Below are 66,416 nucleotides of genomic sequence, written 5' to 3'. Positions count from 1 at the left end.
CTTCATGCGGCTTAAGTATAGTATGAGGGCAGGATGGCAATGCAATGGGAGTAGCACACCAGGAGTGAGAACTACCTGCTCATCCAATTTACACTTGCTCAAGCCCAGTCCCAAATATACCATGTGAGGCAGGAGTGTTACTGGGCATGCCTGACTCTATGGCTTAGTAGATTGGACACCCAATTCAGGTGGGGCAGCTGTTGTTTTACAGTCAAGTGAGTGTTCAGTCTTTACCACAGCCCAATAGGAAGCCAAGAGTTCTCTTTCAAAATAAGGATAATAACTTTTCAAAATAGGTGTGATTTTACTCAAAAACCCTATGGGCCTCTACTCTGAATCTCCTATCAGGGCTTTCACAGAGTCCATACAGTATCTTGATCAGTCACAGGTATTTTGCAAACCACTGGACTCACTGGTCATAAATAATCATCTATCATTCAAACTAGGAATGTCTTGAGAGTAAAGGGGGCACTAGTAATAAATATGCTGGGACAACAGGCATAAATTTCTTGTCCACTTGCAGTCAATTCCTGTTCGCACCCCAATCTCAGGCAACCCCTAATCTACTTTCTGTCTCTACAGAGTTGTCTTTTCTGGATCATATGATATGTGGTCTTATGCATCTGGGTTCCTTCACTGAACATATTGTTTTCGAAGTTCATCCATGTTGTAGCACGTATCAGTTATTTGTTCTTTTTTTACTACTGAATAGAATTCCATTGTATGGATATACCATATTTTGTTCATCGATTCACCAGTTGATGGAAATTTGGATTTTTTTCTACATTTTTAGTTATTAAAAATAAGGCTCCTATGAACATTCATGTACAAGTCTTTACATGAATATATTATTCCTCTTGGGTAGATGCCAGGGTGTGAAATTGCTGGGTCATATGGTAAATTTATGTTTAACGTCTGTTTTTTTTTTTTTTTAACATCTTTATTGGAGTATAATTGCTTTACAATGGTGTGTTAATTTCTGCTTTATAACAAAGTGAATCAGCTATACATATACATATATCTCCATATCTCCTCCCTCTTGCATCTCCCTCCCACCCTCCCTATCCCACCCCTCCTAGGTGGTCACAAAGCACTGAGCTGATCTCCCTGTGGCTGCTTCCCACTAGCTATTTTACATTTGGTAGGGTATATATGTCCATGCCACTCTCTTACTTCATCCCAGCTTACCCTTCCCCCTCCCTGTGTCCTCAGGTCCATTCTCTACATCTGCATCTTTATTCCTGTCCTGCCCCTAGGTTCTTCAGAACGATTTTTTTTTTTTAGAATGTGTTGTTTTTTTTAATTGACAAAAGGCATTTCAAAGTGGCTACATCATTTTACATTTCTATCAGCAATTATGAGGATTCCCATTTCTCCATGTCTGGGCCTCCACTTATTATTGTCTGTCTCTTTTATTATCATCATTCTAGTGGGTGTGTGGTTTTAATTTGTATTTTCCTAATGACTAATGACATGATAAAGAGCATCTTTACATGTGCTTATTAGCCATCTTTGTTTTCTTTGGTGAAATCGCTATTCAAATCTTGTCTTTTTAAAAATTGGGTTCTTTGTCTTCTTATTGAGTTATGAGATTTCTTTATATATTCTGGTTAGAAGTATTTTATTAGAAACATGATTTGTCACTATATTCTCTAAGTTTGTGGCTTGTATTTCCATTTCCTTAATGGTGTCTTTTGAAGTGCAAAAGTTTTAAATTTTGATGAAGTCCAATTTATAAATTTTTCTTTTAAGGATTATGCTGTTGGTGTCATAGCTAAGAACTCTTTAAGTAATCCAAGGACACAAAGGCTTTCTACTACCTTTTCCTGTAAATGTTTTACAGTTTTAGCTCTTACACTTAAGTCCGCTGTCCATTTTGAGTTAACTGCTTTTGTGTGCTATGAATTAAGGGTCTAAATCCACTTTTTGGCATGTGGCTATTGGCAAATGACCCAGCAGCATTTGTAGAAAAGACTGTCTTTTCCCCATTGAATTGCCTAACTAGCTTTGCCAAAAATCAACTTACCATAAATATAAGGATTTATTTCTGGACTCTCAATTCTGTTCCATTGATCAATATGTCTCTATCCTTATGTCAGTACCACACTGTCTCAATTATGGTAGCTTTATAGTACATTTTAAAATGGGAAGGTATAAGTCCTCCAACTGTATTTTTCAAGATTGTTTTGACTATTCTGGTAATCAGTCTTGCATACCTAGAATAAATCCCACTTGTTTGTGGTGTATAATTATTTTTGTGTATTAAAATATTTGGTAATATTCTGTTAAGGATTTTTGCATCTAAGTTCATGAGGGATGTTTGTTTGTAGTTTTCTTTTCTTTTTTTTTTTTTTTTTTTTGGTCATATCTTTGTCTGGCTCTGTACTGTCTTCCTGAATGAGTTGGGAAATGTTTCCTCTTCTATTTTCTGGAAGAGATTGTGTAAAGTTCGTTTTAACTACCCTTTAAAGGTTTGATACAATTATCCAGTGAGACTATCTGGGCCTTGAGATTTCATTTTGGAGAGCCTTTCAATTAAAAATTCAATTTCCTTAATGGTTATAGGGCTATTCAGATTGTCTATTTCATCTTACTTGAATTTTAGCAGTTTGTGGTTCTTAAGGAGTTGTTCCATTTTTTTTTCTAAGTTGTCATATTTATGAGCATACAGTTGTATGTAGTACTCCCTTATTTTTTTTAATGGCTGCACTATGTGGAATGATATATCTGCTTTCATTCCTGATATTGGTGTTTTGTGTTCTATTTTTGTCAGTCTTGCTAGAGGTTTACCAAATTTATTATTTTTTTGAAGAACAAACTTTTTGTTTCCTTGGGGGTTTTTTTTCAGTAATTTTTTCCTATTTCCAATTTTATTTTCTGTATTATCTCATTCCTGCTGCTTGCTTTGGGTTTATTTTGCTCCTTTTTCTAGTTTCTGGAGGACAGATGTTATTGATATGACACCTTTCCTCATTTTAAATGTAAGCATTTAGACCTATAAGTTTCCCTCTCAATACTGCTTTAGTTGCATCCTACATACTTTAAGTTGCGTTTTAATTTTTATTTAGTTCTACGTACTTTTTTAATTTCCCTTGAGACTTATTATTTGACCCATAATTATTTAGAAGTGTGTTGCTTAGTTTCCAAGTGTTTTGAGAGTTTCCTGTTGTCTGTCTTACAGATTTCCAGTTTGATTCCACCATAGTCAGAGCACACATGCTTTATTATTTCAATTCTTTTATATTTGTCAAGATTTGTTTTATGGTATGTTTTATGTGTGTTTTTTTTTCCTACTTGGTCAATGCTTCACAGGAAATTGAGAAAAATGTAGTCTACTGTTGTTGGATGGTCTGTTTTATATATGTTAATTAGATCCTGATGATTGTGTTGTTCAGATCTTCTATATCCTTGTGATTTTTTGCCTAACAGTTCTATTGGTTGCTGAATGTGAGCAGTGTTAACGTTCCCAACTATAATCATACATTCTTCTCTTTCTCATTTCAGCTTTAACAGTTTGCTTCATGTATTTGAGGCTCTGTGGTTTATACACATTAGTATATCGTGTCTTCCTGGCAGATTTATCCTTTCATCATTATATAATATCCCTTTTTTTCTCATAATTTTCTTTGCTTTGAAGGCTACCTTATGAGCTATTAATATTGTCACTGCTTTTTATTTCTCTATTATTAATCTGTACATAGTATATCTTTTCCCATCCTTTTACTTTCAACCTACCTGTGGTTGAATATGAAGTGAGTTTCTTATATGCAGCATATAGTTGGATTCGGTTTTTTAATTTTTTAATCTACTCTGCTAATCTCTGTCTTTTGATTGGTATGTTTAGACCATTTACAATTAAGGTAATTATTGATATGTTAGCACTTTACGATGCTATTTTATTATTTAGTTTCTACTTGTTTCCTTTGGTTGTTGTTGCTCTTTATTCTTTTTTCTTGCCTTTCTGCAGGTTATTTGAACATGTTTTAGGATTCCATCTTAGTTTATAGCACTTTTGAGTTCATCTCTGCAGTTTTCATAGTGGTTGCTCTGGGTGCTGCTTGTAACTCTGTACTTGGTATCACAGTGTTTACCATTTAAAATGAAATATAGAAACCTCACTTCCAATTAGGTCTCTTTACCTTCCCCACCTTTACATATCATTGTTAACTCATTGCATAACTTCTATTTCTTTTGTGAGATTTTTTTCCTTTTGGGTTTTATAAATCATATTTTATGATTGAAACAAATTATAATACCATCTAATACTCAAAAAATGTCTACTGTATGGACTCATATTTCCGATCTTTCTATTGTTTCTTCTTGCGTTCTGATGCTTAAGTTTCCTTTTATCATTTTCTTTCTGTTTGAAGAACTTCCTTTGTCCAGTCTTTCCAGGGTGTATCTGCTAGTCACAAAATCTTTTAGTTTTCATTCATCTGTGAATGTTTTTATTTTCCCTTCATTTCTGAAAACTAGTTTTGCCAGATATAAAATTATGGGTCAACAGTTATTTTCTTTCAGTGCTTAAAAAAATATTTGGCCGTTTCCTTTTTCATGATTTCACATGAGAAATCCATTCAAATTGGTGTTTCCCTATAGGGAATGCATTGTTTCTCTCTGGCTGCTTTCAGGATTTTTTTCTTTGTCTTTAGTTTTCAAAAGTTTAATTATGATGTGTATTGGCACGGATTCTTTGGGTTTATCCTGTTTAGAGTTCATTCAGCTTCTTGGATCTCTATGTTGATGTCATTCATCAAATTTGGGAAGTTTTCAGTCATTGTTTCTTTGAATGCTTATTCATTTCCCCACTCTTTCTCCTTTACTTTCTGGGACTCCAACGAAATGAATGTTGGATATTTTGTTATTGTTCCACAGGTCCCTGAGGCTCTGGTCATTTTTTTCCCAATCTCTTTTCCATTATTCATACTGGGTGAATTCTACTGTTTTGTCCTCATGTTCACTGATTCTATTCTTCATCATCTCCAGTCTTCTGTTGAGCCCATCCAGCAAGTTTTAAATTTCTATTGTATTTTTCAGTTCTATAATTTCCACCTGTTTCTTTTTTGCATAACTTCTATTTCTTTTCTGGGATTTTCTACATTTTAATTTAAGACAATTTGTAATTGATTGTTGTAGCATCTTTATAATGTCTGCCTTAAAATTCTTATCAGATAACTCCAACATCTGATTCCTCTCAGTGTTGGCATCAGTTGATTTCACTTTTCATTCAAGTTGTGATTTTCTAGGTTCTTGATTTATATCCTGGACATTTGGTCTATTGTGTTAGGACAATCTGGGACCTATTTAAATATTTTATTTTACACGAATTTACTCTATTTAAGTTTAACACATGAGTCTTAGCCTACTTTTGTGGGCTGTGATTCCAACAACAGTTTAATTTTCAGACACTTTGTGACTGCCTGAGGGAGGCAGGTGAGGAAATCCTTCTATTAGTAATCCCCCCCAGCCCCCCGCCAGCTACCCAGGTTTCTCTGGGCAGGGAGGAGAGATTAAGTGATTTCTGGGACCAGGCTGCTAGCTACAGGGCTGCTAGCTGTGACAGGTTCTTTTTCATGATTCCGCCAGTCAGCCCTAGTGTCTCTGGGCAGAGGAGGAGAGTCTCTGGCCCTTGGGGACAAAGAGGCTTCCCCAGGTGGGCCACCTGCTTTACCTGGGTGTCTCTTACTGGTTCCTCCCATCCACATCAGTATCTCTCCATAGAAGAGAGGAGTCTCTGGCCCAGCAGGGTAGGAGAATGCTTCCCCTGGTCACTTATTTTTGGCAGGACTCTCAGTTGTTCCCCCTTGCCTGAGGTTGTCAGAGGGACTCCCACTACATCTAGGGGGAAGAACAAGCTACTAGACTACTTTCTGTTGCCAAGTGGGAAGTCAGAAAAACATCAGGTCTGGGTGGCTGCCTTCTGTTGGTTGGGGGACACAAGATGCCTTGCCTCTGTGTTGTCATCTGGTCCTGGGTTCCCAAACCAAATCGTCTTCTTCTTAGCACCCTTCAGAGTCATCTTTTGCTTGTCTCTTGTGTCATTTCTAGGATATATAAAGTTGTGCTTAGGGAGGAGGAGCAGGGAAAAAGAGGTCTATGCCATCTTGTCCAGACCAGAAGTCCCTCAGCTACTGAATTATCCATTAAAATTTTATTTTTTCTGTTTTACCAATTTAGACTCAGTTACATTATGGATAGTAAAAATCCCAAAGACACCTTTGCACAGTGCAGGTATTTAAACAATATTCTCTAATATGTAATTAATGAGACTGGGAGAAACAATGGATGTTAATACAAAAGGATCTAAAATGAGCTTAAGGCCATACACATAAAGATACTGTTGAACACGCACACGCGCACACACACACACACACACACACACACACGCACATACTTCCTTTCAGGCCATCTACTTACAGTCTGCTCAAGGAGAGTCTCTACATGAAGCACAAATGGATTGATGAAGCCACCAGAAGGGGCTGAGGAAAATGAGAGAGAGAGGTAGGGCCTATTACAGAGAGGCACAGACCCTTCCTCCTGGGGCACTGAGTAGTAAAACCTGCCTGGATGCCTTTGCTTGGGGAATAACTCTGCAAGGCTGAGTGGTGCCAGGAGAAAGGTCACTCCAAAATTATCAGGTTGGCCTGGCTCTTCTCTGAGCTTTAGTCGGGAAGAAGGCTTAATTTCATCAAGTGCATCAAAATAGATGTTTGGGGCAGAATCCTCAGGCCAGTAGGTTTCACTTACTTCTTCTTTACTTATGTACTGTGTTGTTCCCAAGAAGCATTTAAAGTGGTCTTAATGGATGCATGTTATATAGGAAAATATAAATTACATATAGGCCAAAAAAAAAAAAAAAAAAAAGGCAAGAAGAAAACAAAGGACAGGAATAAGACTGGTGCAAAAGTGCTTCTCTGTGACTTTCTACACACGCAATAAATAGCCTGTGAGAGGGCACATTGCTGGAGTATTTCCCGTGCCATCTCTGAGTGAACCCTCAAAGGCATTCAGGACCAGGCTTGGGGGCAGTAAAGTGGACTCGTAACATGGAGGGATCCTCTAGATATGCTATAGGGGGAGACAAGTTTCCATGGAAATTTCCCTATAGTACTCCATAGATTTCCTGCTCCTAAGAGGAGCAGGAAATGTTTGATTTCCTCTTAAAGATTCCTGAGTTCTCACTTTGAGAATGGCCACAGTTCTGAGCAGTGTAACCTAGTTGAAGACTCAGGCTAGTAAGTTCCTGAGGGATCACATCCCAGTTAGAATTCATTACAAGTCTGACTATCTAAATATGCAGGGTGTGTACCAAGGCTAAAATTACAGTCATTAATTCCTCAAATTTTGTTTATAAAATTCTTCTATTTGATTCTCAGAACCTAAGCCAAAACTGTTAGATACAAACTTGCGGTGTCCATCTCAAGTCAGCTGGAATGGCCCCTCCCAAGTCAGCTGGAAATCTAGGTGATGCTGATGACACGCAGGAGCTGAGAAGTAGCCACAGAAGCAGTGTTGTGCCTGGTGACTAAATGACCACACTCCTTCCACTATGGGAGCTCTCTCTCTCCTGGGGAATAGAAGAATATACAAAAATCCAGTCAGCTGGGCTCTATTGTCTATGTATACAATACACAAGTAGGCTTGATTCTGGTGCAAATCCTCAGTGAATGGTGGCTGCTGGGACAGCAGCTCTGAATCTAAAAATTATACTTGTCATGAAGACAGTTTCTCCCCTTGGCTTATGTTTCTCATCTTTCTACCTCGCTGGAGCCTCCCTCAAACACCTTTAATTTCTGAAAATTTCTTAGAGTCTCATTCACTCTGCTTTTTGCTGATTTTTAACATCTTTAAGTCTCTCTTAGATCGAAAAACAAGGTACCCTGTTCCATTCATCAGTCCCTCTCTCTATCATTTATTCATGAAGATATGGCCCAGTTTTCCTTTTCCCATTTATATTCTCCTGAACCATTTGTTCTCAGCCCTTGTCTAAAAAGTTAAGCTTCACACCTTGGTATTTCTCTGATGTTATTTGTTCAGATCACTAATTACCTCTTCCTGACCAAACGCGGTGGCTTTTCTTCAGAAGTTATTCCACTTGATCTTTTGGCTTTCTCATCTTGCACTATGAAGGCTTCAAGAACTATGGTTTTAATTTCTTGTATTTCTCTAACTTTGTATTGGAGGAGATTATTTTTATTTCAGTTTTGAATATCTACAATGTCATCTATGAATGTGACCCTTCTTGTTTGAAATGGCAAGATAAGGTATCTGCCTCAAAACATACTGTTCAAAATGTATATGTATGTACTATATTCATGTTACTATAAAAATTTTTTGTGTTTCCATTTTATCAAGAAAGTGAGTTTTGAGAGCATGGTTTCTAATCAAAATGTTGTGGGATGCGAGATTGTAGCCAAGATGGCAGAGTAGAAAGGCCCTGAGCTCACCTCCTCTCATGAGCACACCAAAATCACAACTATCTCCAGAACCACCATCAGTAAAAAACAAAACAAAACAAAACAAAACAAAACTGGAACGTACAGGAAAAGATCTCCTACAACTAAAGATATATAGAAAGAACCACAATGAGACAGGTAGGAGGGGCAGACTTGCAATATAATCAAATCCCATACCCCCTGGGTGGGTGAACCACAAACTGGAGAATAATTATATTGCAGAGGTTCTCCCACAGGAGTGAGAGTTCTGAGCCCCACATCAGGCTCCCCAACCTGGGGATCCAGCACCAGAAGATGAGCCCCCAGAGCATTTGGCTTTGAAGGCCAGCTGGGCTTAATTGCAGGAGCCCCACAGGACTGGGGGAAATAGAGACTTCACTCTTAAAGGGAGTACACAAAAGCTCCCATTCACCAGGATGCAAGGCAAAAGCAATCCTTTGATAGGAGCCTGGGCCAGACCTACCTGCTGGTCTTGGAGAGTCTCCTGGAGAGGTAGGGGTGGCTATAGCTCACCCTGGGGATATAGACACTAGTTGCAGACATATTAAACATTCAGCCACATGAACACTCCTGGCAGCTGCCATATTGGCTCATTAGAGTCAAGACCTGGGTCCACCCAACAGCCTGTAGGTGCACCAGTGCTGGGACATCTCAGGCCAAACAACTAACTTGGGGGGGACACAGCCCCACCCATCCACAGACAGGCTGCCTAAAGACTACAGAGCCCACAAAAGCCTCTAGACACAGCCCAGCCCACCAAAGGGCCAAGACCCAGCTCCACACACCAGTGGGCAGGTACCAGCCCCTCCCACCAGGAAGCCTGCACAAGCCTCTAGATCAGCCTCACCCACCAGGGGGCAGACACCAGAAGCAAGAAATCCACGATCCTGCAATGCAGACCAGATCCTACCCTGGGACCACCTGGACCCTGGCCCTGCCCACTGTCATGCGAATGCAAACTTCAGGACACCCCAGACCCCATACCCAACTGTGTCAGGAACTGCCCCCCCTTCCACCAATGGTCTGAAACAAGCTCTGAGATCCCTAGACCCTGCAGCAAGACTTGGGAACTAGCTCTGCCTGCCAGTAGTCTGGCACTAACCCCAGGATCTGGCTTCACCTGCTAGTGGGTGTGCAACAGCCCCAGAGTCTTCAGGATCCTGACTTTGCCCACCAGGGAGCCAGCACTAGCCCTGGGGAGCCCACTTGGATTCCAAAACCAGGCACCTCATGACTAGACCACACTAAACAGCAGCCAGCAGCATCTGTACAAGACAGGGGCTGACACCAACCAAACTAGGGGCCAACCAAGCCTACCAGACTGCCCACATAGCCTGCCTCAACAGAAGGGCCCACGTAGCCCTCTTAGGGGGAACCCCTAGAGAATACAGCTTGGGTAACAAGAGGGGAATGCACTGCTAGGACCCATAGGACGCCTCCTACAGAGGGCCACTTCTCCAAGGTTGAGAAACATAACTAATATACCATATACACAAAAATACAAATAGCAACTTGGACAAAATAAGGTGGCAGAGGAATATGTTCCAGACGAAGGAACAAGATAAAACCCCAGAAGATGAACTAAGTGAAGTGGAGATAGGCAATCTATCTGAGAAAGAGTTTAGAGTAATACTCATAACGATTATCAAGGAACTCAAGAAGAAAATGGATGCACAGAGTGAGAAGTTAGAGATTTTTAACAAAGAATTAGAAAATATAAAGAACAACCAAACAGAATTGAAGAATACAATAACTGAAATAAAAATATTTATTTACAGATTGCTGTATAAAAACCTCATGGTAACCACAAACCAAAAATCTATAATAGATATACGCACAAAAAAGAGAAAGAAGTCCAAACATAACACTAAAGGTAGTCATCAAATCACAAGAGACGAGAACAAAAGAAGAAAAGGAAAAAAGACCCAGAAAAACAAATCCAAACCAATTAACAAAATGGCAATAAGAACACACATATCAGTAATTACCTTAAATGTAAATGGACTAAATGCTCCAACCAAAACACATAGACTGGCTGAATGAATACAAAAACAAGACCCATATATATGCTGCCTACAGGAGATTCAGTTCAGATCTACAGACTGAAAGTGAGGGGGTGGAAAAATGTATTCCATGCAAATGGAAGTCAAAAGAAACCTAGAGTAGCAATACTTATATCAGACAAAATAGAGTTTAAAATATAAAGACACTGGCACAGAAACAGAAATATAGATCAATGGAACAGGATAGAAAGCCCAGAGATAAACCCACGCACATATGGTCACCTTATCTTTGATAAAGGAGGCAAGAATATACAGTGGAGAAAAGACAGCCTCTTCAATAAGTGGTGCTGGGAAAACTGGACAGCTACATGTAAAAGAATGAAATTAGAACACTCCCTAACACCATACACAAAAATAAACTCAAAATGGATTAAAGACCTAAATGTAAGGCCAGACACCATCAAACTCTTAGAGGAAAACATAGGCAGAACACTCTATGACATACATCACAGCAAGATCCTTTTTGACCCACCTCCTAGAGAAATGGAAATAAAAACAAAAATAAACAAATGGGACCTAATGAAATGTAAAAGCTTTTGCACAGCAAAGGAAACCATAAACGATGAAAAGACAACCCTCAGAATGGGAGAAAATATTTGCAAATGAAGCAACTGACAAAGGATTATTCTCCAAAATTTACAAGCAGCTCATCCAGCTCAATATCAACAAAACAAACAACCCAGTCCAAAAATGGGCAGAAGACCTAAACAGACATTTCTCCAAAGAGGACATACAGATGGCCAAGAAGCACATGAAAAGCTGCTGAACGTCACTAATTATTAGAGAAATGTAACTCAAAACTACAAGGAGGTATTACCTCACACCAGTTAGAATGGGCATCATCAGAAAATCTACAAACAACAAATGCTGGAGAGGGTGTGGAGAAAAGGGAACCCTCTTGCACTGTTGGTGGGAATGTAAATTGATACAGCCACTATGAAGAACAGTATGGACGTTCTTTAAAAAACTAAAACTAGAACTACCATACGACCCAGCAATCCCACTACTGGGCATATACCCTGAGAAAACCATAATTCAAAGAGAGTCATGTACTAAAATGTTCATTGCAGCTGTATTTACAATAGCCAGGACATGGAAGCAACCTAAGTGTCCATCGACAGATGAATGGATAAAGAAGATGTGGCACATATATACAATGGAATATTACTCTGCCATAAAAAGGAATGAAACTGAGTTATTTGTAGTGAGGTGGATGGACCTCGAGACTGTCATTCAGAGTGAAGTAAGTCAGAAAGAGAAAAATAAATACCGTATGCTAATACATATATATGGAATCTAAAAAAAAAAAAAATGGTCATGAAGAACCTAGGGGCAAGACGGGAATAAAGATGCAGACCTACTAGAGAATGGACTTGAGGATACGGGGAGGGGGAAGGGTAAGCTGGGATGAAGTGAGAGAGTGGCATGGACATATAGACACTACCAAACGTAAAATAGATAGCTAGTGGGAAGCAGCCACATAGCACAAGGAGATCAGCTCGGTCCTTTGTGACCACCTAGAGGGGTGGGATAGGGAGGGGGGGAGGGAGAGAGATGCAAGAGGGAAGAGATATGGGGACATATGTATATGTATAACTGCTTCACTTTGTTATAAAGCAGAAACTAACACACCATTGTAAAGCAATTATACTCCAATAAAGATGTTAAAAATATATATATATATATATATAAAGACACTGACAAGTGTCCTTGTCCTTATAAGAGACAAGGACACTACATAATGATCAAAGGATCAATCCAAGAAGAAGATAAAGTAATTGTAAATATATATGCACCCAACATAGGAGCACTTCAATATATAAGGCAAATGTTAACAGACATAAAAGGAGAAACTGACAGTAACATAATAATAGTGAGGGACTTTAACACCCCACTTACATCAATGGACAGATAAACCAGACAGAAATTGGTAAGGAAACAGAGGTCTTAAATAACACATTAGACCAAACGGACTCAACTGATATTTATAGAGCATTCCATCCAAAAGCAGCAGGTTACACATTCAAGTGCACACGGAACATTCTCCAGGATAGATCACGTTAGGCCATAAAACAAGCCTTGGTAAATTTAAGAAAATTGAAATCTTATCAAGCATCTTTTCTGACCACAACGCTATGAGACTAGAAATCAACTACAAGAAAAAAAACTGCAAAAAACACAAACACGTGGAGGCTAAACAATATGCTACTAATGGATCACTGAAGAAATCAAAGAGGAAATTTTTAAATACCTAGAGACAAATGAAAATGAAAGCACAATGATCCAAAACCTATGGGACACAGCAAAAGCAGTTCTGAGAGGGATGTTTATAGCAATACAAGCTTACCTCAGAAACAAGAAAAATCTCAAATAAACAACCTAACCTTATACTTAAAGCAACTAGAGAAAGAAGAGCACACAAAACCCAAAGTTAGTAGAAGGAAAGAAATCACAAAGTTCAGAGCAGAAATAAATGAAATAGAGACCAAAAAACCCCACAAAAACAATAGAAAAGACCAATGAAACTAAAAGCTGGTTCTTTGAAAAGATGAACAAAATTGATAAGCCTTTACTCAGACTTATCCAGGATCATAAGAGAATACTACAAGCAACTCTATGCCAATAAAATGGACCGCCTAGGAGAAATGGACAAATTCTTAGGACGTACAATCTCCCTAGACTGAACCAGGAAGAAACAGAAAATACGAACAGACAAATTACCAGTAAGGAAACTGAATCGGTAATTTAAAAACTCCCAAAAAACAAAAGTCCAGAACAAGATAGCTTCACAGATGAATTCTACCAAACATTTAGAGAAGTGTTAACACCTATCCTTCTGAAACTATTCTAAAAAACTGCAGAGGAAGGAGCACTTCTGAACCCATTCTCTGAGGCCACCATCACCCTGATACCAAAACCAGACAAAGATATCACACAAAAAAGAAAATTATAGGCCAATATCACTGATGAACACAGATGCAAAAATCCTCAACAAAATACTAGCAAATCAGGCTTCCCTGGTGGCGCACTGGTTAAGAATCTACCTGCCAATGCAGGAGACATGGGTTCAAGCCCTGGTCTGGGAAGATACACACGCCGTGGAGCAACTAAGCCCATGCGTCACTACTACTGAGCCTGTGCTCTAGAGCCCGTGAACCACAACTACTGAGCCCATGCGCCACAACTACTGAAGCCCGTGTGCCTAGAGCCTGTGCTCTGCAACAAGAGAAGCCACCACAATGAGAAGCCCATGCACCACAATGAAGAGTAGCCCCCACTCGCCACAACTAGAGAAAGCCCATGCACAGCAACAAAGACCCTATGCAGCCAAAAATAAATAAATAAATAAATAAATAAATAAATAAATAAATAAATAAATAAATAAAAATACTAGCAAATCAAGTCCAACAATACATTAAAAGGATAATATACCATGATCAAGTGGGATTTATCCCAGGTATGCAAAGATTTTTCAATATCCTCAAATCAATCAGTGTGATACACCACACATTAACAAATTGAAGAATAAAAACCATATGATACAATCATCTCAATTGAAGCAGAAAAGTCTTCTGATACAATTCAACATCCATTTATGATAAAACCTCTCCAGAAAGTGGGCATAAAGGGAACATATCTCAACATAATTAAGGCCATATATGACAAACCCACAGCTAACAACATACTCAATGGTGAAAAGCTGAAAGCATTCCCTCTAAGATCAGGTACAAGACAAGGATGCCCACTCTTGCCACTTTTATTCAACATAGTTGTGGAAGTCACAGCCACTGCAATCAGAGAAGAAAAAGAAATAAAAGGAATCCAGATGGGAAAGGAAGTAGTAAAACTGTCACTGTTTGCAAATGACATGATACTATACATAGAAAATTCTAAAGACACTACCAGAAAACTACTAGAGCTCATCAATGAATTCAGTAAAGTTGCAGGATACAAAATTAACGTATAGAAATCTGTTGCATTTCTATACACTAACAACAAAATATCAGAAAGAGAAATTAAGGAAACAATACCGTTAAAAAAATAAAATACCTAGGAATAAACCTACCTTAAGGGGGCAAAAGACCTGTACTCTGAAAACTATAAGGCGCTGATGAAAGAAATTGAGGATGACACAAACAGATGGAAAGATATACCATATTCCTGGATTGGAAGAATCAGTATTGTTAAAATGACCATACTACCCAAGGCAATCTACAGATTCAATGCAACCCCTATCAAATTACCAATGACATTTTTCACAGAACTAGAACAAAAGATTTTTAATTTGTATGGAAACACAAAAGACCTTGGATAGCTAAACTAATCTTGAGAAAGAAGAACGGAGCTGGAGCAATCACACTCCCTGACTTCAGACTATACTATAAAGCTACACTAAACAAAACAATATGGTACTGGCACAAAATCAGACACATACTTCAATGGAACAGGACTGAAAGCCCAGAAATAAACCCATGTACTTATGGTCAATTAATCTACAACAAAGGAGGCAAGAATATACAGTGGAGAACAGACAAGTCTCTTCAACAAGTGGTGATGGGAAAACTGGACAGCTACCTGTAAAAGAATGAAATTAGAAAATTCTCTAACACCATATACAAAAGCAAACTAAATGTAAGACTGGATACTATAAAACTCCTAGAGGAAAACATAAGTGGAACACTCTGACATAAGTTGCAGCAATTTTTTTTTGGATCTGCCTCCTAGAGTAATGGAAACAAAAGCAAAAATAAACAAATGGGACCTAAATAACTTAAAAGCTTTTGCACAGCAAAGGAAACCATAAACAAAATGAAAAGACAACCTACAGAATGGGAGAAAAATATTTGCAGGCAATGCGACCAACAAGGGATTAATTTCCAAAATATACAAACAGCTTATACATCTCAATAAAATAAAACCCCAATAACCCAATCAAAAAATTGACAGAAGACCTAATTAGACATTCCTCCAAAGATGACACACAGATCGCCAACAGGTACATGAAAGGATGCTCAACATCACTAAATATTAGAGAAATGCAAATCAAAACTACAATGAGGTATCACCTCACATCAGTCAGAATGGCCATCATCAAAAAGTCTACAAATGATAAATACTAGAGAGGGTGTGGAGAAAAAAGAACCCTTCTACACCGTTGGTGGGAATGTAAATTGGTGCAGTCACTATGGAAACAGTATGAAGTTTTCTTAAAAAACTAAAAATACAGTCACCATATAATCCAGCAATCCCACTCCTGGGCATATATCTGGAAAAGATGCAAACTCTAATTTGAAAAGAAACATGCACCCCAATGTTCATAGCGGCACTATTTACAATAGCCAAGACATGGAAGCAACCTAAATGTCCAGCAACAGATGAATGGATAAAGAAGATGTGGTATATATGCATAGACATAGAAAACAAACTTTATGGCTACTAAAGGGGAAAAGGTGGGGGAGGGATAAATTAGGAGTTTGGGATTAAAATATGCTACTATATATTTATAAAACAGATAACCAACAAGGACCTACTATATAGCGCAGGGAACTATACTCAATATCTTGTAATAACCTATAATGGAAAAGAATCTAAAAAAGAATATATATACAAATATATATATATATATATATATATACACACACATATATAAACAAATAATATATATAAAACTGAATCACTTTGCTGAAACTAATACACATTGTAAATCAACTATATTTCAATAATTTTTTTCTTTTTTTTTGGCCACATCACGCAGCATGTGGGATCTTAGTTCCCCAACCAGGGATCAAACCCATGCCCCCTGCAGTGGAAGCATGAAGTCTTAACCAGTGGACCATCAGGGAAGTCCAATAAATTTTTTTTTAAAAAGATGTGGTATATATATACAATGGACTATTACTCAGCCATTAAAAAGAATGAAATAATGTCATTTGTAGCAACATGGATGGACCTAGAGATTATCATACTAAGTGAAGTAAGTCAGACACAGAAACACAGATATCATATAATATCACTTATATGTGAGATTAAAAAATGATACAAATGGACTTATTTACAAAACAGAAATAGACCCACAGTCATAGAAAACAAACTTATGGTTATCAAAGGGAAAGGGGTGGGGGATAAAGTAGGAACTTGGGATTAACACATACACACTACTATATATAAAGTAGATAAACAACAAGGACCTCCTGTATAGCACAGGGAACTATATTCAATATCTTGTAATAATCTATAACAGAAAAGAGTCTGAAAAAGAATATATATATAAAACTGAATCACTTTGCTGTACACCTGAAACATTGTAAACCAACAATACATCAATAAAAAAAATTTTTCTTGGAACAAAAATGCTGTGGGATGAATGCTCTCTGACACAAAGGAAAGCAACAAAATGGGGCCAAAGGAAGTTGTACGGGGCTTTCTAAAGAAAAGACATTATCAAAGAATAGATATTTTACTGAAAGTAGAAGAAATTACCATAATCTAAAATTTTTTAAATTAAATCAAAGAGTCAAGAAAAAAGAAAAAAATCTTGGATTCTCTACAGCAAGTTGGAGTTTAGCTTGGAGAGGAAAGAATGCAGTAGCTTTCTCTTGCATTAGAACAGGTGTGTACAGGCCAAGATTGGAACAAATCAGCAATGCCTTGGGAAGCCCTTTCTGACAGAGCAAGACTAGAAAGAAAGATGATCGATTTGAAGGATACCACAAACACAGGGGCCACTCAGTCTGAAACCCCTGGAGTTTAAAGCTTGATATTACTGCTTCTTATATTTCTGAGATTGTTGACTATTGGTGGAGTGAAAAGACCACCAGACACGCAATGAGATCTTGGCTGGAGTCCTGGTTCTGGAGTCAAATGGAAGATACCTCAGCATAACTTCCCTTTTCTCATGGGCACTGTGCAGACAATACTCCTTACCTAGTTCAGTTCCCATGAGATCATTTACATGCAAGGCCTTGCCTGTTGGTATCTACTTGTTAAACATTACTCTATAGAGAGACTCCATTTGAGCCAAAAGATTTTTTGATTAATTCATATTACTCTGAATATTCAATAAAGTATTTTTAATAAGTATTTTGTAAAAAGTTATGGTAAAGCTGTAACTGTTGAAAGCTTGATTTAAGAAAATAGTGATACATCTTATCAGCTCAATTTAAGAAACTCAAGTTATATATAATCAAAGATCACCACCTAGTGGCCCAATTGTACTATAACTTCTAAAGTTAGCTGCAAGCTCCAAAGACTTCAGAGGCTAGAAGGTGTGTGGAAAGCATCCGGCCCCGCCAAGGAGAGGAGCGAAGAGAGATTTTGGGCCCACTAAAAGCATTCAAAATTCAAGTTACAAACAAAATAAACAAAACACGGTGCCCTTCAAACGAATCAACCTTCCAAATCAAGCTTTGGTCTTGGGCCTCTGGTCACTCAGAGTATGAGTGGACAGTTGAATGTGATAAAGTAAAGTGATAACTATTTTGGAGATAAGCTCAGAGAAATCCAAAACACTGAAGGCCTTTACAATTATCTTAAGCGACTTTGCCTCTCACAAGCAACTTTACAATCGAAAATTTGGTTTGCTTGTGATAGAATTATTGGTGTGTACATCTTGATGATAAGGAAGAAATAAAGTCACAAGAAAACATCATTGCCCCACATAATTTTCTTCTAATTAGGCAGCATGAGTTATTGAAAAGGGCATAGTCTTGAGTCAGAGGGCTTTGTTCAAATTCTGGCTTCACTCCCTATTGGCTGTGTGACCTTGAGCATGTTACTTAACCTCACTGAGCCTCACAGGGCTATCGCAAGGATTAAATGAAATAAGGCTTGGAAAGGGCTTATTCTGGTATCCAAAACATAACTGGTGCTCCTTTTACCCTTCTCTCACTTGCAAGAAACCATATAATTTAGAAGAAAATAAAGAAAAAGTTTAACTTAAAAGAAAATAGGGTTTGGATTTGAAGCCGAAAGCTGACTTTTAAATTACATTTTTCTGTTAAAATGAAGATAAGAGACTGTCTAGTAATCATATGACCAAAGTAACAGTGGTTGTCCTGGCTCTGACTGATTCTGTATTTTCTTTCAGGGTGTAATTTTCTCACTGGTAACATGGAAGAAAGAGTTGTATCCACCGTAAAATGAACATAATAGTACAAACCTCACAGGGTGTTGAAAGGATTAAATGAGATATTGCCTAAATGTCCATAGCTCAGTACCACTTAGTAAGGATACTACTAAGTTTCATTATTACTGGTCTTTGCCTCTCTCGTGGGACATCTGTGAGAATATAATTGCCATTGATTATTTCAGAAATGCCTGCAGGCTTTTGCTACCTTCCTCACAAATCACTCTTTCACCAAGGTTCTTCCCTAGAAAGACCAGCACTGGGGCTCTCATAAGGTGCCTGTTTCTTTGTACACACTATGCAGATGATCGGTTTTAAAGCAAGTTCACAGCAGAACTTGCATTTCCAAATGAGAGTTGTATCCTTCAAAGTGCGTGAGAGATTAAAATTCTTATTCCTCTAATATCCCTCTACTCTGGGAACTTCCCTCACAACCTACTACATATCCCTTTATCTCAACAGAAGCAAAACAGAAAAAGGATTTTAGTCGAATAGAGAAATAGATTTTTGTGGGTAGCCTGTAGGTTGGTTCTGAGGCAGTTCATGAATATTTCTGAGCAACAGCCAGCATAACTTTACAAAGTGACAACACAGAAGGAATACTATCATTAGGGTATATTAATTACAAGATGATATTTTAAAGTCACATCTTAAAGGGGAAAAAAAGGTCTATATTTGGAGGCGTAAAAAGCCTGCATCCCTCTTTGTGCCCCTTTCCATCGGCACCTTGCCTGTTCACAGAGTCCTAAAGTTTTGACCCGTATTTGGGATATCAGGGTTTTTGGGGGGTTTTGTTTTGTTTTGTTTTTGTTTCCCTAAATCACTTTAACGATACTTTCCGGAGGGGTTGGGGGTGGGTCTCAGGCCCTTGCACACTGACTTGCAGCACCCAGAAGTGGCACAAGTGTCCTGTCAGGCCCACGGTTCTAATTTGGGGTATGGAAATTGTTGCTAAGTAAAGCAAGGCAGCTATGACAGGAAGTAAAGCCTCAGCCGGTGGAAGCCTGTGCTGGAGTTCTAGCTCCACTACTCACAAGGCGCTTAATTATTTGGAGCTTCGTCTCCTCACCCGTGAAACGGGGGGACCCGGCCCGACTGGCCTCAGCGGACTGTGAAGCATCGCGCCCGTAGTCCCTCCCCAGCTCTTGGCACTCACGGGTCCCTTCAGGCTCTGCAAGAGGGGTCTCACCACGCCCAGAGGGCCAGCGGGGCAAAACAGAGATGAGGGACCCTCCGCGGCGGCAGGGGACGTGGCCTGTGTCAGCCTGGCTGAAGGGTCCTTTCTGCCCACGCCCGACCCTCAGCGGGAAGCCCCAGGCTCACCGAGCGCCTCTGCACACTCCCTTTTTTCCTGCCATTCTTGCCTGGGGTGACATCCAGCGAGCGGTAGCTGGGTGGCTTCTCCTCAGGCCAGTTTGGGGAGCGCGAGCGGCGGCGGCGGCGGGGCCCCCAGTTCCGGGGCTGCCTCTCCTTCTCCTCCTCCTCCTCGGAGCTCCAGGAACTGAGGCCGGAGGGCAGCGGAGGGGAGTAGCTGCGGTGCCGGCGCCTCTGGTGGCCCCGGGCGCTGCCCCGGGGGCTGGGCCCGCGGGGTCTCTCTGGGTAGCGGCTCCGGAGAGGGGGGCGGTTGGCCGGCCAGCGGGCCTCGCTGGACGAGGGGCCGTCGCTGAGGCTGTCCCTGTCTGACCAGGGCGTGGGTGACCCGCGCTGCCTGGAGCCGCGGTGCCTTCCGCTCCGCAGTCGGCCCAGCTCCCTCTGCTCCAACGCCCAGCGCTGAGGCTCCGGGTCCCGGTGCTCCTGCTGGAAATCAGAGTAGCGGTGTTGCCTCCTCCCCTCCCTCAGATCCCAGGGTCCGGGGGGAGGCGGGGGGAGCCACTGCTGGCGGGAGGAGTTGCTGGTCCTCCGCAAAGACGGCAGGTCTCTGACCAGCGGGGGCAGGTGGATGATTCTGCGTTCCACGACCTCAGAGCCCAGGGAGGACAGCATGCTGCGGGGATGGCCAGATCTGCCTTGGAGGTCAGCCGGCAGGGGCTGGGCTGGGTTGAGGTTCCGCAGCTCTTTCTCCAAATACTCTAGGACGCCGTTGGTGATGGGAGGGTGAGCGGTGGTCTGGGTCACTGGCACCTCTGGGAGGCTGGATCGCAGGGACAAATCTGAGTGAAAATAAGGAAAAGAACATGCAGAACTGCTGGTCCAAAACACGCTCCTCAGAATCAGGGCACCAAAGTGCCACCTTATTAGCTTGCATCTACCCCCTCCCATCCTCAGTCGTAAAGATGCCCACCATATTGGTCATGAAGGCCCCAATGCAGCCCATGCTCCTACCCTTGCCCTTTACCCTCTCCCACCCCAAATCTCTGGCAAGGTTTACCTCGCTGCAGCAGTGGGTTCATTGGATAAGATGAAAACTGGGAGCTCCTGTCCGCCCCCCAGTACAGGGGTTTTTCGATCATCTGAGGGCCTAGGGCCTGAGCCTGCTTCATGTAGCGGTGGTGGGCCAGGGCTGCAGGGGGAAAAGGAGAAATGCAGACCCTCAGCCAGGGCAAGGCCCACACCTCCCACTTCACTTCTCTCCACCTAGCAGCCTTGCCAAGAGGCCACTTTCTCTCTTCAAAGTTTATTGTGACCTCTCTCGCATGGGAGTAAGAGTTAAGGGAAGTAGTGAATCAACTATTCCTTTGGCAAGGAGCTGGGAATAAATTCCCTAGCCAACACTGCAACTCCTGCACACTAGGAAATATATCTTAAAACTTGACTTCCTAGTCTTGAAAACATTTCATTGTTCTGCCCATTTCCAAGGTCACCTAAAATGTATAGGTAGATACATAGGTATTAGCAGGCAATGAAATTTCAGGCCATAGGCCAAATATAGAAGGTACAGATGCAAAGGGCTTAGAGGAGGCGTTAGTCAGGGGCTGCTTGGGAGGACTGCCTGCTCAGAGTGGAAAAAGAGAAGGACGCAGATGCTGAGGTCAATGGGCAGAATTACTGGTAAAGGGAGAGGGACTGAAGAACGTTTCTAGCTGGTAATGCCAGCCCTGGGTGGGAGAAAACCAGGGGGAAGAAGGCAGAGAATGCAAAAAAGATGAAGTGGATCCTTTCTACTCTTCTCCTCACTTTATTAAGTATTGGGGTTTTCCCTAAGTAGGGGGAATCTCTAATGGGTGGGGTAGAGGCAGAGAAGGGAGAAGGGAAATACCATTTCCTTTCAGGGCAAAGAAAATAATAGAAAAAAGCAGCACAAGGGATCCATAGAAATGTTTCTCCAGTCCCTTAGGTGCAGCTGGTCTGAAGCACACAACCCACAGCAAGTACAAATTAAAAACAAACGCATCTAGTTGTTTTTGTTCATGAATTTCTATTTTGAGGTAATTGTGACCAAGGGCACATGTCTCCCAAGCTCCCTGTCTATCCATGCATGTAGGAAATGTACTTGTGTGCTTAAGTGCAGGAAGTGCCTGCCAGCCTGGCACTCTCACCTCCTCCTGGGTTCCTCAAGCCCTGTGGCCACCCCTAAAGCAGCAGGGCTCTGCCAGAGGCTTCCTCTTACCACAGTAGGAAGAGGTAGAAGACGGGCATTCTGGACCCAGCTGCATAGGTTGGGGGATTTGCTGAGGCCAGCAGCTAAAGGGCCATCTGGAAGGCTACCCAATGGCTCTAGTATGAAACCAACTTCCAGCACAATAGGAAGTGGTTTCAGCCAAGCCCCCAAAAATGTTTGGAGCCCCAGCCCTGATGGTGAGTCACAGCCCATCATGGAGGAAATCAGATGCAAACTTAGAGCAGCTCACCCAGCTGCCACATCTTCATGCCAAAGGACAGCACTTCAGACCCTCTGAAGATAGGTTCACTTGCTCAGCACTTTCCTCTCCCTCTTGCTAACAGGTGCCTCCCCCAGCTCCCTATACGTGGCATCTTCAGCACACACAATGCCCTCCTTAATATGCGCCAGTCACTTTACATGAGCTAACTAATCCTCAGAGAAATCTCTTAATATGAGAATCAGATGAGGAAGTTAGGCTTACAGAGGTTACCTTCCCAGCCCAATGTCCCGCAGCTGATGACTGGCAGAGGCAGCATGTGACCCGGTGTCTGTCTGCCACTCAAGCCTGTACTCTTTCTGCCAAACCACAGAGTCCCCAGACTCCTTTATTTATGTGATAAAGCCAAAAAAAACCAACCTAAAAACAAAAAACCCCTTCCTTAGTGGTAGTGCCTCACTTTATTTCTCTCCACTCAGCACCACACCATTCAAAACCCACTTCAGACTAATCTCTGCTTCCAAGGCCTGGGGACATCTGATTCCATTGGGAACAACCCTACCCACCCCCTGCCCCTCTGACTGAATCTTGGTTTCCTCCAGATGGTACCATTCCCCCTTTGGGCCACTTCCTTCTTCAACTCCTCCAATTCAATAGGAGGGAAAAGGAGAGTTGGGCTTAACTCCTTGCTCCCCAAATGACTTTTTAATTAATGGGACCCCCTGCAGAAATGACTCCCTAGAGACCCTCCCAGATCCTCCACGAGCTTTCCTGTCAAATTTTTACATATTCCCAAGATTAACCCACCTGCTCCCTTCTCAGCTGCCACAAACTTTTTCCCAGGGTCCCTCCTTTCCCTGATTCACTGGAACTGATGAGCTGGGAGTGGAAAAACACAGCCTCTGAGCTTCTCCCTTGCCCTCCTGTCCCTGGAAACAGCTCCATGGGGAAGTCTAGACTATCAGGGGTTTCTATTGCTCACCTAATGGGGGAATCAGGCAATAAAATAAGAAACACGGAGAAATTAACAAAGCTTCAAGACTCCTAATAAGTTATCTCTGAACCTCAGTGGTGTAAAGTCTGCCTTGGTCACCTTTAAGGAGCTAGTTAAATATACAGACTCCTGGATCCTGCTCCCAGACTGACCTTCAGTCTAATACAAGGTAAGAAAATCCATGTTTTCAACAAGCTCTCTGACTTTAATGCAGGGAGTCAAACTGGAGTTGACTATTGTGGATTCTCAACAACATTCTGAGAATTATGGTCCTCAGGGATAGGTTTCCTTAAACACAGGTTTTGAGGGTCATGTGGACTTCAACTTGAATCCCAGCATGTATTAGCTGTGTAATTTTGAGTGAGTTTCCAGAGTGTCTGAGCCCAATCTCCTCATCTCTGAGCTGGGGATAATAATACCTACTTCACGAAGTTGTTGACGTTAAATGAGGTAATGCACATGAAATGCCTAATACATGACAGACAGTCAATAGCTCATGGTTCTCACTGTTACAATAAATTGTTAAAATAAGTCGCGTCTTTCACCTTCGATCTCATAGAACACAAAAAAGTACACATTTGGAGACTAAACCACCAAAAGCATATTCATCCTCATTTCTGAGGAAAACCCAGGGCATGTTCTTTAAGATGACCCTTTTGTGGCGGAAATAACACTCAACACCTCCCCTCTGGCAGAGACCTGCAGCCAGCATCCTCTGTGTGCATCACCCATGGTGCCCCTGAGGACCTCCAACTTCTTACTATTCCTTACCACCCCCTCTCTGCTCTTACAGTGTGTTCTTCACCCTCTCTGACCCATGGTCACACATTCCTTTTTTGCGTACATATACTGGCAGTATACACAGTATAGCAACTTGACTGGCAGTCCTTTCACTGACATCCTCAGGAGCACCCTAGAATCTCACGCCCCTTGAACTCTTGCCATTTCAGCTTTAGGGAACCACCAGTCAATGCTTCCTGGGCCCACGCTGGCTGCACAGTCAAGCAACCGACCTCACATAGCCCTTCTCCCAATGTGCGTAGATCTCCTTGACTCATCTAGCGACCCTGCTGCCCTCCTCCAGAGCAGCAGTTTAAACTTCTCATGTCTTCCCCTCCCTATGAACTTTCAGCTAATGACATGTCTTTGTTGAGGAAGAGGAACCAGCCCTGGACATGGAATCAAGAGATCTAGGTCTAGTCCAGGGCTCATCACTAACAAGCTGTGTGTAATGGTGGAAAAGTCTCTCTAGGCCTCACTTCCCTCAGCTGAGGGGATGAAGAGGTGGGTGGCATAGATCAGAGATTCTCTGTGCGGCCTATAGCCCACTGCAGGGTGCACCTAGGGGTTCTGTGGGGAGGAGGGTCAACAAGCAATCTAGGGATGGAAGTTGTCTCTCCAGTTCCCATGGAAAAAAAATAAGGTTCAGTGTCAATAACTTCCATCTTTAAGTTCTACTGTAGGTTGTTTACTAGTACTAAGTGAATTACCAAGGATTACTAAACTTTGGTGTCATTTTCATTTTTCTCCTCTCTGGTGCTCTCTTAACTCTCACTGGAAAGTAGGAGCAGGTTGGAGAGGTGGGCTGTGGTCTCGGAAGCTCAAGAATCACTGGCATCGTTCTCGAAGCTGCCTTTTGCATCTAGAATTTTGATGTGCTGAAATCGAGACAGGCTGGCGTGAGCTCGCCCCCTCAGCTCCTTCCCTTACACTTTAATCATCTTCCAGGTGTTAACAACTTCCCCTCTCTCTTCAGAGGGCAGGTTTCCTTTTCCTTTTCTCTCTAAAGGTGATCCTTTCACTGTAAGCCTGATGTCTCTCCCACTGGCTCCATCCCTTCTCAGTCATCGCCTCACTTCACAACGCTTCCCTTCACTCTCTTTCTATTGGCCTTGGTTCTCTGTCTACAAATATGCTTAGGGTTACCTTATTCTAAAAAAAAATCAACGATCACATACACCCTCTTCCCCACCCAAGTTGTTTCCTTGACAACTCCTGCCCCCTCCATGTAATCTCCTCTTATCACCGAATTTCTCAGGACAGACTCCCCAGGTGACTCACTTTGAAAGTGATCTCATCTGCTCAAGTTCAGGGATCTTTATTTGTGGCCCACATTTCTTTATTTTACCAGTTCTTCTAAATGACCTCTAACACTTAGGAGAAACCACTTTCTCCCAGAACCTGTTTATCAGCTTACTGACAGTGGATACATTTATCGCTTGGGCTGACTGGGTCCCTAGCCCTGACGGTTTTGAGTACCCCACAGACCTAGGGATTCCAAGAAAGTATCTTGGGAGAGTTTCTCTCCTCTCAGTCTGCATATTACTGCTCCAGTGGCAGTGACTTCTACGTGGCATGTCTCCCAGAGGCCTCTGAAAGGTAGGGAGCGCCATGGCCCAATATTGAGTTCTCTGCTATTTTTCTTCTCTTGAAGGAGTTCATTGGTATCTCAGCCAATCCCATAGTGATCTACACAGATAGGTCGTGGCAGCCTCTCTCATGGGAAATTCAGGCGCTCATAAATCAGATGAGCACGAATGCAACGCTGCACTGCTTCTGCTACTTACCAGCTGTGTGACTCCTCTGACCTTCAGTCTCCTCATTGTTAAATAATGATGATACCTGCCTTCTAGGGTTGTGAGGATTCAAAAGGGAAATATATGCAAAGGGCCCACACACACCAGACATCCAATAAAAGTTAGTTCTCTTTTCCTGTAAGACAGCAACCTCAGAACATAGGCCTGAAACTAGACTCAGACCATTGACCTTCTTGACCTTGTAGATTAGGTTTTGTTTCTGTCTTAAGAGCCAATTTCTTGCTTTTTTCTTTTGAAAGTTTTCCTTTCAAATGGACCAAAATGATAAGAGTGGTTATATCTGGGTGCTTAGATTAGTCCTTTCATTTTCCTACATTTCAAATTTTCTACAATGTAATACTTTACTTATATCATCAGGAAAAGGAAATCTTACTTTGAAAACACAAAAACTCCTTCCATTTAAAGCTGTTGATTCCATCTCTTTAGTAAGGAAAGATCTTTGTAGAATAATTCTTTTTCTTTTGCCTTCACCAAATTTTTTACGGCATATCACAATTCTGTTTTAAAAGGTCAAACTTAAGCCCAAAGAAAGATCACATTAGAGCAAGATCTTCTTCTGCCCCCTCTTTCCTTTGTCTAAAAATGAGGCTCTCAAAGTGTGGCCCCCAGACTGGCAGCATTGCATCACCTGTGAACTTTTGAGAAATATAAATTCTCAGGGCCACCCAAGACCGATTAAATCAGAAACTCTGGAGATGGAGGCCTCCAGGAGATTCTTAAGTTTGAGAACCCCTGCTCCAACACCTCTCTCTTCTCATCTGTTCTTCTCAAGTCATCTTTGAGAAGTGGCCTTCTCTCTCACGGCTCCATGCAAATCACTCCCTCCAGCCACCTCGTGTCCAAGCAAGGTCAGTGCTGGGAGCACATACTGCAGCACAGGCACATCAGGGCCGCTGACATGTAGGCAGAGACAGCTAAACGCGGCCTTAGGCAGGCTAGGAGGTGAACAGGCAGAAGTCCTCCCACTTTGCTCCATAGCTTCCCTGAGCATAATTCCCTGGGCTGCGGCCAAAGACCTCTGAGCCTCTGACGGGAGAAGGGCATGGAGGAGAACCTGGAAGAACCCAAGGTTTTGACCTGGGCATAGGAAATTGATCTGCCTGGGGCACTAGGCTCCCGCACCACCCCACCCCACTGCTCGTCCGTCCCCTCTCACCTTCCTCGGGGCAGCAGCAGCGGGTGGGACAGCAGGGGCAGCGGAGGTAGCAGCAGCAGTACTGAGGACAGCACTGGCACCAGCACACTCCAATCAGCAGGAGCAGGAGGAGGGCTCCCAGGATGATGAAGATCACTGTCAGCCAGTCTGCAGGAGAGAAGCGGAGCAGCGACTGAACTAAACATGCAGGTGCGTGCTTCAGGTTGTAACATTGTAGAGGTCTGATCAACACAGCTCTTGACCTATAGGGTAAGGCTGAGCAATATAGAGGCAAAAAAAAAAAAAATGTTTATCTTTGTTAAGGGAACTTCAGAGGCTGGCTACTGACAACAATAACCTAGGCTTGCTTGTTTCTGTTTTTCTTTTTTTTCTGTATGTAAAAGTGTCACAGTGAGGTGGCCGAACAGAAAGCTCCAGGAGCACTTACGCAGGACAATGAGCTTCACTTCCTTATCTGGGTCTCCTGACGTGTCCCCCGGAGCCTCAATGGTGCAGTAATACACTCCATGGTCCCACCACATCACTTCATTAATCACAAGATCTGCTCCTGCAACAGGGGAGGTGAAGGTGCCAGTCGTTAAAGGAGAGGGATCTGATCTATGGTAGCTTCAAGTCCCCAGCATTGTACTTCCACATCCCAAGAGGGCCTCTCATAGTTCAGAGAAAGGCCTCAATTCCTTCCTTTGAGACTCTCTTCTTTCTCCAAACAATATAAAGGTGGCAGAACTTACCATTCATTGAGCCCTACTAGGTACCTTGAAAGGACTTTGGATACATCACCTCATTTACTTTCCAAAACAACTCTAAGTGGGTGAGGTAGAGATAACCGGCTATCTCCCAATGTCTATTCTCCCCTTCTCTCACGATCATAGAAGTTCTGGTCATGTACATGGCCATCCAGAATAAAATCACTATTTCCCACCCTCATTTACAGATGGACACGGACATGTGACTCAGTTCTGGTGGACACAATATAAGCAGAAGTGTCACATGATGGCTCCCAGGAACTTTTTATTTTTTTATTAAATTTATTTATTTATTTATTTTTGGGTGTGTTGGGTCTTCGTTTCTGTGTGAGGGCTTTCTCCAGTTCCGGCGAGCGGGGGCCACTCTTCATCGCGGTGCGCGGGCCTCTCACTGTCGCGGCCTCTTCCATTGCGGAGCACAGGCTCCAGACGCGCAGGCTCAGTAGTCGTGGCTCACGGGCCCAGCCGCTGCACGGCATGTGGGATCTTCCCAGACCAGGGCTCGAACCCGTGTCCCCTGCATTGGCAGGCAGATTCTTAACCACTGCGCCACCAGGGAAGCCCCCAGGAACTTTTAAAAAAACAGTTTAGGAACTTCTTCGCCCCTTTCTTCTTCAACTCTGTTATCTGGAAAGCAAATGTGATGGCTGCCATCTTGGACCATGAGGAAGGAGATGACATTCTTGGTGAGCTGGGAGGAACTTGGGTCCCTGAGGACATAATGGAACAGACCCACCACACTAGTTCTGGTCTGTCTACCTCCAAATTTATACATGAGAGGAAATAAACTTCTTTATTGTTTAAGTCACTACTATTTTGGGCTTTTGCTTACTTGCAATCAAACTTAATCCTGATACAGTGGGTAGGATTATTAGCTGCATTTCAGATGAGGAAACTAAGACTAGAGGAAGCTAGAACAGAGAGAGGTAACAGAGGTAGGTTCAAACTCATGTCTCTGCCCGAAAGCTGGTGCCCTTAACCACCAAGCTCTACTGTCCTCTCCTAACTGGGTGGATAACTCCACAGCCTGGATTCCTCACAAGCTGGAAACACATACTTCTGAATCTTGAAAGGACAGGTGAGATGAACTTGAATAATAAGTAAGGATGAAATGCCAATATTTTAAGGGTAAATGTTACTCAAGAAAAGAATTTCAGTTTTCATGAGCACCAAGCATCTACCCCATTAAGATAGGTGAATGTTATGTTCACACTTACTAAATGCAACAAATGTTCACTAAAGACCTTTTGTGGGTCCAGCACTATATCAGACTCTGTGGAAGGTCAAACAAGACCTATCTCTGTCCTCAAAGGGCTTAAGATCCAGTCAAAGGCATCAGGGCAGCTCCCACGTCCCTGCTACTTCAGCCACAATAAGTACCAGAGGACACCTTCAAATTCTTAAAGACCTTAGTTATAGACTTGCTCCTGCTCAGTTGGCAGTCCTAGCTGCAATTCTTTATTATCTCTTTGTCAAGAAATATTTACTGAGGAAATGAAACAAACATGCAAGGTCACGCACCACTGGAGCTAACTTCGACTTCTGTTTCCTTCTCTTTCTACGTCAATCCCTATGGTTTTTTCCTACCCCATGATTTTCCAAACCCGCTGCCTTTCCCAGAAACAAGCTTGCCCCAGACTTGGAAGAATGGTGAAAGTGCTTAGGAGGAAATTCCCCCTCCAAGGTTAATGTGTATTATAAATCCGCCCCAATTTTATTAGAGACATAAGGATTATTTCAGGGATGTTAGAGTAATGAGGACATTCAGATATGTTAATATTTTAAATGATCCAAGAACTGATTTGACAGGGTCTTCTCAAATGATGCAAACACAGGCATAAAAGTATCGGAAAACAAGGGCTCCAAGAAGTCACAACAAGCCTGGGGTTAAAAATTAAAACCAAGGGGAAATACCACTTTCCCATGGGAGTAAGAAGGAGGCAGAGTTTGACCCAAACGTGGTTGGGAGGGGAAGTAGTAGACAGTGCTGCTCAAAACTAGAAAAAAAGACAGAAAATCAGGGACTATCCCCTATGGGCACTTTCATCCTTCAAAAACTGTAAAGGAGACTTTAAACTTTGGGGTCAGATCGGAGCTAATTCTGTGGGCTCTGGAGAAAGCAGAGTCACCCTGAACCTCTGAGGATGCACCTAGAAACTGGAAAAGGACAGATGTTCCCTAAGGCTGAGCATTCAAGGGTTGACTTGGGAAGGTCCGTGGTTGAATGTAAATGGATCAGACTTATGTATTATAGCCAAAGTATTATATACAAAGGTGGAAGCAATTTTTAAACTGGCTTGATCTACCTAAACAGTCATAGAATATTCACTGATTTCCTCACATTGTTGCTATGAGTACCCTGAGTGGCCTTCTAGGTGTATTCTCCCACTTTTTTTTTTTTTTCACTTTTAACCAGCCAATATTTATTTAACACTGCACATAAAGCTCATTGAAATACGCTCTGAATTCTGTGCCAATAATCCATTGCAGCAGTCCTGGATTACAAGACAGGAATGTGGGGCGCTGACCCATCCATTCAAAAGTGTGTTGCGTGATCATAATTGAAGTTTACTGCACACTTAATGTTTGCTAAGTGCTTTATACGTATTATCTCACTTAATCCTGACAACTCTCCATGAGATACATGCTACGGCAAGTCCCATCTTACAGAAATTGAGGCTAAAAAAAATGGAAGGGACTTGCCCAAGTTCACACACCCTGTAAGTGCAGAACGGGGACCTACACCTGAGTCTGACTCCAGAGCCGGGGCTGACCACTGCTCCCTGTACTCCCACAAAGAATGCATATGCTTCAGACATAGCTCTCAGATATCACATTTGACACTCACTTCGGTGTGGGGAGACAGAGGCCATTATGCCCATCTTTCAGATGTGGCAACAGAGGCCAGAGAAAAGAATGGATCTGCTGCTGGTCACTAAGCAAGGGAGTGGAAGCATGGGGGCACCCACCCTGTCTTTTGATTCTAAGCACAATGCTCTTTCCTCTACCAATGGAGGGCGAGGGTCTATGGTGGCCATCTACTTGGAAACCCCTATTTCCTTAGATTTGGGCAACAGAAGTGGCCAGAGGGGAACTCAGGGGCCTGGGGTTCGAGCAGGCCCTGAGAGCAATTTGTAGAAGGAATCAAGGGAGGCTGAGCCACATGTTAGACCTGCATCTTGGAAAAGCAAAGGAAATCACCCACTCCCTGACCTTTAGCCAAAGCTGTAGGATGTCTTCTTGCCTGAGACCAACTTCCAGGGTAATGACTTCAGATGGTATAGCACATTCTGTGTATTTCACACTTTCCTCAAAAAATGAAAGTGACCAAGTAGACCGTCAGGCAGCAGAAAAAAAGGGAAATCCCCACAATGACTCAGACCTCCTCTGGGCCTGGTCTACACACCTCTCCACCCCCAGTTCCCTGCTGCCTCCACACTCACGGTTCTGGATGGTGATCTTGCGCTGCCGGTAATCCACCCCCAGCACGGGCTCGTTCTGCCCCCGCCTCTGGGCCACGATGCGAACCTCCCGCTGGCTGTCATTGCAGTCATTGGATGGGTCCTGGCCCAGGGATAAAGCCGCCTGGTATGCTGGGGAAAGAGTACACACCTAAGTCACACAGCAGTGGGGAATTCCCATGAAGAAAGGTGCCCTTAGTGCTTTCTGGAGCAATGAATGTTCTCAATTTTTCCTGAGCCTATGCATCCCCTGGGAATCTTCTTAAACATGAAGATTCTGATTCTGGAGTGGGGATCTGAGATTCTGCATTTCTAATGAGCTCCCAGGTGGCACCAATGACCCACACTTTTGAGCAGAAAGACTGCAGACCCCTCTAATGGGCCATCATTTCCAAATCCTGACTGCATCCCCATCTCCCATCCCAGTTTCCCTTGCCTCATTTTCAAAGTCACCCCAGAATCTGCTCCCATATGGTTCATCCACCTGCCCTTACAATAAAAGTTTTGAGAGCTGTTAAATCTGCTGGTGATAAATGCCTACTAGTCGGTCCCTCCTACCTTCCCACTTAATGCAGGCATTTTAAGAGTAACCCCCAGGAAACAATGCCTCAATTTAGAGAGGGGTGTCTTGGGGACAATGTCAGGCTCCGTGGGTGGCTCAGACAGTTAGGTTTTGGAGTTCATATTGTAAGATACTAGGGCTAAAAAAGGTAAAGCTGATGTCTCCCCCTGCTCTTCCTCATCTCGGGAACCTCAGTTCCTTCCTGTGAACAGGGTATCTAGTTCTATTCTCCAAATTTCTAACGGTTAATTGTCCCAGGCTGGTGGTGGGGATCAGCATTCCTTTGTTTCTTGAGAGAGGCAGAGGTGGGCAGCTAGGGAAGAGCTTTGGTTCCAGACAGCAGGACTGATGTGAGTAGGGCAGCTGTTACTGAGAGGTAGGACTTGGCTAAGCGTGGGGAGAGCTGCACAGCACTCCGGGATGTCCAGCAACGAACAGGCTGCCTGTGGCCAGGGAGCGCTCCAGCACTGAGAGTGTTTAGTCCACAGAGGACTGACCGTCCACCAGGAAGGCTGGCTCTAGAAGGGAGTGTGGCAGTGGGCGGGAGGCTCACAGGTGACCACTCCTCATGCATCACGGGGGGCGGGTAGGAGTCTTGTCTGCATTCGGAGGAGGTGGGGGTGATGAGAGGCAGACCTACATCCTCATCTTAGCGCATGGGTGGGCAACCAGGAATGAACTAGGAGTCACGACTTGCTCTGCCTTTTACTTAATGTCTAAGCTGCCTTAATTTATTTTAGAACAAGGCGGGACATAAATTTTAAAATAAATAAATATTATGTGACCCTGAATAAGTATTTCATCTACCTGGCCTCCGTTTATCTATAAAACGAAGGGACAGTATTAAGTGATCTTTCTGGCTTCTTCTCACTATAAGGATTTGTGATCCTAAATAATTCCTACACCCTAATGGCGGTACTTCACAGAAGGGCTCCGGGAGAGCAGGGGGTAGGGAGGAGGGCACTCACATGCAGAGTAGTAATCAAAGATGGGGTCCTTGCAGAAGGACTTGAAGCGCCAGGTCACCACCACATCCTGGAGCTGGGCAGAGGTGGTGTAGTCACATTTGAGAACGACGGAGGCAAACAGGGTGACGTAGCGCTCCGTGTGCTGGACTGTCACCAGCAAGGACACACACCCTGCGGCCAAGAGCGGGAGACAATGCTGAAGGCAGACCTTAGGTAGGTCTCTAAGGGGTGACCTACTTCTATTCATGGGGCAATAAAAGCATTGCACGCAAGCAAACACACCGCCTGACTGGCTGGGAACAGCTCACAAGCTGCCTGTGTTCTTACTTAGCCAGGGCAGGGTTGGGACGGAAACTGCACAGACACCCTGGAGGAGACGGAGGAGAAAAAGAGCAAAAACCATGACTCTCAAGTCGCTCCCAGTCCACAGGGAGCGATAACACATCCAACAATGATAAAGAAACGATATTAAAAGGAGGCCATGTATGTACTGGAGTGACTCTGCTAATATATATAATTTTTCATGTCGCTTCTCTTCTTAAAATGTTTTCCCTTTTCCCTAAGGATAAAGTTCAACCTCTGTACCCTGGCCTAGGAGGCCAGTCACGTCTGCCTTCAGCCTTTCTCTGGGGCCTCATCTCCCTTCGTGCCCACCCCCACTCGGGGCTTCAGCCACTCCGGACTTGCCTCAGTCCTCCAAGCGCTAGGACTGCTGTCTTCCCCAGATCCTCCCACATGTACGTCTCTTGGCTGGAGCACTCTTCCACATCACCAGCTGCCACTCCACTCCCTTCCCCAGGCTAAGTACCACTTATTTCTTAGGTCTTCAGCTGCACCCTTACCTCCTCAAGAAGCCTCCTCTGACTGCAAGTCTGGGAGAGGGGCCTTCCTCTGTTTTCCCAGAGTGCCTCATCCTACCCCCAGGCAGAGCATTTCACACTTCTGGGGATGGCCTGTCTACTGTAGGCTCTGAGAAGGCCGACTGGGTTTGCCTCTGACTCATTGTTCAAACACAAGAGCCTCATACTGTGCCTGTCACCTCCTTGGCACCCAACAAATGTTTGTTGAATAAATGATGGAATGGATGACCAGTGAAAATTGGCAGTTCAACTGGTTGACATAAGCATAAAGAAAATAAAACAAAAATGATCAGACTGTGACAAATTTTATCACGAAAGACTTGAAGGAACTAACAATTTTTCTTTTTACTTTTTAAAAACTTTCTCCCCTTACCCTCCAAATCTACAGATATACTGAAAGCTCCAAGTCTGTGCTGACGAGGAACCAGGTGGCACAGAAATGTCAGGTGGGACTTTGACATGGTCAGAAGTCCACATGTAACCAGCATCTTCAAATGTTCCTATGTCAATATGGATTCTAGGCCAAGTTATAGGGGCTTTCTCATAGGAGGTTTAGTGTAGAGCAGTAGTATTCAAACTTGAGCATATACCACCAGGAGGACTCGTGACAGCCCAGATCACTGTCAGCAGGAGTTTCTAATTCAGTAGGACTTGGGTGGGATCCAAGAACTTATATTTCTAACAAATTTCCAGGAGATGCTGATACTACTTTGATGGGTACCATACTTTGAGAACCACTGGTGTAGACTAGCTAAAGTAAACCCAGGCTTTGGACTCAGATACAACTGGGTTCAAATCAAACTGTACTACTCACTTGGACATTGGGCAAGTTATTTACTCTCTCTGAGCTTGTGTTTCCTCAGCTATGAATGGAGATTATAACAGTACTAACCTAATCAGGTCCTTGCAAGAATGCAATGAGATAACCCACTCCTGGCACTTGGCATGGTACCTGGCAAGGTGCTGGCATATATGCTGCCATGTTAGTGACACTGTATGAGTCTTTTTCCTTTTTTCCCTAATTATGAGGACCAAGGAGAAAGGGGTTCAAGCTGGGAGTCCCTCCAATAGAGTTCTCAGGTAGAGCTACCTTCATTTTGACTGTTACTCCCATAAACAAAATAAATACAGTCACCCCCGTTATAGAGCAGCTGGGTGGGCCTGGCTCAATGGCCAGAGACACATGGTTCTGGGTCCTGCCTCGCCTTCTGGACACAACCCTCATAAGACAGCCACCAGCAGCCACTTTTCTCATGTCCACAGAGAGGTAGCAGAATGTTGCTTGGGACAGGCTCTGGTCCCCAGAAATGACCTGAGCCATCTCCAGGGCTGAGCTGTAATGAGGATGTGCCAGTGACAGCCATGCTAGAGAGAGGGTCTGCAGCAGTGTGGGGGAGACCTGTGGGTGGGAAGCATCACAGAAGGAAGAGATTTAAGCTAGACCCTAAAACCCAAGTAGGATTAAGATAATACGTGAAAAATAGGGAGAAGGCAGAGAGACTCACTGTGTCAGGATGGAAGAAAGGAGTGAGCAAAGGCCCTTATCAGGAAGGGGCAGTTCCTTGGAGAACCTGGAGGGAACCAACCCAGCTGGTGCCTCTGGCTTTATAGACAGAGGATAAATAAGGCGAGCTGGTGGTGGGGAGTAGGAAGTGGGGAGATGGGGTGGAGTGTAAATTGCACTCCAGAGTCTATTTCCAGTTAATGGATAATCACTGAAGGCTTTCCTGAAGAAGAGTAATAAGGTGAAAGTGATGTTTTTAGGAAGATGGATGACTTCCTTATTTAGTTGTGAATGGAAAAAGAACATCATTTTGAAAATAAGCCTTGAGGAGTTTGGGGGAAATAGCTGCTGTCTCTATTAGCTGTAGGATTCCTGGAAATCAGTCCAATCAGAATGGAAGAGCTAATGACTAGTATCTCCAGCCTAATGAGGATTATTTCATAATCTGATTTTTTATTTTTGCTTCTCCACCTTCACCACCTCTTTGTTTTTTTCCAGAACTGACCTGAAGTAGACCTTGGAGCTTTTACCCAACACAGCTTTAACTGAATACCAGAAGCAGCTACAGGTAAGATTTGACAATGAATAGGATGGCACTGTCAACACTAGCTTATTTTGTTCAGTAACATGCATGGATTGGAATAGAGAGAAAAACATTGATTTGTGGTGTAAACAAAATCTTAGGTTCACAAAGCACTTTCAAATATTTTCTTTTATTCCCTAAATATGAGCCCTGGGAGGAAACAAGTTGTGCCGGTGCATACACAGCAAATCTAGGATTGGATAAGGCAAGTGGCTTGTCTGTGGCCATTCATTTTCTAAGGGGGTTGGAGCCAAGATTCTGCCCCTGAGCAGTCTCTTGCCACTCTACCTGGCTATTCTTTAAATAAAGGAAGATGTTTGGTATTCAATAGCTTGCAAATAATCAGAGCATGGGGCCAGGCTACAAGAGCAATAATTAATATACAATGGGCAGCAGTTAACTCTAATACCGTGATTAATAAACTACATATTCTTTATTTTGCTGAATGGTAATTCAATACAAATGACAGTTTATTCAAAGGACTCCAGTCAACATTATTTGTATAGAGGTGGAATATCTGCAGGGGGGTAGTGCAGGTTTGCTGGGAGTCAGAGAGGGTATTTGGTTGGAGCCAGAAGTTGCTCTGGGGTAGCTTTGAAGATGGCTGAATCTGACACCCTGAGGCAGAAGAATGGGGACAAGGGTGATCACCTTCATTACCAAATGCTCACTCGGCTTCTTTTCCATGAATGCTCTTGTTATGGACAAACTACACGTGGGGTGACTTGACTCACCTTTACCAACGTCAGCACTGGCTTTGTTGCCTGGTATTTCTCTTTTATCCTCTCTTTAATTTCATGCCTTAGGTGAATTTCAAGCGTTGAAATACAGCAGGTTCCCACATATCTGACCATAATGAGCTCACTCACACTCCCTCCAGGGGTCTGTTGGCCCTACAGCATCCTGAACAGCTCCCAGACCTTCACCCCTCGCCCACCCTCACATGGAGAGTGGGGGAGAGTCTCAGGGCAAAAAGTACCGAGCAACCAGCAAACCCTTCTCACTTCTTCTCAGCTGTTGCTCTGGATTTCAGCATCTACTGTGTACCAGGTGATATATATACATTGTCTCTAATTCTCACAAAATTCCCTAGGGTGGGGTCAGCCCTGCTCATATCTGTGGGCAAAAGTTCAGAGACTATAATAAACCAGGCCCTCTCAGCCTCAGGATTTGAACTCGGGTCTTGCTCACACCAAATCCAATCTTTCCCAAGAAGGCAAGCCTGACTTTCCAAGTAGAAGTCAGGCACTGGACTCTCAAAAAGCAGGAGGAATTTCCAGATTGGGAGGAAGAGAGAGGAAGTAGCAAGACAGACCATTTCAAAGGCAGAAACCTCCTATCTTTTCCTTTAGCCTCTAATTTCTCTGTAAAACTAACCACACTGGGCACGCACACTACTAAGCAGGTAAAGTTTTCAAGAAGAGACTAAGGGCAGCAGAATCTGGGCTGAAAATATGAAGAGATTCAAAAAGATAAGTGTTCTGTTTATATGTGTCCTGGTTGCATCCTTACTCTTTTAAACCCGGTACTACAGGTTTTCAAATTCTTAAATTTTCTTTCTCTTCTTAAATTCCCTTCATCCTGTGGCATCTCCTTCTCCCCAGTTCATCACCATCTAATTGTCTAGTTGTGTCTATAATTTTCTCCTGAAAACGTTAATTCTGGAGACTGATTTTCTGAGTTCAAATTCTGCCTCCACTCCCCTGCTAGCTAAAAGACCTGACAAGTTATTTCCAAACTACAGTTGTTTCTATATATGCAAAATTGGGATGATGATAATATGTGCCTGATAGGGTAATAGTGAGGGTTACATGAGATAAATATGTCCAGCATTTAGCAAAGAACCTGGCACATAATAGACACTCAATAAACAGTAGCTATTATTTATATCATTTGTTCTTACCTTGCCCACTTCAAGAGGTAGAGATCAATTGAGAACAGCATGTAAAAGCATTTTGAAAGAATTAAAATGATTCAAATGTAAGCTATCATTACTGCCTTCTCTTTGCAAAATGAGTTAGTGCATTAAAAGCTTTTAAAGCTGCGTCTTACCTGGCAAACCCATTCACAGTTAGTCTCTGTGAAAGAGGAAGGGAGATCTGTAAGGGTGGAAAGGTAACTTCAGATGAGATAGCAGAGCTCATGGGAAGGAGGGAAGGAGAAGGGGATTCTCTGTTTCCCGCCATGAGGTACTTTCCAAGACTACGCTGCTGCGCAGAGTGGGGACTACCATCCTGCGTTGAAGTGGAAGGTAAATATACCAATGAAAAAAAAGAGTGTCTTTACAATTAAATGCCATGTGTTCCCAAATAGATGCAGATCTTTACACATTTATTTATTCAGCCTGTCTTCCCTGTGTAGTATCAGAGTGGGCAAGATGTTTTATAGTTTCTAGAACATATTATCCATACAGTATAGGGATACAGGTACAAAAGTTTTTTTTCCTTTTAAGCTAAGAATCATTTTCAGGGGACTGGATGGCATTTCCCCTCCTTTCCACATGAAGGGTCTTGCTTGGAAGGGAGTGGCAGGCAGGGAGGAGAGCAAGGTCTTTCCCAGCAAGGGGCAGTGGCCTGATGGTGCCTCCGATGGAAGGTCTTGATTCCTGTTTTTCAGGCACCCAGGCACCTCTGCTCCACTAATCAGGTTAACAAAAAGTACACAGGTTTAATCCTATCAGAGTTTATGTCAGGGCAAGCTATCTCCCCAAGTATATTTACCATCAGTATTTGTTACATTTCCTCAGGTAACAGTGCAAACAGGAGAGGAATCAAGGGGAAGAGGGCCTGGCAATGCATGGGCAAGAAGTAAGGGACGGAGAGAGCAAGGAGAGGAGAAAAGGGGAGAAAGAAGCAGGTTGGGGCGGGGGAGGAATTATGTCTACGCATTGCACGTTTAACAAAGGACTGGGGGTGCTTCTCGACAGTTGTTAGGCTTGGGGTGGCAGAAGCCTATGTCTACCGTGGGGAGGAAACTGGTAACTACTGAGCACTTCAGTGTTGGTCAGCATGGTATTGGGGGCTTCATTATGCAGTATGTAGTTTAACCTTGGCAAACCCCCATGAGATCAGCCTTATTTTTCTCTCAATTTCATAGATGAGGAAAATCCTCAGGGAGATTAAGTAACTGGTTTGAAGCCACACAGCTAGTAAATAGCAAAACTAGATATAAGCGTATACCTCTAAAATCCCGAATCCTACAGTTTCCATTGTACCACCTGCCTTCTGGATAAGTTTCCTAATGGTGGAGGTTTAACCCTTTAAGAGACATTCACAAATTTATTTTAACCATTTTGTAGAGAAACCCCTTTCTTCCTTTTTTATTTATAAGATAAATAATAAGAAACTTCAAACAATAGAGAAGGGTATAAAGTAAAAAGTTCATCCTTGCTCACTATGAACTCTACTCTCCAGAGGCATCATAATTTGGTGTCTACCCTCCACATCTTTTCCTACACGGTTTTTTTAAAAAAATTAATCATATTATGTACATTGACCTGCAACTTTGTTTTTTCTTCAAACTAATGAGATATCATTATATTCTATCTCAGTATATATAGATCTAATTTTTTTAGTGGCTGCATGAAAATTCACTACATGGATGAACCATAATTTACCCATTTTTCTAATGATGGGCATTTAGGTTGTTTCTAATATTTCACTATTACAAACAATGCTGAAATAATTTGTTGAAATGAATACCTTTATATTATATAAAGTATCTCTTCACATGCATGCTTTTATTCTAGTAGGATGTATTTCTCAAAGAGAGATTGCTGGGTCAAAGGGGATAAGGCTTTTATATTTTAATAGACAATTCAGGAAAGAAATTTATATTCCCATCAACAGTGTGTGACACTCCCATGTTTCACCACAACCTTTCCAACAGGGGAAATATCAATCTTTAAAAATTTTCTGATAAACTACTAGGTGAAAAAAATAGCCCCTCAGGTGGTTTGAATTTGATATCCTTTGGTTATTAGGGGTAGAGGACAACAAGACCTGGTTGAGAGGCAGATGCTCGGGGTTTCCCAAAGTCAGACGCTCAGTGTCTGTGACTCAGTGACTCATCTGTGTCCCCACATGCTAATCTCAGAGCACATGCAAATTTAAGTCTCACCAGAATGACAAATTTCTGTGTGCCCTGGGCCTTCAGAGGTCACTCATTCACTCATTTATTGAATACCTACTATGAGCCAGGTCCTGTTCCAGATGATGGGGGTAAAGTAGCTAATGAGAGAGACAAGGTCCCTGTACTATTGGAACTTATACTCTTGGGGAAAGTCAACAATATATAAGTAAACGGATAAACAAGGTACCTCTGGTCATGGCTAAGCTTTATAGGATTGCTTAGAAACTGCTAGAGCTTTGAATAACAAATCCTACTACTGTACAATAAGAGCCAAGAGGACACACGGGTCCAAATCCTCCTCACAGCTCTTCTTGGTTGTTTCAGAATCTAAATCAGGCACCAAATCTAAATCCTATTCCTTCTGTACAAACTTGGGCTTCTTCCCTATTTCCCATCTCAGTGAATGGACAAGACTGAAAACTAGGAATCATCCTTGACATCTCTTTCTTCCTCACTCCATATCAAATCTATTATCAAATTGGGTTTATTTGTCTCCTAAGTATTTCTGGAATCTCTGTCTCTCCATCGTCACCATCACCCTAGCACAAGCTACCATCACTTCCAGCCTGGATACTGCTTCAGCTTAACTGGTACCTGCACATACTCTGGTTTTCCTCCATGTGGATTCCACACCCATCTCCCAACTCTTTCTCCTTAAATATCTCCAAAAGCTGTCCATTGTTCTTAGGATAAATACAAAGCCTTCTACCATGACCCATGAGGCCATGCATATCTGGTCCTACCTATCCCCGGCCTCCTTTCCACCACACGTCCGGTGGCTTCCTCCTCTCAGTCACACTGATATTCTTGCCACCTCTCATTCTCACTGAGCTCCTATCCAGCAGCCTTGCACATACTATTCATTTGTTTGGGATGATCACCCCTCAGCTCTCAGTGTAAGCATCATTTCTCCAGGAAGGGCCTCCTGAATGAGCAAAATCCATCTATTATATGCTCTTGTGGTGCCTTGTATCTCTTTCTCATGGTCCCTATCATAGTTGTATTTCTACATTTGCTTGTATTTCCTTTGGACCATAAGCACCATGGGGACCAAAGCCGTGTCTGCTTTTGTTTGAGAGTACGTCTGGCACATGGTGTGCATTAAACCTTTGCTGAATAAACAAACAAATTCATACAAGACAGGCTAAGCTGCTTGGAACAAATTTTAAGTGCTCTGAAAGTACAGAAAACAAATGGTTAAAGTCAACCATTTGTAATATGGCCAGACAAAAAGCAAGGAAGAAGGGTGTATGCTGGGGGGAGAGGGGGTACAAGAGCATGCTCATAGCAGTGGAGACAAGGCTGCCCATGTTAGTGAGGCCATAATGAGTGAGCCTTGAATTCCAAAGAGCTTTAATCCACTCATATAAACTATGGGGATCCAGTAGAGGTTCTTGGAGGACTCAAGTGAAGGTGGGAAAGATTAATCCAGGTAGGTTAACCCATCATCTGGGTGGAGGATGGTTGGAACTAGGCAGAGAGGTAGCAGCCTAGAGGCAAGGAGATGGTTAAGATGCTGGGATTAAGCAGTAGCACATGGTGATTAACTGGGTTTGGGAAATGAAGAAAGTGTAGAATGCTTTCCTCTGACCCCACCTTACCCTAAGATTTGTAGATTGGAAGATCCAGAAACGAGGACTGGAGAAAGACAAGACATGATCAGAGTCTTCCTAACTCTTAAAACACACAATTTTATTTCTCCCCTAAGGACTTCAAATAATGAAATAAAGTATTAGGCTGAGAGAAACTTAGGCAGACAGTACAGTAATTACCCAGCATCTCATCCCACTGCATTGTTGTTGAGGCAAGAGGTTTAATGATTAACATCTGGTTACACATCCAGGAGGTAGTCAATTTCTATTTCTACCAGGATTCAATTAGACAAAACAAACCTGCTCCATGGTATGAAATAGGTGAAAGAGCAATGGACTGAGTGAGGATGCCAGGGTTCCCGTCGTCCCAGCTCTCAAACCAACTCCACTGTGTCAACTTGAGACGCCTGACTTCCCGGGACACAGATTTCCTCATCTGTAAAACTGGCTGGGAGGGGAAGACAAGGACTGGGAGTGATTTCTACTTGTGTTCGCAGAGCACTGGGGTTCTGGGAGGTACTTCAGGGAGCCTCATGGCAGGGGGGTGGGGGGCAAGGGAGGAGTCAAGTGGACAGTCCCCCATCCATCACCTGAGAAGCTCTACTTTTTACTATCTACTGTATCAGGGACCAAGATGTCATTAGGTCTTCAGTATGATCCCAACCTTCACCCCCACCACCAAGGGAAAGCTCCTGGTCTAGATGCTCTCTAAGAATCTTGTCCCTTAGATGTCAGCTGTCTGATTTCCCAAAGAATAATATAAGTTGATAGCTACGTGTATGTATAAGTTAATACCCCTCTAAGATCTTTTTAAATATTCACAAAAGCACAAACAACACACAACCTTTTAGAATTTGGCAGTGGGGGGGCGGGGGGCAGAATCTAAACTTTTCATTCCAGGAATAAACTTTGAGGTTGGATGAAGGTAACCAGAGCTATTAGCCAATAATGCAAAGGGCTATAGGAACTTACTTTAGCCTTAACTTAAGGCTCTGTATTAAGAAGCAAATCTCACTTGTGTGATAAAAACTTCTTTCTTTTTAAGGAAAAACAGTTTGGAGAATTACACACTCACAAAACCCTCTGACAACCCATCTCTCCACAGCTCCAAACATAAAGACTGTGGTAACTTCACAGGACTTCCTGACCTCAGAGGCCCCAAGCCACACCAACTAGCCAGTACCCACATCTGACATAATCTCTCTACTGACCCACACTTCGCAACTGCAGAAACTTGGATGCTAATCAGAGAGCTGGGTTGACTTTTCTTTAGAAACAGAAGAGAACAAGGCGACAGAGCAAAATGAATACGTTCTAATGCAGGGTTTTCCAAAGTTCATACCTCAGTTTGCAGTGGGTCTTGAGAAAATCAACTTACTGGATTTTTCTATTTAATACTGTTAATTTGGGGATTACTTTCTATGAATTTAAATGTTATTAAAGTAATATTTAATGTTAATTTGTTATTCTTTTATCAACATAGTAACTGGTTTTGTGTGTGTGTGTGTGTGTATACCTTTTGTTCCTATTTTATAAATCTCATATATGTGTGTATAAGTCACAATGTAAACTGTATTTCTTCCTGGACTTAGGATTTTTCCGTGTTCAGCATTCTTTGCTTCTAAAATGTGTCACGCAGGTAGGCTTCCACTTAACGAATGCCAGGCAAATACAGCAGTCTGTATTATTTGACCACCTCAGTATCCTGGCTACTCACACTGCATGGTTGGTTCATGAACACCTGGAGCTCCACTTTCTGAAGTCTTTGTCCATTTAGCAATTTGCTTACTTTGAGAATATACCCTTTAGCCACCAGAAAACTACTAGAGCTAATCAAAGAATTTGGTAAAGTTGCAGGATACAAAATTAATGCACAGAAATCTCTTGCATTCCTATACACTAACAACAAAAGATCAGAAAGAGAAATTAAGGAAACAATCCCATTCACCATTGCAACAAAAAGAATAAAATACCTAGGAATAAACCTACCTAAGGAGACAAAAGACCTGTATGTAGAAAACTATAAGACATTGATGAAAGAAATCAAAGATGACACAAACAGAAGGAGAGATATACCATGTTCTTGGATTGGAAGAACCAATAGTGTGAAAATGACTATACTGCCCAAAGCAATCTACAGATTCAATGCAATCCCTATCAAATTACCAGTGGCATTTTTTACAGAACTGGAACAAAAAATCTTAAAATTTGTATGGAGACACAAAAGACCCTGAATAGCCAAAGCATACTTCAGGGAAAAAAATGGAGCTGGAGGAATCAGACTCTCTGACTTCAGACTATACTACAAAGCTACAGTAATCAAGACAATATGGTACTGGCACAAAAACAGAAACATAGATCAATGGAACAGGATTGAAAGCCCAGAGATAAACCCACGCACCTATGGTCAACTAATCTATGACAAAGGAGGCAAGGATATACAATGGAGAAAAGACAGTCTCTTCAATAAGTGGTGCTGGGAAAACTGGACAGCTATATGTAAAAGAATGAAATTAGAACACTCCCTAATGCCATACACAAAAATACACTCAAAATGGATTAAAGACCTAAATGTAAGACCAGACACTATAAAACTCTTAGAGGAAAACATAGGCGGAACACTCTTTGACATAAATCACAGCAAGATCTTTTTTGACCCACCTCCTAGAGTAATGGAAATAAAAACAAAAATAAACAAATGGGACCTAATGAAACTTAAAAGCTTTTGCACAGCAAAGGAAACTATAAACAAGATGAAAAGACAACCCTCAGAGTGGGAGAAAATATTTGCAAACGAATCCATGGACAAAGGATTAATCTCCAAAATATATAAACAGTTCATGCAGCTCAATATTAGAATAACAAACAACCCAATCCAAAAATGTGCAGAAGACCTAAGTAGACATTTCTCCAAAGAAGACATATAGATGGCCAAGAGGCACATGAAAAGATGCTCAACATCACTAATTATTAGAGAAATGCAAACCAAAACTACAATGAGGTATCACCTCACACCGGTTAGAATGGGCATCATCAGAAAATCTACAAACAACAAATGCTGGAGAGGGTGTGGAGAAAAGGGAACCCTCTTGCACTGTTGGTGGGAATATAAATTGATACAGCCACTATGGAGTACAGTATGGAGGTTCCTTAAAAAACTAAAAATAGAATTACCATATGACCCAGCAATCCCACTACTGGGCATATACCCAGAGAAAACGATGATTCAGAAAGACACATGTACCCCAATGTTCATTGCAGCACTATTTACAGTAGCCAGGTCATGGGAGCAACCTAAATGCCCATCGACAGACGAATGGATAAAGAAGATGTGGCACATATATACAATGGAATATTACTCAGCATAAAAAGGAACGAAATTGGGTCATTTGTAGAGACGCGGATGGACCTAGAGACTGTCGTACAGAGTGAAGTTAAGTCAGAAAGAGAAAAACAAATATCATGCATTAACACATATATGTAGAATCTAGAAAAATGGTATAGATGAACCGGTTTGCAAGGCAGAAATAGAGACACAGATGTAGAGAACAAACGTATGGACACCGAAGGGGGAAAGAGGGATGAATTGGGAGATTGGGATTGACATATATACACCAATATGTATAAAATAGATAACTAATAAGAACCTGCTGTATAAAAATAAAATAAAATTCCAAAAAAAAAAGAATATACCCTTTGGTTATAATCATTGTGTGTGAAAAATGTTGAGTGTTCAATATTCTTTGTAAAAATAGAACAGCTTTTAAAACATCATGCTGGTGATTTAAGGATTGGGTTTTATACCCTAATGGGATTTTTGTCTGTAAGTCTTCTTTTATTATTCTTTTGACCTAGATGACTGCTGGCTACAAAGTCCTAATTCTGAGGATGGGGTGCCCAGGGGCAGAAGTGGGAATTAAGAATTACAATTAGGAATTGTAAGAGTGGTGTTTCCGCCTCCATCACTTTGGCTTTAGAGACCAAGAAGTGCCTAAAGAGCAGGAGGAGAAGCCCAGAGGCTCCTGGCTTCTTCCTCAGCTGCACCTGTTTCGGAAGGGCCTAGGCTAATAAAAGAAGAAAACAACAGGTTCCCACAGGCAGAAACTCGATTCAGTCCCCGCAACTCCTGGCGCCCGTGCCAAGAGCCACCTGAGCGCGGCCCAGGCCTCCGCTGTCCTGCCTGTGGCCAGCTCTGCAAGGCCAGGCAACAATGGCTTCCTCTCCCCTTGGGCCCCGGTTGGGACCCATTTTCCCACGGCTCACCTGCTGGGAGCCAGGTGAAGAGCAGCAGCCAAGGTGCGGGCAGCTCGGGGCCCATGCCGGCCCTCTCCGGTCCCTTTCAGCTCAGGGGCTCCAGGGACACTGTGTCTGTCTTCATCAGCGGCCGGTTCAGGGCGCACCGCTTCTCCAAAGAATCCCCCCGCTTTCCGCTCACTGCGCGCAGCGCGGCGGGAGGACCGGTCCAGCTCCGCGGGCAGGTACCGCCCGCCTCCAGTCCACCTGGGAGCTCCCCGCGGCTCCGCCTCCCGCTCCGCGCGCCGCCGTTTCCTGCTCCGCCCCGGCCCTGGCCCGCGGCCACCTTTCCTACCTGCCACCGCCCCCAGGCAGGCTGCCAGGTGATTCTCCTCGCCGAAACACCATCTCGTGCCACTCTTGCCTCTCACCTATAAGAGCCTGTTACCATTTTCCCCAGAAGTTCTTCGGAAATCTTACCCCTAGCAAATTTCTCCCTCACTCTTCGTAGAATTATGTGGATATAACTTTCTAGGGAGTATTTCCTGCCGTATGTTTCCATTCACTCATACGTGCTTGGAAAACATTTTTTTTCCCCACTAAAAACACACTAATAGAAAGTTTATGTGTAATGATTGTTCAGGTTTTCTATAAATAAAGATGGTGGGGTGTGAACTAGAGAAATAGACCTAATTTTCCAAGTTATAAAAGAAAAGGGTGCTCATTATAGAAAAGTTAGAAAAAATATAAATTAATGGCAGTAAGAAAAAATCCTGCTCCCACCATCCATAGTTAGGCATCGTTAATATTGGTTTAGGCCTTAATATTTGCCATCCTGAATGCAGCTCAGCAGCCCCTCACAGACCTCAGCCTCCCAAGATGAAAGATTCTAGGCCTCTTTGCACCAGGCCACCTAGGATGTATTCCCAGTCTCTCCTTCTTCCTTGGTAGGAAGTAAGGGGTAAAGCAAATCAGAGGAGGAAGGCACAGTTGCCTTCAGGAACCAGCCAACCAATGACATTAATTTGGAAAGTGACATGAACACTGGCCAATATAAATAGACAGCAAGCCACCTTATACACCTCTCCTTTATCAGGGATTTCTCACTGTGCTCCCTGTTCTGTAACAAACACAATTCCCCCCTCCTCCTAGCCACCACCTTTTTCCTGAAGAAAATAGTTATAAAAATGCATTGAACATGGTTTCTGCCCTCAGGGACCTCCTATTCCGCTCACCGACCTTAGAAGTCAGTATTATTTCTCCTAAGTGTATATCCTGTTTTGCTCTGCCAGGAAGGCTCCTCTTCGCTTGGCACTACCGGAGTCCCTCATCTCGCCTCCACCCAGAGGAGCATCCTTGTCCTGAATCTGACTGGAGGTTTCAACCCAGTCTCTTCTCTCCAAATCCCCTCCTCCCCCCTCCACTCCTGGGTCTGGCCTCTGGTTCCCCAATAGGGCCTCTCCACTTTAAATGGTTTTCTTGTAGCCTCTTCTCTTCTGAAAAGTAGGAAGTAAAATCAGGAAGTGCATGGCCAAAGGCAGATGGCACAGTGTGTTTAGGAGCCTTTGGATCTTCCGCAGTGGGATCCCAGAACAGCAGGAGCAGCAGGATACAATGTGAGTGAGGGGTGCTCCCCCAACGCCTTCCAGGGACCCTGCACGTGCTCCCAGGAACCTTGTATGTGTTTGAGAGTTTGTGACCCTGAGGGATTTGTGTGATTCCTGGCTTTGAGAATTGTTCTAGGGAAATTTTCAATCCAGTCTAAAAAAGTATGAGCCCTCTCCTTCCCACACCTATACCTCCCTTAGCCCTTGCTTTGGTATTAAGGTCATTTTGCTATTCACTGAAGTCAGCATTTCTCCATGTTTATTCCATGGAACAGTAGTTCCATGGAATGTTAATAAATAGTATATGGAAAAAGGGCTCTTTGATCAAATATATTCAAGAAATGCTGGGTTAAACTAAATGAAACATTTTTCCAGGACCTATCAACCCCTTAGGGTGCTAATATACATTTGAATTTCCAAGAGAATATGTCATGCAGCATTTCCCAGCATTGTTCAACCACAAAACCCTTTTTTCTCATACATATCTTAGGGCAGATGTCCCATGGAACATATTCTGGGAAAGCCTGGTGGTCTAACCCAAACATAACTGGGGGAATACGTTGAGGCTTACATAGGAACAACAACAACAAAATAATGACTTTAACAAAGGTTATTCCAAGTGTAGTAGAATTAGAAAATTCCCTTATTTTCTCTTGAGAATCACTCATTCAACTGAACGTCTACCTCCATTTCTTCTCTTGTAGTGAACACTTAGGTTAACTTTATATGGTCCTCTGTCTACTATGTGCATCTTTTTTTCTTCACCACTTATTACATATTATGTACCAAGTAATGTTCTATGTGCTTTACATGCATTATCTCATTAAATTCCCACAATAACTGTATGAAATAGGAACTTATTATCAATCCCATTTTATGGAATGGAAGCTGAAATACAAAGAAGTAACTTGCCCAAGGTGACAAAGCTAGTAAGTGGTGGAGTTATGAGTCTAAGTGAGGCAATCTAATTCCAGATCTTGTGCTCTTAGTTATTATACCACCATACACTCTCACCTAGTTACGTCTCAATGTGTATAGTTGACTCTATCAGCGTGTGCTAATGCAGTTTCTTTCCACATATGCCATTTAGCTCCAGACAAAGAAAAACTCCATTCCACTGCCATGAGCTCTCCTGGGCCAGTCATTTTGCCAACATGTGCCATTCATTCAACAAAGATTAAATAAGAGTATACATTTGGCTCAGAACAAATAGTTTTTTCATTGCTAGATATAGAAGTAAAAATCATTTGACCTGCTGATACTGACTGAGACAAAAGTGTCCTCATCTGCAAAATAATAATAGCTACTACTATTAAACACTTACATTGTGCTAGGCACTATTCTAAGCACTTTTTGTTTTAACTTCAATAATTCTTTCAACAACACTATGAGGCAAGGACCATCATTGACCCCATTTTATAGCTGATGAACTTGAGGCACAAAGATTCAGTTACTTACCCAGGGCCACCCAGTTTGTAAGTAATAGAGCTGAGATGCAAACTCAAGCAACCTGTCTTCAGAGCACACAGCCTTAATTACTACTCTAGTTATGCTGTGCTTCTTTGTGTCGACTGGTCCAGGCTCTGACCACAAAGTACTGAGCTTATGATCTCACCATTTATAATTGCACTTCCTAGTTGAAACTGTATCCATGAATGTTCTGAATACTGAGTCTATATGTGCATATGCATCTGTATTTGAGAATACTGTGATATTTCTACATCTATATGTGTATTTATCAAGAATGGAGAAAAGAAAAGAACATGTAAATAAAACTTATGCTTCAGGCAGTTAAAGGTAAAGGAGGGCAAGAAAAGAAAGTCACCAACTGATGCGGCACCATTTGGAGTATGTCTTTTTCATCTTTGTATGCCTGGCATATAGCATAGTACCTGGCATATAGGTAGTGCTCAATAAATATTTGTTGAGCTGTTAATCCATAGTTTCTGGAGGAAGTGACATGTGATCTGGGTTTGAAAACAAATAAGATTTTGCCAGAGTAATCCAAGCAGAGAGACCAGCATGTGAAGAATCATGGAACCAGGAAATAGCATAGCTGAATTATAAGCACTTGAGTTCTGCTAGACTATAGAGCAAGGTGGGGAGTGGTAGGAAAGTATGTTAGAGAGCTAGCCAGGATAAATAAAGGGCCTTGCATGACCAGCTGGATTACTAAGACTTCATATAATAGACACTGCGAAGCCAGTGAAGGGTTTTAAGCTGGGCGAGGCATGATCAGACTTGCATTTTAGAAAGATAAACTTGGTAGCAGTAAGAAGAATGGTAGGTGAGAACTGAGATGAAAAGCAGGGAGACCAGTTAGGAAACTGATACTATAGTCAAGGTGGGAGATACTGAGGGCTTAAGCCAGTCGTTGGTGTTGGGAATGGAGAGGAGAGAATACTTGGGCAGATATTTCCAATACAGACTTGACAAGATTGGTGATAAGTTAGATGTGGGAATTGAGAGAAGAATATAAGTTTCTGACTATTGAGCCTGGGTGGATGGTGATGCCTTTAAAGAACACAGATATATAGAAAGGTTTTGAATCACTTCAAACACATTGCACCTGAGAGAATAGTGGACCATCCAAATGAAAATCCTATGGAGGGTTGGACATCTTTATTAAGTGCGATCTGGTTAGTTTAGGTTAGTAGGACATGCACAACTATATAGGGAGGTCTGGGTTAGTAGGGACTGAGAAACCTTCTGGATTAGTGGGATATAACAAGACAATATATCTTGGACTAGGGCTAAAAGCAGGAGGTGGTAGAATCTAGTAAAAGGAGTTTGAGAACAAATACGTTTAGTATCACCATTCCTAGTCAACATTTTACAGGATATTATAACTAGTATAATAAGAAAATAAAAAGTAAAAGTCTGAAAATGAAGAATAAAGATGTTACATTATGATTATCTACACAAAACATTGAAGAGAATCTATAAATTATATATAAGGACTAACAAGAAAGATTGCTGGAAACAAGGTCAATATACTAATGTCACTGGTGTTTGTATATACCAACAATATCCATTTAGAAGAAATGAATTTAAAATATACATTTGCAATAGCAGTAAATCTATAAAGTAACTAGGAATAAATCTAAAAATATATGTGGAACAGTTTTATGAAGAAATTTGAAAAAAGGTACTGAAGACATTTTTTAAAGATTTAAATAAATACAAAGATGTACCATGCTCATAGATAAGAACACTCAGTATCACTAAGGATGATAATATTTCCCCAATTAATCAAATTCTATATATTTCTAACAAAATTCTGAAACAAATCTCTGTAAAACTTCACAAGCCATTTCTAAGATTAAAAGGAAATTATAGGGTGATAAGTAGCTAAATAATTTTGAAGAAAAATTAGGAGGAAGAGGGAATTTGCCTCTTCAAATGATAAAGCTAGAGCAATTAAAACAATGTGGCACTGGCATATAGATAGACAGACAAGTGGAACGTAAAAGAGATTCTGGAAATAGACACCCATAATAATGGGAACTTGATATATAACAGAGATGGCATTACAATGCAATGGGACAACCATAAACTATTAAGTAAGTGATGCTGGGACAATTAGTGTCTGTTGTATTAAAAGATAAGGTGTATCTTTTCTTCATACCACATACAAAATTCCAAACTGATTAAAATCTACATATTAAAGGCAAGAATTTCAATTTTTTATAAGAAAATATAGAATACCCATATGACCTTGTAGAAAAGACTGAATTCTTAAACAGAAAACAAAAAGAATAATTCATTAAGGAATACTGATACATAAGACTAAATTAAATTTAAAAGTTCTATAAACAAAAGACAACATATACAAAGTGAACAAACAAACCACAAACTGGAAAAATATATTTGCTGTGCATTTAAAAGGCAAAAAACTATAACCAACAAATATTTTAAAACTCCTAAAAAGTAAGCAGGAGACAATCCAATGGAAAGGGAGAGGAACAGGCAATTCACATTAGAGGAAATCTGATTCAGTATTAAACATATTAATAGATGCTCAACTTGACTAGTAATCAAAAACTGGAAATTTAAAACAACAAATGCTACTTCACATTTGACAAATTGGTTAAAATGTAAAAGTCTGAGCCAACTAAGCATTAGTAAAGATGTGAGAAGTGTAAATTGGTTCAACTACTTTGAAGAACAATTTTACAAAGCCTCATAAAGTTCAAGGTGAACATATCCTAGGATCTTGTGATTTCCCCTCTAGGTCTCCACTCTATAGAAATTCTCAACTCTTGTGAACACAGATACATGTGCAAGGGTGTTCACTGCAAAGCAATTTGTGCAAAACTTGGAAACAACTTTCTACTGGAGGGATATAATAAGGTAGGGCTTATCAATGGAATGAGATAATATGCCACTGTTAAAATGAATTAACTAGATCTATACCATGGATGAACATTACAAATATAATGTTATATGAATAAAGAAGTTGCAAGATACTGTTTTGTCAAATGTTAAGACACAAAACAATATCGTGTAGTGTTATAGAAGATTCATATATATGTAGAACGAAGTATAAAAACATTCAGGGGAATGGGATTCACCAGTATTAGAGTGTTGTTACTCCTGAGAGAGGGGGAGGAGAGAAATGGGTTGGAAGGGACTTTAGCTGAATCTGTAACATTTTATTTTTTTTTAAATATTTGAAACAAATATGCTAAAAAGGTAAAATCAGTTAAATTTAGGTGGTATAAGTGTGAGATTATATTATATTGTGTGCTTTTCTGTACCTTTGGAATCTTAGGTATTTAAAAAATACTTTCAAGACAAAAAAAGAGAGTGAGCAGTGGGTGTAGAATCAGACCAAGTGTGTTTGTCTCATGACATTTCCACTGGCATTCAGTGTGACTTTATGTAAGTCACTTTGGGCCTAGATGTTTTTATCTATCGAATGGGAAACTGCATGAGATAACCTCCTTGGTCCCTCCCAGCTCTGGCATTCTACAGTTCAAAGGTGAGAAGAACCCAGATAAGGAAGATGTTAGGGTCCCTTGACTGGACAGAGGAATACAGAACCAACGCATCTCTAAGGGTGACCTCCCTGAGAGAAGGGTCCTGCTGGGTTCTGCCCATTCTGAGCAAAGGGGTAGACTCCATGTTCTGCCAAAGGATGAGACCCATGTACTTTAATCGCACTTGTCATTGAAAGGCCTAAGAATCTGGTTCTCTCAATATTTTATTATAAGGAGAGAAACCAGAGACGAATTGGGGGGGGGGTGGTGCTGGGGGAATGGGGCTGCATTCCTGAGGCTGGAGCCATAGAGAAGAGGTCCATGTCCTCAGGTCATAGCAACAAAGGCAGAAAGCCTGGAGTTTTGCTACCACCAGAGGGATTTTTTTTTTCCTCTCTAGTGTTTCTTCCTCTTGTGTCAAGGCCCAGTTTGCTATTCAGACTCAGAGCTCCTCTAAGATGATGAGCTCACTCTATGCACATCTCGGTAAAGCTCAATGAGGGTCAGAATATCCAGTTCTTTCCAGCCCACTTCAGAGACTCTGGTTCAATTAGTCTATGGGGAGGCCCAGGAAGGAGTATTTTTTTTTTAAGTTCCCAGGTGGTTCCATTGTGCAGGCAGAGTTGAGAAGCTAGTTGGAGGGTGAGCTGGATAAAAGAATGCCCCACATATTGGTACCAAACAGGGTATTCCCTAGCGCAGTCCCTAAATGAAACACTTTCCAACACATCTCCTATGTCAGCTTCTCTTTAGTAACTTTGCTTTGCTGCCACCTTGAGTGAAAGAATAGGAGAGTTTCTACTCCAAAGACTATGATCCTGAGATGTGTAACTTTCCCCTTTTTTGGCTTCTCCATCAGGGCAGCACAATATGGTACCTTCAGATGGCAGTGAATCTCAGGTCATTACCACCAAGTAATAGCTGTATAACTCTGAACAGTTATAACGCAGTAGTAACACACACTCTCTAAGCCTGTTTCTTTATTTGTAGCACAAGGGAGTTAAACTAGATCAGTGGTTTTTAAACTGTTCTGAGAAACTGTTCTGTGGAATACCTAAGGGGTTGCCTCTGCCAGAGAGGCCGGTTTGAAAAATCACTGGATCAAATGATCCAGAAGGTCTTTTCCAGAACCAACATTCAACAATTCCAAATTCTATAGGAATAGATTTATGCTATCACCAAAGGTTACTGTAACCCATATGCCTTGAGGCCTGCTGAAGATCACATTTACCAACCCTGGTCTAAAGCAGATATTATAAACTGGCTAGTTGAAAGCCAAATTCAGCACAAAGTCCTGTTTTGTCTTTGCCTGAAGAGTATTCTTTTCTTTCCTTGGTATCTTTTTAAAATTTTCCTAATTTGAAGTATAAAACAATGCTGAAATCTGCACAAATAAGAGGTGTATGGTTCATTGAACCATCACGCTGTAAACACACCTTCGCAACCACCACTCTGGGCAAGTTACAGAACAGTTAACACCATTTCAGAAGCTCCGCCTCATTACCCCTCGTAGTCATTCCCTCCTTTCTCCTCTTCAAAGGTAACCACCATCTTGATTTCTTACATTGTAGATTGGTTTTGCCTCTTTTAACATTTATATAAAGGAAATAATGTAGTACAGTTTTTAGAGTTTGTCTCTTTTGCTCAATATTAGTGAGCGAAAGAATTAGTGAGATTCATCTATGGTTTCGCATGTACCTGTAGTTTATGAATCTGTAGTTTACTAATTTTCATTTCTGAATAGCTTCCCATTGTTAGAATATACCACAATTTATTTATGCATTCTATTGTTGATAGACATTTGATTTGTTTCTACAATTTGGCTATTATGAATAATGATGCTATAAACATACTTGTAAATGTTTGGGGGGCCATACACCCACCCTTTTTTGCTTCTATAATTCAGGGTCAAATTATTTGGTCATAGGGTATGTTTGGTGATTTTAATATATGTCCATAAAGTCTTTGACCCTCCTGTCTTCGAAAGGGGGAGCCTAAATCCATGACCCTCAAGTGTAGGCCAGACTTAGTGACTCACTTCTAATGAATAAAATAACAGAAGTGACACCGTGTTACCTCCGAGACTAGGTCATAAAAGACATTACAGTTTCTTCCTTGTCTCCTCTGGGGGAAAAGCAGTTGCAATATTATGAGGATACTTAGCTAGTCCTATGGAGAGGCCCACACACTGAGGAAGTAAGGTCTCCTGCCAGTGGCCATGTGAGTGAGCTATCCTGGAAGGAAATTGTCTAGCTGCAGTGAAGTCTTCCAAAGAACCGACATCTTGACTAAGCTCATGAGAGACCCTGAGCCAAAAACCCTACAGCTAAGCTACTTTCAAATACCTGACCCACAGAAAGAGTGAGAGAATATATATTTATTATTTTAAGTCACTGAAACAATATTGTTATTATGCAGCAATAGATTACCAGCAGAGGAAGCATATTTTCAACCTTAGTAGAAAATGCCAAAGATTTTTTCCAAATTTACCCACACACCACCAGTGTATGAAAGTTTTAATTGTTCCACATCCTTGGCAATATTTGGAACTGACAGTCTTATCAAGTATAGCTCTACGGGTAGGTGTGTAATGGTATTGTATTGTGGTTTAATTTGCATTTCCCTGATGACTAATGAAGTTGATTAGATGACTAGTAAACTTTCATATGTTTATTGGCCTTTTGGACTTTTGGATATCTTATTTTTGGCTTTGGTGGAATCTTTTGCTTATTTTTCTATTAATTTCTTGATTTTTAGGAGTTTCTTATGTGTCTTGGATATGGTCCTTTCCGTGGTTAAAAATATCTTCTCCTAATTTGTAGGACTTGCCTTCTTGCTCTCTTAATGATATTGTTTGATGAACAAATATTTTTATTTATTTAATAATTTATTATTTATAAATTTTAAAATCTTTTCCTTTAATGTCCTTAATATTTTAGTATTTTATTTAAGAAGTACTTGCCTTCCCTAGGGTAATGAAGATATTCTTCTCTATTGTCTCCTAGAAGGATTATATTTTGGTTTTTACATTTAGGTCTATAACCCACATAGAATTAAGTTGTGAAGTACGGGGTGGGTTAAGTTTCTTTTTCTCATATGGATCCGATTGACCAAGCCCAGTTATTGAAAATTAATTTATTTATCCACTGCTCAGCAGTGTTAGCTCTTCCAAAAGTCAAGTGTTGATACATGTGTCTCTCTGATTCTGGATTCTCTATTCTCTTCCATTGGTCTATTTATTTGCCTACCTTTGTATCTATACTCTTTTAATTAGAGCTTTATAACAAGCCCTGATATCGGCTAGAGCAAGTCCTTCTACCTCATTTTTTCCTTAAGACTGACTTTTCTTAGCTCTTTGCATTGACACACACATTTTGGAATCAGTGTGATAATTTCCAGAAAAATCTGCTAGGATCTTAATTGGGATTGCCTTACATCAGTAGGTCAATTTGGGGGAGTTAACATTTTTATATTTTGCGCCCTCCAATATCTCCATTTATTTTTATATTTTTCAATTTCTCTTAATAATTTTTAAGGGTTTTTTTTTTTTGTAGAAATGCCACACATCTTCATGAGGTTTATTTCTATTGATATTGTTTGATGGCAAATTGTATCCTTAAAGAAATTTTATTTTCTATTATTTGCGGTTGGTATATAGACATTAAGTTGATTTTGTATACTGACCTTGTATTCAGCAGACTTGTGTGTCTGGTCATTTTTGTTGAGCCCCAGAAATTGTACATGAAAAATTACAGTGATTAATTCTGGTTTCACCTCAGAAGATGTAGAAAGCTGTAAGGACAGTTGTTCCCACCCTAACAATGAGAAAATGCTGGACAAACTGCAAACCAATGAAGAACTCTTAAAAGAACTGCTATGACAGGGCAAAAATATAACCCAAAATTTAGGGAGAGACAAGCTCCTATATGGAAAAACAGGATGCGAGCATTTGATTACCTGGGGCAGATGCCTCCAGATGCCACATATCAGTAACAAGAATCAGCTGGAAAATTGTAACAATTAATTGTAAAGACTGAGTGTAGGTTAGTGTGATACAGAGAAGCCCCTGGCTTGCATCGTTTTTCTGTGAGAACATCATCGGGAGCTCACAAAGAAAACTGGAGAAAATCCTGAGGAAATTTTCTTCACAGGGATGGGTGGATGATGGAGATGAGAAACTGCTGCAGAAACTCTGCCCAAACCCATCTATCCTGTCTCCCATATGGAACAAAAGGCTTAATCTGCAGGGATAATGAAAACAAAAACTATATCCTTAGGGCACTTGTGGAAGCCCGTTGCCGCTCGGGTACAAAAGCAGGAAAACCATGTTCATCCCTGGGAAAAAGTCAGGAATAGGTTCTAGCCCAGCACTTGATTTGGAGGAGGGACAGGAACACTTAGTGAAGGCCCACAGGAAGCAGGTTCACAATGTCTGACTAAAACTGAAACAATTAGAGAATCAGAGAACTCTGCCTTCCTCATGCCCCTCCTCCATAACCACTCTGATAAGCATCAAGTAAGATAAGAATGGAATACAGCTAGAAGAGCTGCAAAAGACAGATTCTTTCTGGGGAGCAGTTCAAAGGGAAGACTCAAAGCAGAGAGAGATGAAGCCAGGTGTAGAGCAGACATTTGGAGAAACACCCTGGCAAATAGCTCACACAAGTTATCATTAGAGAAATTTGAAGTCTATGGTACACTGAGGTTAACCATACCAACAACAAACTTCAAACCCAACTCAACTCCGGACAAACTTAACACAAATCCCCACATTGCTAAGGACCTAGCAGAAGGAAGGCATGTTTATCTCTAAGCACAAAACATATTTACCTCAGCATCTATTATTTTATATAACACATCTGATTTTGAACAAAAAATTATGAGGCTGTCTTACTTGATTCAGGCTGTCGTAACAAAATTCCATAGACTGGGTGGCTTAAGAAGAAATTTATTTCTCACAGTTCTGGAGGTTGGAAGTCCAAGATCAGCGTGCCAGCATGGTTGGGTTCTGATGATGAAAACAAGCAGGACACTGTGGGGCCTTCCCAGGGACATGCCCCACCCCTGTGTTCCCCATCTCTTCTTTGTAAAATTGCTTTAGCTTCCTAGGCCTTCCCTGAGTTCCAAAGAGCAAATTTAATCAGAGAAGTGAAAAAAATGAAAAAACAAAGAAAAACAATCAAGCAAAACAAAATAATAATAGTTTAGCTATAAAACAAAGTCAAGAAAGTCAAGTCTTTAGTTCCTCCTCAAGAGCTGTAGATAATATCCTGAGCCATATCCTTAAGTTGTTTTGCAGATACTAAAAACCCCACCAGGTGGAAAAAAGTTAACTGCATGCTGACCACCAGCAAGTAAACCCCAGACTGTTTGGAACCAGAATGTTGATGATCTAGATCCCCGAAACACCACTCTATTACCTCATCATCAACCAATCAAAAAACTGTGCATGGATTGTGCACACCCTCTCTCACACTGTCTTTAAAAACCCTTCCCTGAAAGTCGTTGGAGAGTTCAGGTCTTTTAAACATGAGCTGCCTATTCTCCTTGTTTGGCACCCTACAATAAATGCTATACTTTCCTGCACCACAACCCAGTGTCAATGGACTGGCTTTGCTGTGCATTGGACAAGCAGACCCAAGTTTGGTTTGGTACCAGTGAGAGCTCTCTTCCTGACTTTCAGATGGCTGCCTTCTCTCTGTGTCCTCATATGGTAAGAGAGAGAAAGAGAGTGAGCATGCAAGCTCTCTGGTGTCTCTCTGTATGTGGGCACTAATCCCATCACGAGGGTCCCACATCTAATTACCTCCCAAAGGTTTCATCTCCAAATACTATCACATTGGATGTTAGGGCCTCAACATACAAATTTGTATAGCAGAGGCATACAAAAAGGCAAGAAAAATAAAAATCTGAAGAGACAAAGCAATCATCAGAACCAAACACAAATATGATAACAGATGTTGGCACTATCTTATAGGAGATTTAAAATAATTGCAATTAATATGTTAAAGGACCTAATGGAAAAGGTATTTTAAAGATAATTTTAGCAGAGAAATGTAAACTGTAAGAAAGAATCAATTTAAAAATGCAGTAACAGAGAAGAAAAATGCCTTAAACAGGCCCATCAATAGACTTGACATAGCAAAAGAAAGAACCATGGAACTTGAAAGTAGGTCAATAAAAATTATATAAACTGATAAGAGGAAAAATAGGATGGGGGAAAAAAAAACAGAACAGAGCAACCAAGAGCTGAAGGAAAATACCAAATGGTATAATATACATGTAATTGGAATCCCAGAAGGACTAAAGAGAAAGAATATGAGACAGAACAAATATCTGGAGAAATAATGGCCAAAAATTTTCTAAAATTAATGCCATATCTCAAACCACAGACCTAAGAAGCTCAGAGAACACCATGAAGGATAAATATCAAAATCAAACCAAACCAAAAAAAAAAAAACAAACAAAATCAAAAAAACCCCCAAACCCACTAATATTTGTATTTGCTAGGCTACCCTAACAAAATGCCACAGACTGGTTGACTTAAGCAACAGAAATTTATTTCTCACAGTTCTGAAGTGTGCAAGTTCAAGATCAAGGTATGGCAGGACTGATTTCCTCTGAGGCATCTCCTTGTGGCTTGCAGATGGCCATCCTCTTGCTGTCTCTTCACATGGTCATCCCTTTGTCCACGACTATCATCCATGGTGTCTCTTTTTGTGTCCAAACTTTCCCTTCTTATAAGGACATCAGTCAGATTGGATTAGGAACCATCTTAACAGCCTCATTTAAACTTAATCACCTCCTTAAAGACCATATCTTCAAATACAGTCACATCCATGGTAATTGGGGTTAGGACTTCAACATAAAAATTTGAGGGGGGGACACAATTCAGTCCACACCAATACTCAAAGTGCTGAAAACCAAAAGCAAAGAGAAAATCTTAAAAATAGGAAAAAAAAAAAAAGTACCTGCAGAAGAACAAGGATAAGAATTACAGCAGACTGTAATTCTTTTTCTCCCCCTGAAACCATGCAAGTAAGAAGATAATGGAGTGACATATTTAAAGTGCTGAAAGTAAAAAAAACCTGTCAACTCCAATTCTTTGCTCAGCAAAAAATATTCTTCAGAAATGATGGAGAAATACTTTTTCAGACAAATGTTGATAAAATTCATTGCCAGTATGCATACTCCCCAAGAAATGTAAAAAAACACAAAGAGCAGAAAACAAGCAAACAGAAAACCCTTTAGGTGAAGGAATATGTATTGGTCAGAAATTAACAGGCATACCTCAGAGATACCACTGGTTTGTTTCCAAACCACCTTAACAAAGTGAGTCACACAAAATTTCTGGTTTCCCAGTGCATATAAAAGTTATGTTTCCACTATATTGTAGTCTATTAAGTGTGCAATAGCACTATGTTTAAAAAAACAATGAACATACCTTAATTTAAAAATGCTTTATTGCTGAAAAATGCTAACCATTATCTGACAAGTCTGGGTTGCTGCAAACCTTCATTTTGTAAAATATGCAGTATCTGCAAAGTGTAATAAACCAAAGCACAATAAAATGAGGTACGGCTGTATACACAAAAAAATTAATGAAATAATAGAATAAATAAAATGGCATAAATGAAAGAAAATAAAATCTTTTTTTCTTAGAATTACATGTGCTAAAAAAATAACTGATCATATAAAGCAAAAATTGACAATGTAGTGTGTTTAAAACATGAGTAAAAGTAAAATAGATGATAAAATAGCACAATTTTAAAATTTACTGATAAGTTCTTAAAAGACCTAGTTAAAAAAGAACTTCTCTTCTTTCTTAACGTAGACATTTATTGTTATAAACTTCCGTCTTGGAAATGCATTTGCTTCATACCATAAGTTTTGGTAATTTGTGTTTTCATTTTTATCTGTTCAAAGTTTCTTTTTGACTCCTTTTTCTGATTTCTTCTTTGACCCATTGGTCACTACCGATTTTAGTAATTTTAGTCTTTTTTTCTTAATCCACCTAGCTGAAGGTTTGTCAATTTTTTTGATCTTTTAAAAAGTACCAAATTTGATTTTATTTATTTCTCTATTTTTTTCTATTTCATTTCTGTTCTAATCTTTATTATTTCCTTCCTTCTGCTATTTTTGGGATTAGTTTGTTCTTTTTCTAGTTCCTTAAGATGTAAAGTTTCTAGTTCCCTACATTGTTGATTTGAGATCCTTGTCTTTTGACATCAGTGTTTATAGCTATAAATATCCATCTTAGTCCTAGTTTTCACTGTGTCCCATAACTTTTAGTGTTTTGTTTTTGTTTTCATTCATCTCTAAGTATTTTCTAATACCCTTTGTGATTTCCCCTTTGATCCAGCAGTTGCTTAAAAATATGTTGTTTAATTTCCACAAATTTGTGAATTTTCCAGTTTTGGTTCTGTTATTGATTTCTAACTTCATCCCACTGTGGTCTGAGAAGATATTTTGTATGACATCTTTAAAATCTATTGAAAGTTAATTTGAGGCCTAACATATGGTCTACCCTGGAAAATATCTTAAGTGTACTTGAGAAGATGTATGCTGTTGTTGTTGGGTAAAGTGTTCTATGTATGTCTGTTGGATCTAGTCAGTCTACTGTGTCCTCTGTTTCCTTACTTATCTTCTATTTGGTTGTTCTATCCATTATGGAGAGTGGTCTAATGAAGTCTCCAACTATCAGTAATTACTAAAAAGGAGAGACTTACTTTTGTCATTTTGCTATTTGTTTTCTACCTTCCTTATAGATTTTTTTGTCCCTCTTTTCCTACATTATCATCTTCCTTTGTGTTTAGTTGATTTTTTGCAGTGAAATGTTTAAATTTCTTTCTTATATCCTTTTATACATATTCTATATCTATTTTCTTTGTGATTACCATGGAGATTACAATTAAACATACTAAAGCTGTAGCATTCTAATTTGAATTATACTTGCTTAACTTTAATAATAAACAAAAACTCTGCTCCTTTACAACTCTGTCACCACCCCTTTCAGTTGTTGATATTACAAAATTACATCTTTATTCATTGTGTGCTCCAAAACATAAACTAATGAGTCTTTTAAATGCATTAATCTCTTAAACTATGTAGAAAACAAAATGTAGAGTTACAAATCAAAGTTACAATAATACTAGCTTTTAGAATTGCCAGTGTATTAACCTTTATTGAGATCTTTATTTCTTCATACAACTTTGAGTTACTCTCTAGTTTGCTTTCATTTCACCCTACAGGACTTTCTCTGCATTTCTTGCAGAGAAAATCTAGTAGGAAACAACTCTCTCTGCTTCTGTTTACCTGGAGATGACTTAATTTCTCCCTTACATTTGAAGGACAGGTTTTCCATATATAGGGTTGTTGATTGACAGGTTTTTCTTTTTTTTTCTTTTTTTTAGTACTTAAAATATATTGGCCCATGGCCTTCTGGCCTCCAAAGTTTCTGATAAGAAATGTGGTGCTAATCTTATTGAGAATCCCTTGTATATTACAAGTCCTTCTCAACCGATGCCCTGAAGATTCTTTGTATTTAGCTTTCCAGAAACTTCATCATAATATGTCTCAGTGTAGGTCTCTTTGAGTTCATCTTACTTGCAGTTTGTTGAGCTGCTTGGATGTTTATATTCATATCTTTCATCAAATTTGTGAAGTGTTCTGCCCCTTTCTCCCTCTTTTCTCCTTCTGGGACTCTCACAATGAATATGTTGATTGATTTCATGGTGTCCCATGGGTACCTTAGGCTCTGATAATTTGTCTTCATCTTTTTTCCTGTTTCTCTGTCTTGATAATTTCTTTTGTCTTATCTTCAAGTTCATTGATTCTTTCTTCTGCCTACTGAAATTTTCCTTTGACTCCTTCTAGTGAATTTTAAAATGTCAGTTATTGTACTTTTTAGCTCTATAATTTTTTTGGTTTCTTTTTAGGTTTCCTATCTCTTTTATTGATACTTCCATATTGTTTATACATCATTTTATTGACTTTCTCCACATCTTCCTTTAGTTCTTTGAGCATCTTTAAGATAGTTGTTTTAAAGTAGATGTGCCATCAAGTCTTTAACAAGATCAGTTTCTGTTGATTTATTTTTTCCTTTTAATGGAAAATTCTAAGAGGGAAGTTTATATTTTCCTTTATATACATTGTGATATGATTTTTTTGTTGAAAGCTGGACATTTGAATCTAATGTGGTAACTCTGGAGATCAGATTAGCCACCTTTCCCACTGTTTGCTTTTTGTTATTCTTTTTGTTTTTTTAAGTTGTTGTAGGCTGTCTCTGTGCCAAGGATCACACTGAGGTATAAACTTAAGGTCCTTTCAGGTCTTTTTTGAGTCTTTGCCTTTCCCACTTTCTAATTTTCCCCATATATGCAGTTGTGTTTGAATTTCCTAGTCTTTAATGTCTGGCTCCAAAGAGTGGAAAAAGAGAAAAAGGAAGGAAGAGGAAGGGCACCAGTACTTTAAATCCACTGTAAGTCACTTCAGCTGGCGGCGGGGGAGGTGCAACAAAAACGGCTTCTCATCTCTTTGTCTGCACTTCTGTACCTGAAGCAGCAGTCGGGGATCAGGACATATATCCCAGATATTTGGAGTACAGGGTCTTGTTTTGCCCACCCTGATACATGCAAGCTGTGTGCAAGGTGCTCCAGGAACTTGTGCACAATTGCCTGCAGTGGAACTGGGAGTGGCAGATGGGTAGCTGCTCCCCTGTGCCAAGAGCTGAAATTGATTGAAATTAACCACAATTTACAGTCCAAGCCTTCCCTTGGAAATTGAAAGCCTTCAATAGACTACAGAGTCCCAAAACAGTTACATCAGACAGATTCTGCCAGTGCAATTGTCTAGGTGGTGAGAGAGATTCCTGGTGCTTCTTGCTCTGCCATCTTCCCAGAATCCTATCACCTGTTATTTTCAAACTTCATTAAAAATAATATAGGAAATCTATTTCTAATAATTTTTCTTAACATTCTGATCTTCTAATTTACAACAATTTTTCTAGTGTTATCTCTATATGTTTTACTGGCTTTCAAGCTTACCAAAGTTTTATTTCTTTCTTTAATCATAGCTTTTCCATTCTTAGGCTTTCAATTTTAATTCATTTCTAATTATTTGGGAACACACATATTTAAGTAATTTATTTTGGAAGGTTATCTTAGTGGTGGTATTTTTGTTGTTGTTCTTTTTGTCTGCTTGGTAATATATTTCTACTGACTTCACACTTAACTGGCATCTTATCTGGGAAGAGAATGCTACCTCAAAACACTATGGATATTGTTCTGTGGTTTTCTGACATTTAGGGTTGATTAAGAGGCCAAGTTGGTTTAACTTTCTCTGCAGTCATCCTACTTTAATTTTTTTTCTTCTTTTTTTAGTTTTCTTTGTCTTTGGAATTTAAAATGCTCACAATGATTTCTCTGGATGAAAATCCATTTTCTTAAAAACATTTTTTTGACCATCTGAACCCTTTGAGTTCCTTAATTGTGCCTTTTTTAGTTCATACGTGGAAATTTCTTTTCTTCTGGTAATAGATTCCACTTGATGAATTTTATGTTTCTCTCTCAAGTACATCTTTTAATTTTAGGGTTCTGCTTTTTTTTTTCAGGTCTCTATTTCAGGAATCCTCTCTTTGACCAATCTAACTTTTGGCTATAGTAGGAATGACATAATAAAAGTGGTAGTTTTTGTTTGCCCTCCTTGGTTGTGCAGCTCTCGTAGGATGTCACCCCCTTGCCCTTGAAGTTCAGTGAAATCTTCCATCATCCTTGTGGTGGAAATCACAGGGGGAGGCTACCCACTTACAATACACATCCATAATAAATCACACTTTTTATTGTCTTACCAAAATCTATAGAACGTTCTTTTATTCCACCTTATAGATGCAGAGTGTTTTTTTTTTTTTTTTCTCTTGTAATTATCTTATTTTCTAGGCTTTTTGAGGGAGTTTCAAGAGGGGGGATTTTTAGTCAGCTTCATCTTAATGCCATGTCTGGAACTCAAGCCACTGAATTATTATTTTTAAAATATATTTAGACCTAGGTCAACAAATTCAAATGCAAGAAAAGGGTTAAATTTCTTCCACAAGTGTTGGCAAAATCTGTAGAAAAAAAGAGGAACAGCCTTTAATAAAGAAAGTTACAAAGTAAACAGTCATTGAGGAGGAAAGCTTTCAGGGGTGTAGGAGGGGTTGTTCCTCCTCCCACTGCCAACTAGCACAGACAGACAGACAAACGAGGTCATTCCCAGACAGTTACCCCAACAGCAGAAACCAGTGAAGATGGATCTCGGATGGTGAGTGATCATTCTTATTCTTGAAAGGCAGTTATGAGTTAAGTGACCTCAGTGTCAGGCTGAGGTCGAGGATGGTGCTGTTTTCTGTTCTTCCTGCCCAAGAATGCTAATTATGTATTAAGGACGTATTTATGCAGCAGGAACATCTGGGAGAAAGAGCAATCTATGCTATGGAAGGTTAGCTAGAGTCTTGAAGCCATTTGCACCTTCTTGGTCCATCACTCTAAGATGATCCCATACCTCCAAGGCAGGGGAGCTTTTAAAAAATGTCTACCGAAGATATACATATCTTCGGTAGACATTTAAAAAATGTCTACCGAAGATATTTGACTACTAATTGAAGATGAGATGGAAATGTCAAAATGTTTATTGGTTGTTGGGGGTTTTTTAAGTGATTTAATTTTGATTTTTGAAATTTGTTTTTCAGATATTTAAATGTTACAGTTATTGATTTCAAGAATCAGGAAATTTTAAAATGTCTGTACAAGTATAACAAATGACAGGGAGTAAATTCAATGGACACCAAGGTCAGTTTGGCCTGGGGGTGGGGAATGAGATAGACAAAGTAGAAAGAGAGAGGCCGAGGAAAAGGAAGAGGAATAAGAGGTGTAAAAAGAAAATGCAGAACCCAGATAATGAGTCACAAAGAGGCCATGGGAGATTCTGAGCAGGGTGAGGTAGCAGAAGGAGGTAGAGTAATTCATTTAGCTACCGGGTATTAAACATGCATGATATGCTGTGTAGTTTACTAGTGTGATTTCACTAAATTTTAATCTTCACAGTGACTCTCAGGCAGATGATATCATCATTGTGTTTTATGGATGAGATAACTGTGGCTTAAAGCAGCTAAATAATTAACTCAAGGACACGCTGGTCATAAGGAGTAAAAATCTTTCTTTCTACTTTGTCCTGCACCACAAGGTTTCTCCATGTCCTGGCAGGCCCCCATGGCAGTGACTTACTGGAAGAAGTCACATCCACCCTTCTCTTGGATGGTGGCAGCTGGGGTCACTGGTTATTTATTATTGTTCTTTGAAAATCTACGTAGCCCTCATCTATCCAGTGCTTACTGGTTTGGTAGACAGCTTTGCTGCTTTTATTTCAGAAGATTAGAATTTAATTTCCAAGTAAAGACTCCTTTTCCCTCCAGTGAAATTTTGAAATGTTACCCATGTATGAAGTGAGCAATTTCAGAATATATAATTTTTGTGGAACCATAGAAGTGGTACCTTATGCTAACACTGCCTGCAGATGTCTATAGAACCACAGGCCACTGTCTACACTGTTCTTGTTAAGATTCTCTTTGTTTCACAGTGCCTGAAAATTGATCATGAACAGGAAATTTTAAAATATAAATGGCCAATACTGTTTAGTCTTACCTGAAATAAAAGAAATGCAAATTAAAAGTGAAATGTCATTTTTCTTTTATCAACTTGGCAAATATTTTGTTTGAAAAGCAAGCAAGTAAGAATCCTATGTGTTTCTAAGGAGGGAGGAACATTTACACCCTTATTACCTGTTGATGATAATATAATCTTTCTAGACAATAATCTAGTGATACATACCAAAAGCAAAATGTATACGCCTTTTAACCAAGTAGTTCAACTTTTAGGAATTTATTGTAAGGACGCAAGCATATTTTTCTTGCCATTGTTTCTCATAGGGAAAATCTTAGAAACAACTTAAATATCTAAACATAAGCAGTTGGTTAATTATGGAACATCCATGATGAAATACCATG

The 66,416-nt window shown here is 40.9% G+C and overlaps 1 protein-coding gene across 1 annotated transcript; it reads right to left on the bottom strand.

Annotated features, from left to right (window-relative positions):
* Positions 1-6,219: 6,219 nt before the first annotated feature.
* On the bottom strand, positions 6,220-45,874 carry ILDR1 (immunoglobulin like domain containing receptor 1). The gene is made up of 8 exons (XM_068545512.1): positions 45,820-45,874; positions 32,887-33,057; positions 31,339-31,488; positions 27,577-27,696; positions 27,150-27,296; positions 21,013-21,144; positions 19,968-20,794; positions 6,220-7,567 (listed from the first exon to the last, which is right to left on the bottom strand). The coding sequence occupies exons 1-8, from the start codon at positions 45,872-45,874 to the stop codon at positions 7,526-7,528; spliced, it is 1,644 nt and encodes a 547-aa protein (XP_068401613.1). The 3' UTR covers positions 6,220-7,525.
* Positions 45,875-66,416: the final 20,542 nt, after the last annotated feature.

This window comes from Eschrichtius robustus, chromosome 6 (genome assembly GCF_028021215.1).
Source record: "Eschrichtius robustus isolate mEscRob2 chromosome 6, mEscRob2.pri, whole genome shotgun sequence".
In the NCBI taxonomy this organism is placed as follows: Eukaryota; Metazoa; Chordata; class Mammalia; order Artiodactyla; family Eschrichtiidae; genus Eschrichtius; species Eschrichtius robustus.
The sequence above is the reverse complement of the archived record's forward strand: the minus strand, read 5'-3'. Positions and strand labels throughout refer to the sequence as shown.

Excerpts from the sequence above, each read along its gene's own strand:
- ILDR1 (XM_068545512.1), bottom strand. The coding sequence starts at position 45,874 with ATGGGCCCCGAGCTGCCCGCACCTTGGCTGCTGCTCTTCACCTGGCTC. Across the intron at positions 27,297-27,576 it reads AGTGAAGCTCATTGTCCTGC|ACTGGCTGACAGTGATCTTC; the intron begins GTAAGTGCTCCT and ends TCTCTCCTGCAG. Across the intron at positions 21,145-27,149 it reads CTGCTGCTGCCCCGAGGAAG|CCCTGGCCCACCACCGCTAC; the intron begins GTGAGAGGGGAC and ends TTCCCCCTGCAG.